The sequence below is a fragment of the Sceloporus undulatus genome, chromosome 4 (assembly GCF_019175285.1).
Source record: "Sceloporus undulatus isolate JIND9_A2432 ecotype Alabama chromosome 4, SceUnd_v1.1, whole genome shotgun sequence".
Lineage (NCBI taxonomy): Eukaryota > Metazoa > Chordata > Lepidosauria > Squamata > Phrynosomatidae > Sceloporus > Sceloporus undulatus.
Genome location: NC_056525.1, coordinates 3805527 through 3877427, shown reverse-complemented (window position 1 = coordinate 3877427; position 71901 = coordinate 3805527). Strand labels below are relative to the sequence as shown.

General features: G+C 44.8%; 2 protein-coding genes and 1 pseudogene across 2 annotated transcripts in view; all 3 read right to left on the bottom strand.

Annotated features, from left to right (window-relative positions):
- Positions 1 to 23686: 23686 nt before the first annotated feature.
- LOC121928108 lies at positions 23687 to 25713 on the bottom strand (annotated as a pseudogene).
- Positions 25714 to 26860: 1147 nt separating this feature from the next.
- On the bottom strand, positions 26861 to 53889 carry LOC121928107 (interferon regulatory factor 4-like). The gene is made up of 9 exons (XM_042462393.1): positions 53627 to 53889; positions 51969 to 52173; positions 47221 to 47309; positions 42621 to 42738; positions 37974 to 38090; positions 33761 to 34156; positions 31727 to 31836; positions 30166 to 30291; positions 26861 to 26941 (listed from the first exon to the last, which is right to left on the bottom strand). The coding sequence occupies exons 1-9, from the start codon at positions 53795 to 53797 to the stop codon at positions 26861 to 26863; spliced, it is 1413 nt and encodes a 470-aa protein (XP_042318327.1). The 5' UTR covers positions 53798 to 53889.
- Positions 53890 to 67225: 13336 nt separating this feature from the next.
- The window catches only part of DUSP15 (dual specificity phosphatase 15), a 26896-nt gene continuing 22220 nt past the window's right edge, over positions 67226 to 71901 (bottom strand). Inside the window, exons 6-7 of the mRNA XM_042464138.1 lie at positions 71233 to 71407; positions 67226 to 68501 (exon numbers count right to left, since the gene is read on the bottom strand). Coding sequence (XP_042320072.1) covers positions 68286 to 68501; positions 71233 to 71407 — 391 coding nt within the window. The 3' untranslated portion in view covers positions 67226 to 68285. The remainder of the gene's footprint in view (positions 68502 to 71232; positions 71408 to 71901) is intronic.

Below are 71901 nucleotides of genomic sequence, written 5' to 3'. Positions count from 1 at the left end.
CCTTATTAATAACCTTTACCATCTTGACCACACTCTGATATTGCTTGACTACACAGATCCTTGTCTTCATCTATGAGAGGTTGGAGGATATGTAAATCTGTTCCCAGTATCTTCTGTCTGTCTGTCTGTCCGTTTGTCTGTCTGTCTTTCTGCAAGGCATAAATAGCTGCTCTAGATCTAAGGCCAGTGACATACAGAAGGCTGGAATCATCTTTTCCCATCTTTTTCCAAGAATTTAAAAATTCTTAAGGGTGGAGGAGAAAGACTTTTACAGCTGCACCCTCCTGTTCGCTTTCTTTCATGTTGTCCTTCCCTGCAGCCCTCCCTCTGTGACTGCAAACCACATTTGCAGATGAGGAGAAAAAAAGAAGAAAGGAAGGAAAAAATGGAAAAGACAAACGACTCATACACAGCCCTCTTCCAGCTTCTCTGAATGTGACTTGTTGGCAACCTAGCCAGGCATGCATATTTTCAACACATCTCTCCAACTCCCTTTCACTCAGACTGATGTAATGAGAACTGCCTTCTGCAATTCTATCTCCGCAGACAGGAATATCAGTTTGCAATCCTTTACATGCCTTGGCTCCATCTGATCAAATCCTGGGATTTGTAGTTAATTGAAGGACTTACATTTCTTAGCTAGAAAGTGCCAGTCCATTCCCCCACACTATGCCACCCAGGATACTTTGGAGGTAGCAGCTAATGGTCCTCACACCAGCGGTGTAGTGAATCTACTATCTGTGTTTTAAACCCAGGTATTCCCTCCCCAATAGATTCAGTTCCCTTAAAATTCCTACTAGAACCCAGAGTGGATTCATTGCCTGGATGATATGAAATCCCCCAGCCACCGTGGGTTCAGGGGTAAGAGCAAAAAAGAGAGAAAAGGCAAGGAATTTGATTTACAGATTGGCCCTTGTTTTACAGACTGTAAACTGCTTAGAGAGTGCTGAGTTCACTATTATGCGGCATAGAAAAGTAAACGCTATTGCTATTTATTAGCCTTTAGTTTCAAACATGTTGTTTAATATGAAGAACATGACAAGAAGCTTTTTTAAAAAAATACACAAAAGTAGAAGTGTACAAAAGTACAAAAAGCACCCCATCATTTAACACATAGTAAAAGTTACTGCTAATATAAGGATAAAAACCTTCCCAGTTACTGTATTGGTAATTTCTATATCACAAAAATAATTAATCTTTAATGCTGCAAAGAGCAAGTGTGGCATAGTGGTTTGAATGTAGAGTGTGGAGGCCAGGGTTCGATTCCCCGCTCGAATATGAAACCCACTGGATGATCTTGGACAAATCACACTCTCACAGCCTTAAGGAATGGCCACGGCAAACCTCCTCTGAGCAAATCTTGCCAAGAAAACCCCATAATGGGTTTGCCTTAGGGTCTCCATAAATCAGAAACAAGTTGAAGGCATGTAACAGCAAAAACAATGCTGCTAGATTCTCATCCCACCTTTTTTTACTTTTAATTCTGAAACAGCTGTCTCTCTGAAAACTGCAGCAATGGAAAGTTCCCTGGTGTGGACTAGAGCTCTCCAGCTGGGCAGTCTGAGTACCTTAATAAAACTACATATCCCACGATTCTGTCAATTGGAACACTAACAGTTAACATGGCATCAAAGTGCTATAGCCATGTGTACAGTAGATGTTCAGTCTCTTTCTCTTTCTAGGCTGCATCAATAGAGATTAAGGGAAGTAATAGTGCCCTTGATCGGGCCTCTCCTGGAATACTGTGTCCAGCTGTTGACAAACTGGAGCGTATCCAAAGGAGGACCACCAAAATGATGAAGGGCCTGGAAACCATAAAGCCTATGAGGAAATGACCTTTATCAATGACATGGATGACAGAATTGGGAGCATACTTATCCAATTTGCAGATGACACCAAATTAGGAGGAATAGCTAATACCCCAGAGGACAGGATCAAGATTCAAAATGACCTGAATAGAATAGAAAGCTGGGCCAAAGCTAACAAAATGAAATCCAACACGGAGAAATGTAAGGTATTGCACTTAGGGCGGAAAAATAAAATGCACAGATATAGGATTATGGGGGACACCTGGCTGAATGAAACTACGTGTGAAAGGGATCTGGGAGTCAAGTAGACCACAAGTTGAAGATGAGTCAACAGTGTGATGCAGCGGCTAAAAAGGCCAATGCAGTTTTAGGCTGCATCAATAAAAGTACAGTGTCTAGATCAAGGGAAGTAATACTGCCACTGTATTCTGCTCTGGTCAGGCCCCACCTAGAATATTGTGTCCAGTTCTGGGCACCACAATTCAAAAAGGACATTGAGAAACTGGAGCATGTCCAAAGGAGGGTGACAAAAATGGTGAAGGGTCTGGAAGCCATGCCCTATGAGGAACAACTTAAGGAGCTAGGGATGTTTAGCCTGGAGAAGAGAAGGTTAATAGGTGATATGATAGCCCTGTTTAAATATTTGAAGGGATGCCATATTGAGGAGGGTGCAAGCTTGTTTTCTGCTGCTCCAGAGAACAGAACACGGAACAATTGATGCATGCTACAGGAAAAGAGATTCCACCTCAACATTAGGAAAAACTTCCTGACAGTAAGGGCTGTTCAACAGTGAAACACACTCCTTCCTCGGAGTGTAGTGGAGTCTCCTTCCTTGGAGGTCTTTAAGCAGAGGCTAGATGGCCATCTGTTGGGGATGCTTTGATTTGGATTTCCTGCATGGCAGGGGGTTGGACTGGATGGCCCTTGTGATCTCTTCCAACTCTAATATTCTATGATTCTACGATTCTATGATTCTATGAAAGAGTTAGGGAGCTGGGTATGTTTAGCGTGGAGAAGAGAAGGTTAAGAGGGGATATGATAGCCCTGTTTAAGTATCTGAAGGGATGTCACATTGAGGATGGATTTAGCTTGTTTTCTGATGCTCCAGAGAACAGGACCCAGAACAATGGATGCAAACTGCAGGAAAAGAGATTCCACCTTGACATTAGAAGGAACTTCCTGACAGTAAGAGCTGTTTGACAATGGGAGACGCTACCTTGGAGAGTAGTGGAGTCGCCTTCTTTGGAGGTTTTTAAACAGAGGCTGGATGGCCATCTGTTGGGGATTCTTTGCTGGAGAGTTCCTGCATGGCAGGGGGTTGGGCTGGATGGCCCCTGTGATCTCTTCCAACCCTATGATTCTCTGATTCTCAATCATTCTGCCAGAGGAAAGCAAGTGAGTCAGAGACCAACCTGGCCTTTCCTCCAGCTGCCTTTCCAGTAGAGCCGCCAACCCAAGAAGGAGGCCTGGCCAGCAAACGCTGAGTCCTTTCCTTGTCCTCCTGGCAGGGAAAGACCGGGCAAGGCTGAGATTGGCACCAACACTGTGAGATGTCAATTCTAGCCATGCACAACAAAACCCATGGAATAACTATATTTTTATTGGCCAACCAAAATACCATAACACAAGCTTTCAAAGTTTCACTGACCTCTTCATCAGTCAAAGATATTAAAAGTCATACAGGAGGATAAAGGTGATGATGGTCCAAAACACACTGCAGAAATAAACCAGTCTGAGACCACTTTAACTGCCCTGGCTCAATGCTAGGGAATTCCAGCAACTGTAGTTTTATGAGACATTTAGCCTTCTCTGTCAGAGAGCTCTGGTGCCACAATAAACTACAATTCCTAGGATTCACTAGCACTGAGCCAGGGCAGTTAAAGCGGTCTCAAATAGGATTATTTCTGCAGTGTGCTTTGGACCAATGTTCAAGTCACAGGCCTACATTCTGTCTCAGATGTTATTTTGTTGTCAGTTAAGATGGAGGCATATCAATGCTGTCTAGAGGGCTATCAACACAGGCAAAGGCTGAGGGACAAAGGGCAATAAAAGATAAGTAATAAAAGAGCCAGCATGGCTGAGTGGTTTGAGCACTGGACTATGATGGTCCACCCTCGAAGGCTGATGGAACCCAAAAGGTTCCAAGAAGCCCTAGAGGAGTATACGACTGGCACTGACGGCGATTCTGTTGATGCCCTGGCTAACATCTGGGATTCTAATCTTTCCAGGGCTATACACAGTGTCGCTCCCAAGCGTCCTTACCGGCCTGCTTCCAATAAACAACCTTGGTATACGGAAGATCTCAGGGTAAGGAAGCGGGCTGCGCAACGACTAGAGCGTAACTGGCGAAGACATCAGCGCTTATCCGACAGGACACTCCTTCGCTCTCACTTGAAGGCCTATGGAGTGGCAATAGGTGCAGCAAAGAATTCGTTCTATGCTGCACGTATTGCGTCCGCAGAGTCGCGTCCAGCAGAGCTGTTCAGGGTTGTGAGGGAGCTAACCCAGCTCCCTCCCTCCCTGAGCCCTATTTTGGAACCATCTAAAGCCTGCTGTGACGATTTTAACAACTTCTTTGCGGATAAAATCTCTCAGATTAGGGCTGATCTTGACGCCGGTATTGATGCAGATCCTGTAAGAGAGGCGTCCAAAGTGTCCGTGGCCCCGGTGTTATTGGATCACTTTGAGTTTGTTAGTACCGATGAAGTGGACAAGATCCTTCGAAGCGTTAGGAAGACGACGTGCTCTCTTGATCCCTGTCCCTCATGGTTGGCAGCTCAGGGGGGTGATGTGGTGTTGACTTTGTTGCACCGCATCGTTAATACATCTCTAAGAGAGGGTCAGTTTCCATCAAAATTGAAAGTAGCAGTGGTTAAACCCTTGCTTAAGAAACCCTCCTTAGACCCCCTGATACACAACAATTATCGGCCCATCTCGCTGCTACCTTTTTTGGGGAAGGTGATCGAGAGAGCAGTCGCCTTCCAGCTTCAATCGATCTTGGATGATACCGACTTTCTGGACCCATTTCAAACCGGCTTCCGGGCGGGCTATGGAGTTGAGACTGCCATGGTCGCCTTAGTTGATGATCTCCGTCTGGGCATGGACAGGGGAAGCGTGTCCCTGTTAGTGCTTTTGGACATCTCAGCGGCTTTCGATACCATCGATCATGGTATCCTTCTGGGACGCCTGGGGGAGCTGGGTATCGGGGGCACTGCTCTGCAGTGGTTCCGGTCCTACCTCTCAGGTAGATCCCAGATGGTGGAGCTGGGGGACTGTCGCTCCGATACGAGGGCCCTTACATCTGGTGTCCCTCAGGGAGCGATTTTGTCCCCTATGCTATTCAACATTTACATGAAACCGCTGGGAGAGATCATCCGGAGACACGGGGCGCGGTGTTATCAGTATGCTGATGACACCCAAATAGTCTTCTCTGTGTCTCCGACTGATGCAGTAACTAAGGATGGCATCTCTCCTCTAGATGCCTGCTTGGCGTCGGTAATGGGCTGGATGAGGGAGAACAAACTCAGTGTGAATCCAGGGAAAACGGAAGTACTGGTGATAGGTTCCCCGGCTCCGGGTGATGAGATTTGTCATCCGGTCCTGAACGGGGTCACGCTCCCCTTGAAGGACTCGGTGCGCAGCTTGGGGGTACTCCTTGACTCGTCGCTCCAGCTAACACCTCAGGTGGATGCGACGGTCAGGAGCGCTTGCCATCAGCTCCGGCTGATACGCCAGCTGCGTCCTTACCTGGACCGTAGGAACCTTGAAACTGTTGTACATGCTTTGGTAACCTCTCGATTGGATTTCTGCAATGCGCTCTACATGGGGCAACCCTTGTACCAAACCCGGAAGCTGCAAATTGTACAGAATATGGCAGCTAGACTGGTCGCTGGTACTTCCAGGTCGGACCATATAACACCTATTTTAAAAGATCTTCACTGGCTGCCTATTCGCTTCCGAGCTCAATACAAGGTGTTGGTTTTAACCTATAAAGCCCTAAATGGCTTGGGCCCAGGGTACTTGGAGGACCGCCTCTCCCCACATAATCCGCCCCGCACACTTAGATCATCTGGGACAAACCTGTTAGAGGTCCCTAGAACACATCTTGTAAGGACCTCACAGAGGGCTTTTACCATCGTTGCCCCGTCTTCCTGGAATAAGCTCCCCTTAGAGCTTCGCTCTGCCACCTCATTAGATTCTTTTAAGAAGAATTTAAAAACATACTTATTTAGATTGGCCTTCCCTCTTTAGTTTAATTGATTTTCCTCTGCCCTTGTTCTCTTCCTTTGACTCCGAATGATTGTTTGTACCCTGATATATATATTTTTTGACTCCTGTTCCTATTATTTTTTGTAGTAATGTTTTAACTTTTTATATTGTAATTTAACCTGTACTGTAAATGTTATTGTAACTGTTTTTAACATTTGTAAGCCGCCTTGATCATTTTTTTTTGGAAAGGCGGGGTATAAATAAAATTTATTATTATTATTATTATTATGACACTGGAGACCAGGGTTTGATTCCCAGCTCTGCCATGAAACCCACTGGGTGTCTTTGGGCAAATCACACTCTCTCAGCCTCAGAGGCAATGACAAACCTCCTCTGAACAAATCTTGCCAAGAAAACCCATGATAGGTTTGCCTTAGGGTTGCCAAAAGTCATAAAACAACTTGAAGGCACATAACACAGACAACAAAACATCAGCTCCCTTAGCAACAGAAAAGTCGAAGTTACTTTTAATAATGCAGTTTCTGTATTTTGGTCCGCCAATAAAGTTATCGGTCTTTTGTGGATCTAGAGGTTTGTTGAATTTTGCTGGGCGGCTAACATGGTTGCCCCTAAATATGGACTTTACCTCATGAGGGTAGAAAATTGGAATTTTAACAGGATAAAAGTGTCTTTGGATGTTTTGGCATGCCATCCTGCCACTACCTTACATTCCATTCGTTACTGTTGTGCATCTTTTCATTGATGGCAAAACCCGTCAACAGGCTCTCCATCTGGCCATTACTCCATTTCTGCCTTCCAGTGATAGGTCCCTTCAGCAGCAGTTCCCCCTGCATTCATGTGGTGTGAGTTGTCATGACTCTGACCCTCTTCTCCTTTCCCCTTTTCCCCTTGCAGCAATCATGGCCGCCAACAGCTTCCCAAAGTCGGCTGCTGTGTGCACATTCATAGAGCAGCTGGCTTCAGGAGGCATTTGCAACCATGGTTGCTGCAAGGGGAAGAGAGGAGAAGAGGATCAGAGTCATGATCACGGAGATTGTGAGATGCAGCTCAAAAGCAAGAACCTAACCTCTTCCTGTAAGTTTTATTTATCAGCCACCATGTCAGGGCAAGATATATCTGGTTTGGCTCACTCACTCGCGCGATCTGGGTTGCCTCTTTCCGCCACCCGTCCTCCTCTCCTCTTGCAGCCATGCTCTGCAGTCTGGACTGCGTGGGTTTCTTGGGCTGGGGCTGTCTTGGCCCAGCTTTCCACCAAGAGCTTTTCTTCCCTATCAGCTGCTTGACAAACCACAGAGCTCTCCTTGGCTGACCCAAAAAGATCATTCTCCACTTTCCCAGGGCCAGGCCTTCCAAGATCCTGCGTCTGGGTGGTATGGATCAGGGTGGCTCAGAGGGAACCTTCTTGTCCTCTGACTCTCTGCAAAAAAGGAGGACCCAGGTAGTTGTGCCGTCCGGGTGCACAGCTGGCGGACCAGGCGTTGGCCAGGAAGCAACAGACGTGAGGTTGCTAAGCCGGTGGCAGGCTGCGGGATGTGCCAACAAGCTCATTCCGTCTCCCTTGGAGTCGAGGGAGTTTCCTCTCAGACTGTTTCCTGCCGACAGCCCTTGACCAGTTCCTGCCGGTGGCCACCTCTGTAGCCCTGGCTTGCTGGCTGGAGCAAAAGCCCAGTGAGGGAAAGCATCTGGTTTGAGTTAGGCACCAAAAGCCTCTGACGTCTCCTTTCCTGTCTGGTTCCCAGGAGTTTGGCTCTGTCTGAGATTTTGTCGCCCACCTTTGGGGTTTTGGTGCGGAAGAGAAGAGGAGGAGGAGGAAGATGATGATGATGATGAGCAGGAGGAGGCTGGCTTTTGGGACAAGAGGCCTATCTGAAAACAGCATCCTCCTATGGGTATTTAGGCTGTTTCCAGTTCTTTTGACATGCTGGGCACGTCTCACAGTTGCTTTTGCTCTCCTTGGTGTTCCCTCCAGCTGCCCTCCCAGTTTCAGCAACTCCCCATGGGAGTTTCCCAGCTTGCTCCAGTGGAGTGGCTTTGGGGTTTTTTGATTCACATCTCTCAGACGTGCGGTAATTTCTGGCTGCCAGGCTGGCTCCAGGCTAAAAATGGCTGCGTCTGTGAGGCCGAGATGACACCGCCTTCATTCCTGCCCAGGCAACTTGGTTCGGGCCTTGAGAGACAAAGAGGAGGAGGTCGAAAGTAAATGTCTTGGAAACCGCACATCGGACCAGCCAGAGCCTGCCCCAAAAGTGCAAGATCTGAAAGAGACGAAAGTGTCCCTCGCAGGGTGTAACAATGACAATAGCAACAAAATTTAGACGCGAACCCAAAGTGTGTAGCTCAGGGATGGGCACACTGAGTTCAAAGTGCAATAGTAATTTGCATTCAGTTAACTCAGTGGGAAGAAGAAGAGGAACTGTGGCAGCCCCTCCTGTTTTGTGTCTTCTTCTTCATTAATAACTTTTGCCATCTCAATGTTGCTTGGCCACGTGTGTCCTGGCTTGCATCTGTGAAAGGTTGGAGGGGTTGTACATCATGACTCACTGTTCCACAAGTGAATCAATGGGTCTAACTGGGAATAACCAACAGGACTCAGGCCAAGGCTTGCTATTCCTTTGCTTTTACTATTCTGCGTGTGTTTGGTGTGTGTGTTTCAATAGTGGTGGGTCTGCATTTGGCAGAGGCAACAATATAGAGGAGGTATTTATCATGCAGCATGGCAAAGTAGTTTGATCATTGGACTATGAGCCTGGAGACCAAGTTTGATTCCTTGTGCAAGCGTAAAAACCCTCTGGGTGACCTTGGACAGGTCACACTCTCTCAGCCTCAGGGAAAGAAAGGCAATGGCAAACCTCCTCTGAACAAATCTTGTTCACCTTAGGGTCACCATAAGTCAGAAATGACTTAAAGGAGCATAACAACAATTATTTATCATGCACCTCTCATTCCTCTGTTGTTTTTCTCCATTCTGGGAAAAGATACAAGGACCCAGTACTGTTTCTGCTATTGATGGGAAAGCATCCTGGGGTGGCTGGTTTTGATCAAGAAAGTATTCCACAGTGAAAGGGTTATGCATACCTATCCCACCACCCATTGCAGCATTTACATTAAAAGCAAAAATGCCATTTGACATAATATGTTTCTCCTGGGTTACGTCTAACCTGGCTCACCCATGTCTATCCCATGACAGATGTTGAACTACGTGAATTCAAAAATATATCCAGGGGTAGCCATGTGGGTCACACAGTAAAGTACAGCAACATCCATGATCCACGAAACAGAGATACCTTTATGGGACCAACCAAAATGCACAAAATAGATTATGCAAGCTTTTGAAGCTCCATGGGGTTTCATCAAGCAAAGATGTTAAAAACAGGAGATAATTAATACATGATGATGGGGGGAAATACCTGTTTGCATGCCTTGTTGCAAAGCTTGCTAATTTTCTGTTACTTTCCACAACTTTTATTTTTGAGGGAGAGCACTATGTCATTTGTAAAGTTAGCTTTTGTAAGTAATGGTGGCCTCCCTTCCTCCCCCTCCCCCAATTTTTTGCTTCTAAGATGCCTCCCCTTTTGAATATCTACTTTAAACTGGGCACTCTTACTTGAATGACAACCAAAACCAGTCCAGTTGGAATACTGTTGGTGTCTTACATATGTGTATGTTCCTCTACAAAAATAGTTCAACATTTTTCTCCCATGAAGAACATCCATATTAATTTCAAGGTTGCAGACGCAATGTTGTGTAATAGTGGCATACAGAGGAGAATAGATGTGGATGGTGTGCATTGTGCATGGATGTGCATGTGTACATGGACTTTGGGTTCCATGTTGTGCAATGCTGCCATTCAACACAAAGGCTCCATAGCACAATCAATGCATATTCTCTTCATATTGAGATTTATGCTATGCAACCCTGGTGTAGGATCTCAGCCAGCGCAATTCCCTGATGAGTTACGGCTGACCCATTTGTGCTCCTAACAACCCTACATTTGGAATTTTGACTTGAAACTTGGCACTGCGACTTCCATGACAACTGAAAACACACTGCCAAGTTTTGAGGTGTCCAACAAAATGTTGTAATGGGTTGTGGCTGCCCCAGGGAGATAGACATGCAGATAGGGTGTTCTGCTATTGCAGATAGGAGTATAATTGCTGCGCTGTACTACTTTGATGGATTTGCCTTTCATTCTGTGCGATCACTTGAGTTCACATGGTCATTTCCCAACGGTTCCAGGATTGGCCTTCCACATTTGCAAATTTGACATTTGTGGATATGGTTATTCATGGTTTTGATTAATATGTTCCCTCTAGAAAGCTCTACGTCCTCCTGTGCAACTTTGCCAGAAGTTTACCATAGAGATGTCCTGGAGAACTCTAGATGTTCCTAGAGAAAACACATCTCTAGGCATTTGTAGGCCCTCCAGTGTGTGAGTCTATGATCAATCTCTGGCATAGACCATAGAGTTGCACTGAAGGACCTGGAAATTCCTAGAGAGGTGTTCCCTTAGGTTAAAAGAATAGTATTTTTCTATTTGCAGATTTTCCACATTCACAGGGATCCTTCACCCCTAACCCCAGTGAATGTGGAGGGACCACTGTTATTCCTTTTAAGTTACAATGTTGAGTTTGTAGTGCTTCATACTACTCCAAGGTTTCCTCCTGGATGGCTGCTGCCACACTGCAGAGTTAATGCAGTTGGACATTGCTTTAACTGCCATGGCTCGGTCTTATGGAATCATGGGATTTATAGTTTCTTCTGGTATGCTTAAGTACCTTAAAGGCACAATATCCCATCTGATCTTGAATGCTAAGTAGGGCCAGCCATTGTTAGTACTTGGAGGGGTGAATGCCAATGAATCCTGGGTGCTGCAGGCTATATTTCAAAGGAAGGAACTGGCAAAACCACCTCTGAGGATTCCTTGCTTAGAAAACCCTATTAAATTCATGAGGTTGCCATAGGTCAACAGGAGACTTGAAGGAACACACACATACAAGGTATCAGAGCTCTCTGACCGAGAAAAATAAATATCTCACAAAACTACAGATCCCAGGATTCCATAGCATTGAGCCATGGCAGTTAAAGCGGTGTCAAAATGCATTAATTCTGCAGTGTAGATGCAGCTATGTCTCAAGATTCCTTGTGGTCTGAGGGCTGGGTGAGGTAGGATGGGGTAAGAACAGTTAATGTCTGGCAGGCATGCTGATGGGTTGGGGGATTCTGGGAATGGTAATTATAGATAACAGATTTGTTGTTGTGGTTGTTGTGTGCCTTCAAGACACTGCCGATTTATGGCGACCCTAAGTCGACCCTATCCTGGGGTTTTCTTGGCAATTTTCTTCAGAGGGGGGTTGCCATTGCATTCCACTGAGGCTGAGAGAATGTGACTTACCCAAGGTCACCTAGTGGGTTTACATGGCTGAACCAGGATTTGAACTCAGGTCCATAGTCCAATGCTCAAACCATTACACTACACTGGCCCTCTATAGATTTACAATTAGATTTTACAGTCGTTGAGGCTAGAAGGCCACTTGCCCAGGTAGCTTTGGCTGTAAGTTTCTTCAAAGGCCGAGGGATGGACTAGTTGACCCTTGAAGTCGCTTCTAACGCTATACTTCCATGATTCTATAAGTTCAGTTTTCTCAAGCTGTTCTAAGAAGTTTTTCCTAAGCAGTTAGGAGTGTAGCTATGAGGAGGTGGCAAAATGAGAGCTTTGCCCTCTCCTAAATAAAAATTCTGCCCACCCATGAAACTTTCCTTCAGTCCCCAAATGTCTAGCATGGCAGGAACTTACACTTTCAACTGCATACAGAGAAAACGCAATATAGAGATCCAGCATGACATAGTGGTGTAAACGTTGGACTATGGTTCTGGAGAACACGATTTGAATCCCTGCTCAGCTATGGAAACCTTACTGGGTGACCTTGTGCAAGTCACACTTTCTCAGCCTCAGAGGAAGGCAAAGGCAACCCCCTTCTGAAGAAATCTGGCCAAGAAAGCCCTGTGATGGGTCCCATCTTCAGGTTGCCGTGGGTTGGAAATGATTCTGAGGCTCACAGCAACAACAATTAGGGTCTATTCACACTGTGAAAATAATCTAGGATGAATCTGGGTTGAATCTCTGTTGTTCACACACATCCTAGATGCACCCAATTAAGTTTTTTGGGGTGGCTGCCAAAAAAACCCAGTTAATCTGGGATAAATTATATCCGTTCTCTCCCTGAGTTTTTAAAAAAGATCTGCATCTTCGGTAGTGTGAATAACCAATGCAAATAGAGCCAAATAGACTGGGATAAAACACTGCATGCCTTGAACGTGTTCCAAATGAGTTTGCATCATTGAGTCCATCTTTATTTGAATGGTTGCACGTCTGAGCAACCGAACTCACAGAGATGTCCATAGATGTGGTTCCATAATGTGAATAACAAATTCAGAATGTGCGAGTGAAATGATTCACATCATTGTGCTAAAAAAAGACATCTGAATGACCCCTTAGAAATAGAGTGTATGCCTCCAAAGAAAAGCAGGAAAGGCCAAGTGATTCAGGAAATGCAAACATAGCAAACAGAAAGAATTCTAGGTATGAACGATTTTCAGTGCTTCATGCTCTGAGTATGCAGTGCTAGAAATTTGGGGAATGGAGGAAAGATTCATGGAGAGGGCATGCTCTGTGGTAGCTACACTCTTGCAAGCAGGTTTGTGTCCTTTTGACAATGTGGTGTCAATGTGGTGTAATGGTTTAGGTGTTGCACTGGGGTCCTGGAGAAATGAATCCCTGCTCAGCCCTGAGGTGAGTCTGAGCAAGCCGCACTCTCTCAGCCTCAGATGAAGGCAAAGGGAAACCGCCTCTGAACAAAACCTGCCAAGAAAACCCTGTGATGGTCTCGTTTTAGGGTTGCCATAAGTCAGAAGTGATTTGAGGTGCCCAACAATAAACTACAGTGGGCCCTTGCTATCTGCTGGGATTTGGTTCCAGGACCCCTCATGGATATCAAAATCATGGATGCTCAAGTACCATTAGTTACAAAGGTATAATAAAATGGTGTCCCTTTTACAAAATGGCAAAATCAAGTTTTGCTTTTTGGGATTTATATATTTATTTGAATATTTTAAGCTGTGGATGTGTTAATCTGTGGATTGATTAATAATAATAATAATAATAATAATAATAATAATAATAATAATACTTTATTTATACCCTGCCTCCCCATCAGATGAATCTGTGGATATAGAGGGCTGATAGTATTCAGAACCTGGCAGAGTATTTTTAGCTATCACCCATCAAGATTGCATAGCATAAATCTCAATATGAAGAGAATATGCATTGATTGTGCTATGGAGCCTTTGTGTTGAATGGCAAGATTGCACAACATGAAACCCAAAGTCCATGTATACATGCATATCCATGCACAATGCACACCATCCACATCTATTCTCCTCTGTATGCACTATTGCACAACTTTGCTTCTGCAACATTGGATGTTCTGCATGAGAGGAAAATGTGGAATTCCTTTTGTAGGGGAACTTACAGATACGTGAGACACCAAGAGAATTCCAAGTGGACTGGTTTTGGTTGTCATCCAAGAAGCAAAAAAATGGGGGGGGGGGTGCCATAATTCATCAGGGCTTCATGTTAGCTAATTCAAAACCTGGCAGAGTATTTTTAGCTATTGCCCATGTTGCAGCGGAGGTTTCAAGTCAAAATCCCAAACAGGGTTCATAGAATCCTAGAGTTGGAAGAGACCCAAAAGGTCATCCATTCGATCCCCCTTCTGCCATGCAGGAACACACAAACACACAAACTCCTTTGGAATTTATGTTTTCTAGAAATATCCTCAAGCTGTGGATGGTGGATAAAGAATCTGTAGATATGGAGGGCCAACATACGCAGCCCAGCACCCCAGTATTTCCCTTCCTCCTGGTATTCTACAGTTCTGGATTCTGGGGGTGCATCCCCACTATGATTTAAAATGAATTGCTGATTGGGTTATATGACCGTCATTCCCATTTGAAACCAGTTCCAATCCTACTGTGATCAGTTTCAATCGTGATGAAGCAAGGCAAATGCAAAAAAACTGCTCTTTCCTGACACTAGTTCTTTGGCGGTTCTTTTGAAATGAATCAATTCTGGAGCGTATTCAACAAGTGGGAATGACAGATCTGAATCGCATCATTCTGGAGGGGAGGGACTGATGGCAGAAGGGTGCTTACCATCCTTCCTCTGTTTTTGGTAGATCCACACACATCCCAATGCTGCCTTTGTGTGTGACATAGGGGTGCATGGTGTTTTTTTAATTAAAAAAATGATAGATTTTCGATTCATTGGTTTTGCAACTATTTGTAATTACTTGGGCGGCAAGGTGATGGCAGCTCAGTGAGGCAAGTAGATGCCAAACCAATGAATCTAAACTTCTATCAATTTTTTAAAAATAAAAATATATAGTTCTCAAGTCGGGCTGCCGCTTACGTTAGCTTATGACACGCAGATGACTGACATGCATTTTGAAGTGATGCAAACTAGTGGAGACAACAATTGTGCCCAAAAAGAAACAATTACAAGGGGAACGACGGACCTTTTGGAATTGATTCACCAACACAGAATGACAGTGAATCGCAAACTGGTTTAAATGTAAATGGGAATGGGGCCTGGGTCTCTCTTTTCTGTGGCTCTGTCTCTGCATCAGAACTAGAAGAACAACAGCCTGGGTCCCCAAGGAGCTGCGTCCTCCCATTCCCTGACTTTCTCTCATGCTGCGTGTTCCAGACTCAGCCTGAGAGTGGACCAGGGACCCTGGAGATCCAGGCAGCTGCAATGGGGAGGCCATGTTCCCACATCCGTGGGTCTGGAGCCTTGCAGCTCTGTGAGGATGCCTGAGGCCCCCGGCTGTGGTCTGTGGGAACCAGACAGCCCTGGGCACAGTTCATCCAAGTTGGCTTCCTCCAGGATCCCCGGGGGAGCAGCGAGAAGCAGGGAGACGAGGCCAATTTTTCCCTGTGCAGACGGCTCTTCAGACGCCAGCATGATGTATGTCCCAAAATATTGTTTTCTGCTGAAAGAGTCTCAGGCGTGGGGAAGAAGAGAGCAAAAGAGGGTGCAGAGGGAGTGTCAGCCCCAGGACTTTTGGACCAGTGCTCTTGGGCCTGGTTGCTTTGAGGAGGAAGATGCCGTGGGATGCTGGAAAAGGCCATAGTTTGGCTGTGTGTGTGTGTGTGTATCTGTGTGTGTGAAAGAGAGATCAGGTTGCAGGAAGGAAAGAGAAGGACTGGGCAGGCCAGTTTGGGAACTGGGATGGAGCCATTCGGTGTGGTTTGGGTTCCCCCAGACCAAACAGGAAAGACCAAATTAAGCAAGTTGGAGCCCTAGAGGAATTCCAGAAGTTGCACCCTCCCTTTCTGCACATATATGTGCTAGTCTAGAAGTGGTGACAGAGGCAGTGAATTAACAACATAAAATCATAGACTTGGAAGAAATCCCATGGGTCATCCAGTCCAACCCCTTTCTGACATGCAGGAACTCATAATCAAAGCATCCTCAACAAATGGCCAACCAGCCTCTGTTTAAAGACGTCCAAAGAAAGAGACTCCACCACTCTCCAAGGGAGCATCTTCTACTGTCGAACAGCTCTTACTCTCAAGAATACCTCCTAATGTTGAGGTGGAATCTCTTTTCCTGTAGCTTGCATCCACTGTTACTTGTTCTAGTCTCTGGAGTAACAGAAAACAATCTTGCTCCATCCTCAATAAAACATTCCTTCAAATATTTAAACAGGGCTATCATATCACCTCTTAACCTTTTCGTTCCTCATAGGGCTTTATGGTTTCCAGACCCTTCACCATTTTTTGGTTACCCTCCTCTGGACAAACTCCAGTTTCTCAACGTCCTTTTTTGAATTGTGGAGCCCAGAACTGGACACAATATTCCAGGTGGGGCCTGACCAAAGCATAATGGAGTGGCACTATTACTTCCCTTGATCTAGACACTATACTTCTATTGATGCAGCCTAAAATCGCATTGGCCTTGTTAGCTGCCACATCGCACTGTTGACTCATGTTCAATTTGTGGTCCACTAGAACTCCTAGATCCCTTTCACATGTGGTCTTGTTAAGACTTACTCTCCACCATTTCACAGATGAAACCTGGGACTGACATGTGTGGCCAAGCAGCATTGGAGTGTGGTCAAGATGGCAAAAGTTATTAGTGAGGACAAAGATACAAGCGAGGAGAGACTGCAGCAGTTTGTTTTTGCCTGAACAAACTGGGAAAGGCAGGATTCTGACCTCTTCTCCCTCCTTCTGAGTTAATTGAGAGCAAACTGCTTTTAAACTTATTTTGCAGCGACTGAAGCGGGAGGAGAAAGAAAATGGATATTTTAAAAACAACTGAAAAAGTGGGACAGCAGAGGATTGATCAGAGCTGTCCCTGCCAAATCAGGTCAGTTGTTAGGGGATATGCAAGTGTAGTTAAAATACCAAACAGTATTAATGAGGAACCCATTTTTAAGCCTGTAACTGTTTTCACACACACACCAGATCACCAGTGTAACTAGTTGTTTTTGTTTGTGTCCCTTAAAGTCATTTCTGACTTTTGGCAACTCTAAGGTGAGCCCATCATGGGGTTTTCCTGGCAAGACTTGTTCAGAGGGGCTTTGCCTTTCTCTTCCTCTGAGGCCAAGTGAGTGGGATTTGCTCAAGGTTACGCAGTGGGTTTCCATGGTTGAGCCAAGATTCAAACCCTGGTCTCCAAGAGTCCTAGTCCAATATTCAAACCACTATGCCAAGCTGCCTCTTTCAGGAATACTATTGGGGCAGAATATCTTTTTTCTCTCACAGCAGGGAGAAAAGGATTATAATTATTTGGCTGTGCCTGGGGAGATAAATAATCACGCATTTACATCCCTAGGCCACACAGTCCTGTTTCTTTTAGCTCCAAAAATGTCCTGAAAGTTATGGGTTGAAACAGTTTCAGTTCCTCAACTACGCTCAGCGTAACGCTGGGTGTCTTCCTTGGGGAATAATGGATGGGGAATAATGGAGTCTGAAAAAGTTAATGGCCAGGATTTTGGTGTTGTTTTACACATGTGTAAATTTCCCTATGGAAGTGGTTGGGTATTTTTGTCTATTGCAGAACATCCATGTTGAATTCAGGTCTGAGGAAGCGAAGTTGCAGAGGAGGTGCCACTGTGGACACTGATGAGACTTTTGCTTGGATGTAGATTTGCACATGGATTCATAAGCACATCTGGCTCTGTGTTCAGCTGTACATTGTTTAGTTGTGCCACATGGCCATTCAACCAGAGGTATGGTTATAGGGGAACCAAAATGGGGGCATTGCCCCTCTGAATAAGAATTCAACTACCCCCAAATAAAATATAGCTACATTTCTGCCAGGCTTCGATTTCCCCTCGGCCATGAAACCCACTGGGTGTCCTTACACAAGTTTTGTTCTTAGCCTATTATTAGAAGCCTGTCTGGTGTAGTGCTTTGAATGTTGGACTACAACTCTGGAGACCAGGGTTCAAACCCTCATTCAGTCATGGAAACCCACTGCGTGACCTTGCACAAGGCACATGCTCTCGGCCTCAAGGGAAGGCAATAGCAAACCTTCTCTGAACAAATCTTGCCATGAAAACCCCATGATGGGGTCAACATGTCAGAAATGACTTGAAAGTACACATCACACATGCATTTCTGTCAAGGCCACATATGGTATGTGCAGGGGCTCACATCCTGCACATATGAACACACAGACACACACATGCATGTACTCACTTGCCACCACATTTCTCTGAACAGCTCTGGTTTTATCAGATTTAAGAAGCCAAACAGGACCATACAGGGTTAGTCCTTGGATGGGGACAGCCAGGTAACACCAGGAATTTCCTGGCATGGCCAGGGAAGAATCCTACCTGAAACCCTGAAGAACTGAGTTGACTATATGGAGCCAGAGAGATTCTGATTCAATAGAGGGCAGCTTCATATGTTCTTAAGAAGCACGATAACCACCTTGAGCACCCTGTGAAAGCAGGAGAGTGAGGGAAGTTGATAGGAAGGTAACCAAATCTGTGGATGCTCAAATCCCATTAAATACAGTGGGATAGCAAAATGCTGTGCCTTATATAACATGAAAAATCAAGGTCTGCTATTTAGAATTTATACTTTTTTTGGAATATTTTCAAGCTGTGGATGCTTGAATCCATGAATAAGAAATCTGTGGATAAGGAAAGCTGACAGTAAATGAGTTCCAGAGCAAACTAAGCCTGAACTCTCCCTTTGCAAAGGATCTTGTAGCACCTTTGAGATAAATTATAAGAAACAAGCTGGTAGCATGAACTTTCGTTGACTTGAGTCTTTATGATGTGTGCCATCATCATTCCCAACTGATGGCCACCTTAGGGCAACCCTTTCCTGGGGTTTTCTTGGCAAGATTTCTTCAGAGGAGGTTTGCCATTGCCTTCCCCTGAGGCTGAGAACAGGTGACTTGCCCAGGGTCTCAGAATTACAGTTAGTCTCAACAGTGCTACAAGATCCCTTTGCATAGATTTTCCAGACTAACACAGCAATGTCTTTCAATGCTAAACTGAGACTGTCATAATGTTGGCCATATCATGACCAGACACGACTCCCTAGAAAAAGACAATAATGCTTGGTAAGGTAGAAGGCAGTAGGAAAAGAGGAAGACCGCATTCGAAATGGATAGACTCAACCAAGGAAGCCACGAATGCTCTAAATCTGGAAGACCTGAGCAAGGCTGTCATTGATAGGATGTCTTGGAGGTAATTCCTGCATAGATTGCCATACATTGAAACTGACTTAATAGAAATTAATAACCACAGTCACCCTGAAAACAGCTATTCCTGACTAATTTCATAAATGAAGAAGAGTAAGACCCAATGGAAACTTGCCTGGGAAACCATCAGAGCAAAAACAGGGGTATTTCCATGTAGGGCTAGAAAATAATTGTGCCTGAAACTCTGGAGCCAGACATAATAATAAAATAAAATAATAAAACTTATTTATATCCCACCTCTCTACAAAATGCAATCGGGGCAGCTTGACACTATTGGGGATGAACTAGCGATCTGACTCAGTACAAGGCAGCTTCAAATGTTCCTCTCACTTTTCCAGGCAAACACATTGATACTCTCCAACAACTAGCTATCAGCAGTGCAAAAACAGCGATCCTGGAAGCTAGGGAATGCAGACACACACTCCCTGCCACTAGCTGATCAGTTCTGTACACTTGGTGTAAATGGACAGAGACAGAGAATGACCCAAGAAAGACTGGCACTTTGTGGCTGAGCCAGGATTCGAACTCTCCAACCGGAACTCTTTTGACTTATGCATGCCTTAACCTCCTCTAGAGAAGCAACTGAATGTGGAAGTCCACATTCAGTTGAAGGCTCTGAAAGCAAAGTTGCACATGCTGTGTCCTTGTGCATTGCAGATCCAGATGTGCCACACACACTTCACTTGTAGATGTGCACTGAACATTGCAATTGTTTATTGCAATTGTGCAATCACACATCTGGCAATCACACATTCGCCTGTTCTGTTGCACACTGCTGCAATTCACTAAGGGTTTATCACATAGGACAAATCCCATGCAGAAACTAATTTTAAACTGTTTTTCAGGCGATGTTTGGGGTTAACCCATGCTGAAAACTGAAAAAAACCCACATTTGTGGGATGTTTTTCAGACAAGGTTTGCGTGAAAGAGAAATAACCTGAAAATAACCTGAACTCAAAGTCATCAAAACCAGCTCCTTTTTAATTTCACTAAATTCCAAAATACAAAGGAGCTTTCGTTCAGATTATTTTCATGTTATATCTCTTTCATGCCAATGCACCTGATAAACAACACCCAGATTTTAAAACCCTGTTTCTGCACAGGATTTCACCAATTTGCCCTCCATGTGATAAACTCCTTACAAGCCGAGTCTCCTTTATTCAAAATGCTCGAGACAAGAAGTGTTTTGGGTTCTGGACTTTTTTTGGATTTTGGAATATTTGCATATACAAGGTGAGATATCTTGGAGATGGGATCCAAGTCTAAACGCGGAGTTCATTTATGCATCTGAGGAAGTAGACTTAAGTCTAGGAAAGCTCATGCTGCCAATTTCTTTCTTTCAGTTAGTCTCAAAAGTGCTACAAGATCTCTCTACATACTGATTCTAACATGGCTATATCATTAAAATTAATTTATGTTTCTTATACATCTTGTACATGAAGACTGAAGATAAGCCAATATGTATCCTCCCATTTTGCACTCTCTAAAACTGGGTGGGCTCTTGTGATGCAAAAGGTTGTGAACCTGAAAGCTAATACAGATGTGAGGGCCCCAGGATTAGCAAGGATGATGGCTTACTTTTACTCAAGCTAGCAGTGACTCAGTTTTGAAGCCACTCAGCAAAGAGCGCAGGCTGATAGCCTTCCTGTGCCATTTACTCCCAACATCTGGCATTGACCAGATGTTGATGGTTATCTTGAATGGGATCCAGCATCTCCATAATCACTCGCTATCTTTGCAGCAAAACTGGAGCTAGCATCCATCTCCTCCCTTTTATTGCTCCTGTCCTTCTGCCCTTGAAAGCAGCCAGAAACATGGGAAATGAAGAAAGCAACATTTTCCCAGATTATGAGATAAAGAAAGGAGAAATAACCCATCAGGTAGGCTACAGCAGAAGGCATGGGACCACCAGAAGAGAGAACTGATCAATTGGCCAGGGAGCTAGTTTTCCAGTATCAGAATCCAACAAAGGTTACACTAACCTAACTGAAAAAAAGAAGTTGGTGAGGAAGTAGACTTAAGTCTATGAAAGTTCATGCAGCCAACTTCTTTCTTTCAGTTAGTCTCAAAGGTGTGGCAAGATCTCTCTGCATACAGATTTTACAGACTAACACAGCTATACTGTATCTTTGAATTATACCAAAAAAGTAAGGGAAAAGGAATAGAATTTGGATTTTCTCAGAAAAGCTATCTCTTTTACATCTTAAAGGCACTCTGCACATGCACAGAATCAGATTCATCCTGATGGCATTGGAAAGTCCCCTTCTGGTTCTCTTTGGGGGTGGATTTCATTGAATCCGAAGGTTATCGCATGGGGGCAAAACCGTCCCCCGATGTGTTCTAACGAGCACGAGCGCGGGCGCACACGGAGCGTGATGGGAACCCGATGGGAACCAGAACGCTAGTTTACCGCACGGTGGAACCACCGCCGCTGCCGTCGGCGTTCCCATCAGGTTCCCGATGTGTTCCAGGAGGCGCCATTTCTGGGAACGCGAAACGTTCCCAGAAATGGCGCCTCCTGGAACACATCGGGAACCGATTGGGAACGCCGGCGGGCAGCGGCGGCGTTCCACCGTGGGTAAAACTAGCTTCTGGTTCCCCTCGGGTTCCCATCACGCCCGTGCGCGCCCGCGCTCGTGCTCGTTAGAACACATCGGGGGACGTTTTGCCCCCATGCGATAACCTTCTAGAGTGGAAGGGTCCCCTGGAGATCATCAGGTTACTCCCTGCTCAGTGCAGGATATCCGCCTAGGCAGTGGTTCTCAACCTTTCTAATGCCGTGATCTTTTAATACAGTTCCTCATGTTATGGTGACCCTCAACCTCATGTCTCAGTTCCTAAGACCATCCGAAATATGTTCCAATGATCTCAGTTCTAAGACCATCAGAAATAAGTTCCGATGATCTTAGGTGACCCCGTGAAAGAGTCGTTTGATCCCCAAAGGGGCTGCGACCCACAGCTTTGGAACCACTGAGCTAGAGCATCCCAACAGGTAGCTTCACACCTGCTTTTTGGAGATGTTCAGAGAAGGAGGCTCCCCCGCCTCTCTAGGAATTGGTTCCATTGCTGAAAACGCTCTGTCAAGATGTTCCTTCTAATGTTCAATCCAACTCTACCCTCCATAATTAAAACTCTTAGAGCTGATCTACCATCTAGGGCATAGAAAACAAATCTGCCCCCTCCTTTCTGTGACAGCCCAGGGATATTCAAAGAGCTATCATTCACCCCACAGTCTTGTGTTCACCAGGCTGAACATGCCCCGTGCCTTCAACTCTCTCATGTTTGTTCTCCATTCCTCTGTCATCCTCTTATCATCCTGGTTGCCTTCTCTGAACCTACTCTAACATGTCTATCTCCTTAAAATGAGGTGCCCAGAAGAAGTGGACGCACTACTCCAGATGAGGCCTAACCAGTGCAGATATGTGCATGTGCAGTACCTGGATAACGTAAAGAAACAATGCCATGATTCTGTAAATGGTGACAAACCCGAGGAAAAAGCTGAAGGGACTCCCGGTTGTGAAGAAAGTAAGGCTTTTAGAAAAATAGTCTGCCCAGATCTTGCTCTGAATCAGTGCCACCCAATAAGGTCTAAAACATACTGCCAGAAATAATCCAGTTTGAGACCGCTGTAACTGCCCTGACTCAATGCTAAGGATTCTGGGGCTGTAGTTTTGTGAGACTTTAGCCTTCTCTGTCAGAGAGCTCTGGTGCCAGAATAACTACAGTTCCCAGTTCCCTGCATTGAGCCATTGTAGTTATAGCGGTGTACGATTGGATTATTTTTGCAGTGTGTTTTGGACCTAAAGCACACCCATTGGACACTGGGATTCTACCTATTGTTGATTACCATTGAACCATTCAATGGGTCTTTCCTACTTAGGAAAGCCAATAAGCCCAGCCTTTAGAAGCCCCTGGAAATATTGCATCGCTTGCATACGCACAGTGCTTAACAGCATTTTGATCAGTGCTTCCTACAAACTAAATTCCCAAATATGGACTCCAGATCTGTGTGTTCCCTCCCAATAATGGCAATCCTTCACTCAGTTCCTACTGAGAAGATCACAGAGAAATAGAATCTGTGTTGAAGAGTGGAATGTGCATTTTTCCATTAGTCAAACCAGTTGTTGGACACAGCAGCATGATACTTTCTGAAGGGACCAAAATGCCTACAAACAGAGTCCCTTTGGGTTCCTTCTGCCTCTGCCAGGCAGGGTCAATAACTTACATGGATGCCCAGGGCCCTCTCCTCCAGTGCAGTCTGCCTCCCCCAAAAGACCTTTCCTCTTCCTCCCCCAGTTCTAGCAACCCCCTGGTCACTCAAAGAGAACATTCCCGGAGTCCGATAGAGGCAGTGTGGCAGACTCAGAGGGATACCCATTCCCTCCTTGGAGGGAGAAGGTGTTTCCGGACCAGGACTCTTGTTCTCCATGGAGCTGCCATGAAAGTGGATGGCTGAATGGCTGGAGGAGGAGGAAGAAGAGGAGAAGCTGAGCTGGGGGAGAAGCCAAGAGATGTTCCAGGCTGTGCTGCGATGTGTTCGTTGACACAGAAGTTCAAAGCCTGCAGGCGGCACTGGTAATTCCCCCCAAGGGCATCGGGATTGGAATAGCCCAAAGAGCCAAAGACAGGCAAACACGAGGCTTGGGGTAGCCCTCAGTTTCAAATGTTGGGAAGCAGGTGGGCGAAGGCTGGGAGGCTCTGCTTGGACCCAGAGGGCTGGGAAGAAGAGCCAATTGGCCAAAGTTCTGGGTGCCTCCTTCCCTTCGACTATTCTTGGGTGGCCCTGGAAGACCTTGTGGGGGCTTTGGAGAATCTCCTTGACCTCTGTCCTTGGCGAGTGGGCTGCTGGGGCACCATCTGGTCACCAAGGTGGATGCCCAGCACTAGATTTCAGCCTGTTGGCAATCTCTTTGCCCTGGGAGCAATCTGGCTGGGAAGAGAAGCAGGTCTCTTGGTTGTAGAGGTGCGGCTTGGGCCCTACAGCTTTGTGGATGGAGCCTGTGGGCCTAGGCTTGGACCTATAGAGCTTGGCACATGCCAGCTTCCAGTGCCCACCTGTTCCTGGCAAGTGTTGGGTCGCTGTGGCTTGGCCAGAAGTGAGCATCTCCGAGTGCAGGGGCTTTGCAGGACCTGGATCTCCTGGCAGGAACTCTGGAGCAGAATGGCTGGTGTAGGTGGCGAAGAGTGACCATCTTCTATCTTGATGGCCTTGCATGCCAGTGTCTGGCCGTTCAACCCAGGCTGACTTTTGGAGAGCTTCTTGGGTTCCTTGCCTTCTGTAGACACTTGTGTTGGCCCTCGCTTCCGAGTGAAACGCCTCCGGCGTCGCAGGAAGCTCCCGTTCTCAAACATGTCATAGCAGTCAGGATCCATGTCCAGTAGTTCCCTTGGCCAGGCTTCTTGTCATCGCGGGGCATCTTGACGAACACCTCATTGAGCGACCGTTATGGCGGATTCTGTTTCTGCCAGCCCTGTTGTTTTCCCGGTAGTAGGCGAAGCGGGCCATGATGTAGCGGTAGATCCCTTGAACGTGATCCTCTTCTCCGGGGTGCTCTTGATGGCCATGGTGATCGAGCATGTAACTGTAGGGTGGCTTGTGCCATCGGTGGCCTGCAATCGAGAGCCCAGGAGGGCTCCGGGGAAGAGTACCTGGAAAGGCCCATGGCCACTTCACTGGTTCCTCTTGGGTCTTGCAGTGGGAGGCCGGAGGGAGTGAGAAGAAAGCGGCCTGGGATATTCTAGCTGCATCCTTTCTCTGGCCACCACGTTCAGGCTGCCACTCTGTGGAGCAGGCTGTTCCTCTCCCACCCCGGGGTTTTAAACTCTGCTGTGGTCCAGCCTTCCTCTTTTCTGGAAAAGGAAAAATTAAAGAGGGACTGTCCGACTCCACTCCTCCCACAGCCCACGAGGAGGGGCCGGCAGGCGCAGAGCCAGCAAGCAATTTTACCAGCTGCTTCCAAGAAACAGGCCAAGCCTTGTCCTCTCCTCCAGCCCAGGGAGGAAGATGCCACCTCAGCCACCAGGGCAGACTGTTCCCAGACGGAGTTGGGGGAGGAGAAGGGTTGAGGGATGGAGAAGAAAGAGGGGTGACACAGAGGCTATGGCTTGCTTTTTAAGCCAAGGAGACGTCAAACAAAAACAAGTGGGGGAAACCACCACTACGTTGGGCAAGATCAGTACTTATCCAAGACGGCTTGGATGCCAACGGTTGCGTTGGAGGCCTTTCCCAGACCAAACCTTGCTCTGTCTGGGTTCTCGTTTTGGTCAGGAGCTGTGGTGTGGCAGTTGCCATCTTTTGGCACAACCAACCCCAGAGGCACCAGGTTTTGTTGGACACACCTTGGGATGTGCATATCTTTCCCCACATCTAGGGAGTTTCTTGAATGGCAACACCTGGGACTGGACACAGAGTTCTCCAGATGGTCTAACTCACAGAAGAAAAAAACAGTGATGGTTACTTTTCATGCCTTGGTAATGGTCCTTTTTTGGAACTACAACTGCCAAGATCCCTTGGCTGGCACAGCTAAGTGGCCAGCCTGGCTAAGGGATTTGGGGGCTGTAGTCCAAAATGATAACATTGTATGTTCTGTTGGAAACAGTGGTCAAATTCCATTAGCCCTTTTTCAAGAGCATCAGACTGACATGAGCTGACATGTCTGGTAAGGGATCGGCAACAACTGGAGACACACCGCTGCCCAGCTGACTATCGGCGTCTCATCCCTGTGGATTTGAGGATGGTGACAACTTGGGCCTAAATGAACTGTTCCATTTGCCTCTGCCAGTTCATTTCTCTACTTCGTGCCTGGAATTCCAGATAGCACCATTGTCTTGGGCGTTTATCAGACGAGGTTTCTGCAGCTCAGTCTGGGGCTTCTGCAGATTGGGCATTCGCATTGACATGATAAGGAGAATGTATTTTCCTACCTGGTTGCCTCTTCTGTTGCCCTTCCGAACTGGGAGAATCGAATTGAAGGAAGTCACATGATGCGGATTCAGGACAGCGGAGTAGTGCAATTGTGTTCCACACCGGTGCATACCATGGGGAATTCAATGATTCGAATGGGACCCTTGCACATGCTCCGTGGGGCCCTGAAGGCATCCTGAACCTTTGCCACTTCCGGGGCTAAGAAGGGAGCCAGGCTCCACTTCATGTGAATGCTAGCCTCACCTGAATGCAGCTGCCCCTTTTTCTTCCTCCCTTCTAGTTTCCCTTCCCTGGCAGCCAAATTCACAGGGTCTTCCGTGTCACAGCCCCCAGGCCATTCATCCACAATCTATATCTATCATATCTATCCTAGTGGTCCCCAAACTGTGCCATTTAAAGGACCTGGACTTCAGCTCCCAGAAGCCTCAGCCATGTTGGCCAATAGCCTGGGATTCTGGGAGCTGAAGTCCAAAAGCCCTTAAAGAGCTATATCTATATATTATCTACAACCATCCTCCTGTCATTCAGTTGCCTTCTCTTAGGTTGCATCCACACTGGGGAATAATCCAGTTTAACTCCAGTTTAACTTCCTGGCTCAGTGCTATGGAATTCTGGGAACTGTAGTGTCCAGAGACATTGAGCCTTCTCTGCCAGAGAGCTCTGGTGTTATGTGTGTGTGTGTGAGAGATAATGTTGAGACTGACAGGAGGATGGTAGATGTGCATGAATTGACATTGAGCCTTCTCTGCCAGAGAGCTCTGGTGCCTCAGCCAACTAGTAACCTACAATTATTATTATTATTATTATTATTATTATTATTATTATTTTAAAAATAAAGTATGACTTATGGGGTTGGAGTTTGTTGTGGGGTCTTGACTCGAGGCTATGGAATTCTGGGAGTTCCATCTCTCCCTCCATCCTCATGTTTCATTTCCTTCCCATCTATTTTGCAAACATTAGTATACATCCGTTGGATAGATGTACATGGGATGAAATGGATGGGGCTCTGCACAGGATCCCTTTGAATTTGCTGCCAGGTTGTGTGTGTGGTGTGAGGAGGGAGAGAGAGAGAGAGAGAGAGAGAGAGAGAGGCAGAGGGGAGAAGTGCTGCTAGCCTGGCTGCTCTGCCGAAGTTACATCGGGGAAGAGAAGAGGGAGGAAGCAGAGAGCTCCAATGGAGCCCCGGTTACCCTGAAAGCAAAAAGAGCCACCAGAAGAAATGGGGGCACATTTCACGCAGGGCATCCTGGGAGATTTGCAACCTGGGGGTCTTGCGATGGTGTTCAGGATTGAGATTCCACACCAGACCAATTCGCAGTGAGTTCGAACTGAGCCCCAATGTAATTGTGTCAATCCACTTATTTAGCAAACTCACCAAATCGCCACAAATGAGAGTCAGTAAGGATTCCAGTTCGCAAGTCCCGCGAAGGGGCTCACATTTAAAGCTACCAGGTATGAAATACCTTCTCCTTATCATGTCAATGCGAATGGCCCAATCTGCAGAAGCCCCAGATCTGAGCTGCAGAAACCTCATCTGATAAACGCCTTGGTAAAACAGTCCTATGCCTGTTTACTCAGAAGTAAGCGCCACCACATAGCAACTGTTATCACAGATACATAGGGTAGCATCACGCCTGTATTAACTGTCAGTTTACTGCCCTTAAAATCCAGCTGCGGCTACTTCACTGACCTGCAGTGAGAAAAAAGCTGGGCTACCATCAGTTCACCTGAGTTGCTAGCTCCCATCAGACTTGCCATTTGCCCAACTGTCCACCAGTAACCATTTCATCATGCCCAGGAACCTATCTTAAGATGTGGCTGTTCTTTGTCATTATTGTGCCTTTAATTGCTTTCTGTTTTATGGTAACCCTAAGACATGTGGTTTTCTTGGCAAGATTTGTGCCTAGGTTTGCCATGGCCTTCCCCGAGGCTGAGAGCCTGCGACTCCTCCAGGGGTTTTGTGGTTGAGCTGGGAATCAAACCCTGGTCTCCAGAATTGCAATCCAACACCAAGCCATGATGGCTCTCTTAGAAGTGGTGCTTATGCTTTTTCCTATTCCCTCCCCATTCCCTTTTCTTTTATTGTCATGTCTTTTAAGACTATAAGCATGGGGAAGCACGACAGAAAGTCACCCACCCATTTTATTGCTAGGAAAGCTGCTCTGACAGCTTCTCCACACACAGGCACTACAATTACCCCCCGAATCTGTTACCTGAAGCAAGCTGCCTCATCTTGAATGACAGGCTGAGATTACTACACAGGGTTATAAAAGGGAGAAGTGGAACGCTCCCGCACTTACAGCGCAATTGCGCTCATCCAGTACTTCTCTTGTGTCCCGTACTTCCATATTAACAGGGAAACCCTGTGAATGGTTGCCAATTGCGCTTCATTCACACTATTGCATTTGCACTGTGGGGAGCTTTCCCCAGATGCATTTGGGCAGAGAAATCCATTCTCAATGCTAGGATTGTTTTCCGAGTGGATTTCTGTCTTATTTGGAGGTATAGGGCATTCTTTTATTTGAACTGTATATACTGTATATCATGTCCTTAATACAGAAATTTTATTTTGTTCTGTTTCGGATTAAACCATATTTTTGGACATGCACCGTAGCGCAATAACAATGCCTGCGCATAACATCCATTCACCCTACTAACAATGCAACAACCCGATTGGCTGCGTTTTTGTTATTATTATTATTATTATTATTATTAACCTTTATTTATAAAGCGCTGTAATTTACACAGCGCTGTACATACAATCTTTTTATTGGGCGTTCCCTGCCTCCGGCTTACAATCTAAAAAGACACAACACAAAGGGAGTGGTGGTGGGGAAGGGGCCTCTCTAGTAGGATATAGATATAAAAACATAGCAAAACAGGAAATGATTCAATAAAACAGGCAACAAGAGAACATCAAATAGCCATTGACAATTATGCAATGCTTTTATTCGTTGTTATAGTGTGATTGCACAACTGTGCCACATAAGATTGTATTGTTACAGAACTGACCCTAGTGTAAAAATCTTCTAATTTGAGTGAGGTCAGGGAGTTCTGGACATTAGGGGACTGTTTGCTGTATGATCTGCACCGTATATTCATCAAACAAGATTTAGAAGTAGGAAATCATGACTCCACCACACCATTTTGTGAACTTTAAATGCTTCATTTTTTTAAAAAAAACGTCATTTTATTTTCACTATTAGTAGTTTCTTTACTTCTTTGCTTAATTTGAGGTGAGCGCTGTGATGGGGATTAAGGCACTGAGGATATTTAGCCTTTTAAAATGAAACATGGAACAAAGGGATCAAAACAGTCTCTTGCTAAGTGGGTTCCTGGCTCTCTCTAGTGGCACGCACAAGAAATGGACTTAAAACGTGCATTTAAACAATGAATGTTAAATGTGGATTCTTTTGAAGATGCCAGCCACAGAGCAGCAGCACAAACGTCAGGAGTAAACTCTTCTAGAACATGCCTCAGAGCCAGAAAAACCCACAAAAAATCTATTAGGGAGATCATAGGTATGAGTTTACATGAATTAAGCAGAGCAGTTGCAGACAGCGGAGTCTGGAGATGTCTCATCCATGGGTCGAGTTTGACTCAAGGGCAGTTCACAACAACAACAACAACAAAGAGAGGCCTACTGAATGAGTTTGCCTAGATTCCAACTCACTATTCAACAGTTGTGCCTTAGGTTTACTCTCGGTGGACTAAGTAAAGGATTCTGTCCAATGTGAAACAATTTAAGCAACTTAAAAACACAAACACTTCTAATAACATGTTTGTTTGACTCCAACAAACACATAACAAAACTTACAACCATCAGGATTAAAAAAAAAAGGAGCTGTGAACTGTGTGCTGCATTTCAGATGAAAAGCCAGGTTTTGCACTGGGAGCCAAATAAAACGGCAACGTTGCTGCCAGTGTGGCTCCAAAGGGAGGGCATTGCACAACCCACAACTTGTGGGTGCCACAACCTTGAAGGCCCTCTCCCACATCCCAACCTGGGACGGGAAGAAGGGATCCCAAGAGGACCTGAGACTAGGCTAGGCTTTGGCAGGAAAAAACAGCATTTCCCAGGAATGTGTGACCTATGTGCCGTTCCCTTTACTAACGAAGCACATGGAGCCTCAGCTGCAGTCTGAGAAGCTCAGGCCAGAAATGTCATTTGTTGATGCTGAAAGCTGACCAAACATGGGATCCTGACTCCACAGATGATTTCAGAGCGGCCAGCTTTGCATTCCTGGGCAGTGAGCCAGGCGCAAAGAAGCCTGAATTGCAACGGAGTGCAGCAGATGTCAGTGCTAAAGGCAGCCAGTGGTTCTCTCCTGGATGAAATTTAACATGGTAGATACTGCTCCCCCACTCCAAACTAGCCAGGCTTCTCTGCTTCCTTTCCAGGGCAGTCAAGGTACGCACAGCTGCTTCAGGATCTGGGTGGTTCCTGGGAGGTCCAAGTTGCAAGACAGAGAGCCCTGGAGTGACCGCGGCCCCAGTTGCTGGGCATGGAGGGCAATATCACGGGCAAAGACTGGTTCGACCTAAGGGGATGATGATAGGTAAGAGGTCACCACAAGGCAGGAAGCAGATGAGGACAGGGGACATTCTGGGAGCTCATTTTGTTTCAATAGCAAGAGGACATCCTGCCTCCAGTAGCCAGCAACCCCTCAAAGACAAAAAGTTCTTTCTTGACTACCAGAAGCCAAACTACTTCCGTTTTCCTTTGCAATCTACTCCAAATGGCTCCAGGAAGTGTGACATTTTCTGTCACTATTTGAGACGGACTGCAAAGAAAAATGAAGAATTTGAGGGGTAACACGAGCTTCGATGGTAGAGGATATTTTCATGGTTTTTCATGCCTTTAGTGGATCTTCTAAAGTTCTTTTTTCTCGAAGCAGCAGCAGCAGACAAGACTTGCCCCAGAACTCAGGGTGTGTTTCTTGTGGAGGGGAAAAGGACGCAAAGGTGTTAGGCGGCAATGGGTTTCTTGAGGACACAATGCAATTTGTTGAAAGGATTTCACCTTAATTTCCGCACAATGGACAACCGAAAGGAATATTTAAAGTGATTGAGTCAGGGTTGGTTGCTTAAAAGTACAAAGTTTTAACATTTGTTCTGTTTCAGAATTCTATAGTAAATTGACAAGCCAAACAAGGCATTTAACCAAGATAACTTCATCGAAAAAAACATGGTTAAACACAATAAATGCAGCAGAGCTGAATAAGCTCTGTGAATGAATGTATTTCTATTCTTGTTTTCAGCTTTATTTGCATGCACTACATTCTCCTGAACACCAGTTTTGTAGTGCCTTGTTCTTCTTGTGGTTACGGCCCCTGCATACAAGCTTTTTATTGGAGAGAAGAGTCCAGATCCAGCCTTGTACTGATGAATCCAAGATAAAATCCCTCCTCCCAGCTGCACATGGACAGTTCTGTTGGCCATGGCGTGGCCGGGAGATTTCCAGTTCGGCCAGGGTTTAGCTGGGGAAGTAGGAACAGTCTTCACATCCCAGACAACTAATGCCATTTAGCTCTTCTGGTCTGTTGCTTTCAGTCGCTTTCTGACTTTGGGAACCCTAAGGTGACCCCACATGGGGTTCTTGGCAAAACATTGCTCAGAGGGGTTTCTCCTGCCTTCCTTGATGTCTGGTGTCCCAGGGTTACCTTGGCCAAGTGGGGATTTGAACTCTGGTCTCCAGAGTCCTTGTCCAAAATGCAAACTATTACCCCACATCAGTGGAGAGTTATGCTGGTGATGATTTAGGCTCCACCAGAGGTCCAGATGGAGTTTTCCCAGAAAGTGATTTTCTGCTACAAGTAGAAAGAGGTCCAATAAAAGCAGCTGAAGCAGGTGTGCTACCTTCATGTATAACTTTGGGTACAGGCAATAGTTTTAAACAAACAAACCTAGTGCTGTGCACATCAAACAATACAAACCAGGAGCACTGGAAATAGCTACTACTGCCAGAAGACTTACGTGGGCCATGATGAGTTTCTGGTTGCCAGCGGCAGGATATTCCTCTCCAAAACAAAAGCGGATCTGGTACTGGGGTGGGGGCTCTCCTTCGCTCAGGTAACTCCGTAACTCTGAGTGGCAAAGACATGAGAGATCCTCAAAATGATTGTACAGAACTTGCAATGCTGGAAGAACAGAAAGCCCAACGCACACTGCATTCTTGCCCCCCCCTCCATCCACCGGAGCCAAGGTTGAAAGGAAATGCAAGCCACATCCTCTTGGTTCACTTTTTCTAGGGTTGTGGTGAAGGAAGGCACACAAAATCTTTCAGCTTTGAGCATCCTAATTCTCTAAGACCTTTTCCCTCCTTCCCACCCACTGTGCCCACACAGCCTTCATCACCTCCAGCTACACTAGGGTACTGATAGTGGCTCAGTACCAAAAGAATTCCAAATGCAATTGGCCAGAATGGAAGCAGTCTATTAAAGGTCCAGCATCAAAGCATGGTTGAGTTCCTTCAGCTTCCAGAATCCCCAACCCAAGCATGGCTGTTGGTCAGAGAGCTTCCTCAAGTTCCATTTGTGGACTATAGGTCCCACAATCCTCCACATGTGGGGGGATGCTAGGAGATGTAGTTCACCAAAGGAACTCTGCCAAGCTCCTGCCCAGAATAACCATAATGTGGATGAAGTAATCCGCTCCAATGTGCTGTAAGTGTGGTGGAGAGAGAATGAAATGACAGCTTTATGGAGAAAGAGCTGGACAAAAGCCTTTAAGAAGAATCACCTTCAGTTATTAGCACCCATTGAGGAAGCATCTCTTTGCTACTAACTAAACAAAAGCCTGGCAGTGGCAATTATTGCTTCACTTGACAATAACACTTCCACAAAGACATCCATGTGATGAGTGAGGGCAGCCTCATTTCCCTTCATATTTATAGCTGGTAGAAAAAAGAGAGAGCCACAATAATAGTATTTTTATGGGAAATGGATCTCCAACTACCTTGAAAGGCTTTTGATGGCTGGAGGCTATTGGCTGTTTTGGGCACAGCTGCCCTGCCCCATCCTTCCCCAGAATTGAAGAAGATACAGAAAATCTATTTAGTAACTGGAAGGTGCACTGGAAGATGGAAAACACCAAGACTGTGTTTCCTTTCCATTTGGATAGTCTCTTTCACACCATACAATTATAACATTCCAGACCAGGGTTTAACACCTCCAGAGGCATACTAGATGAATGGGCAGTGTGCTAGAGCTCTCTGGCAGAGAATACAAAGTACCCTGCTCTAAACTACAAATCCTACAAGGGCAATGTGAACTTGAAGGCATTCATGGCTGGCATCCATAGCTTTTTGTGGGTTTTTCGGACTATGTGGCCATGTTCTAGAAAAGTTTCTTCCTGGCATTCTCTGAAGATGCCAGCCACAGATGCTGGTGAAATGTCAGGAAGAAACTTGTCTAGAACATGGCCACAGAGCCTGAAAAACGCACAAAAAACCTACAAGGGCAGTTAAAGCAACAGCAAAGAGCTATAACCATGTAATGTCAAAGCAAGTTTGCACCTATAGAGGGAGGAGGGCTGAAAAGTGTGGGATCGGTTGGCTTCATTGTTGTGTGCCTTCAAGTCCTTTCCGACTTATGACGACCCTAACCTAAGATGAACCTATCATGGGTTTTCTTGGTAAGTTTCTTCGGAGGGTGAAGCAATGTAGATGCAGCCTTTGAGAGTTGTAGTGCCAAACAAATCATGTTTCCCAAGCTCTGCTTGTAGAGTTCTCAGAGGAATCAGGAAGGACGAAGCCAAAGCTACAAGAATGAAGAACTAAGCCAAGAGAAAGGCTGAAAGAAAGAAGTTGGCAGCAGGAGCTTTCATAGACTTAAGCCTACTTCCAAATGCATCTGAGGAAGTAGACTCAAGTCTACGAAACCTCACGCTGACTACTTCTTTTTTTGGTTACTGTCAAACATGCTATACGATCTCTTTGCATACTGATTTTGCAGACTAGCATGGCTATATCTTTGCATTCCATCAGGAGAAAGGATAACTCTGACTCACGCTGGAGGAACTGCTGGGTGTCCAATAGCTTGTAGGTTTTCTCCCTCTCCAGTTTGTTGGGCTTGTCATTGTGGGGTGCCATAGGCCCCTTCCAATAAACCCGGCCTTGGCATTGCCGTTTCATGAAGACTCCCTCGGGGGCCACCCAGAGGAGGACCCCACGGTGTAAGAAGGGGAGAAGCCTTTCCAGGATGCTGATGGCCCTGGTCACTTGACAATTCCCAGCCACCGCAGCCGGGGCAGGAAATTCAATTTGCTCCATGCCACTTGGACCGTAAAGGCAAGTGTTATCAGCCGGCACTGGCAGAAAGGTGATCCGACAGCCCTCGGCTGTGGTTGTGGTGACCTCCTTCACCAGGACATCACAGTAATACAGGCGAATGTGCAGCCAGCAATCTGCGGCAAAAAGAAGAGAGCAAGTATGAGTTTTAAATTATTTTGTCTGTGATCCACCTTGGGTCCATTTCTGGGAGCAATGCAGCACATAAACGAAACAATTAAATAAAATATACTGTATATACTCATGTATAAGTCTAGAAATTTTAGTCAAATTGACCCAAAAAACCTGAGTCGACTTATCCATGGGTCAAAGTAAATACTGTACTTTAACTCTTATTTAAAAAGGAACCATCCCCTGGTGAAAGGCAAGAGTGTAATCTGTCCTGAAAGCACTGACCCTCCTCTACTGTACTCTCTTATCCATCCAGCCTTTAGTGTGAGCAGAAACAGTAATGCCTGCTGAAATTTTGTCAATTCTTTGGCATTGTTTTCTTTGCTTCATCCTTTAGATCCATTGTTACATGCAGCTAAGTTTTACCCTCGACTTATCCATGGGTCATGTCAAAATCCATAACTTTGACCCCAGAACCTACCCTAAACTTATACATGAGGTCGACTTATAGTTGAGTATATACAGTAATCTCCAAACTATGGGGCAGTCAAACACAATGGCCTGGATCCCACTGGTAGTTCCTAAATGCAGGAGTCAGTAACAACCATCAGTGGTTAGAGAGATGCATTGACCACCACCCCAGCTAACCTTAGATGGCTGAACCCCTAAAATCAACCCCCACATTTTCTGAACACCCTAAAGAGCACTGGGGGTAAATTTTGTCATGTCCTCATGTTCCTCTAGGACATTTTAGGCCCAGGGGGAGTTTTTTCTCCCCAACAGGAGACCCAGAAGTTGAATTCCTGATTAAGTCTTGTTGAAAGAAAGACCTCTTTTGTGTTTTAAGCAGCCTGTGTGTGAGAATGTGTGACAAAAATTCCCCCAAATTCCATGGGGTCTTTGGGAGCAAAATTTGAGAGCGAACACACAGGAAAACAGCCTACTTTTCCTGCCTCTGCCTAAATGGAATTTGTGTTAAGTCTTGACTCACCATTCCACCATTAATGTAAGATTAAGAGGTCTATTAAGTGGTACTGACCGACTGGTCAATAGATCTAGCAGGTGCAATAAATAATAATAAAATAATAAATTTTTATTTCTATCCCACTTTTTTCCAGGCAATCAAAGCAGCGTACAACAAGTTAAAATGCATCCATATATACATAATGCCCCCCCTTAAAACAAGATAAACAATATAAGATTAAACCTTCATATTAAAATCCAACTAATCCAAATAATAATCATCATGGGCAGAGTTCACTAGATGGGAAGTCTTATTAGTGGCCAAGTATTTTATTCCGGGAGAGATCCGTCTTAATGGCTTTTTTAAAGCTCTCTAGATTGGTAATTTGATGGATCTCATCCGGCAGACCATTCCATAAATTGGAAGTGGCTGCAGAAAATGTCCTCTGGGAGGTCACCATCAACCTGGTCTTTAAGGGTTGTAGTAAATTCCTCCCAGAGGACCTGAGGGTACGGGGCGGATTGTATGGAAGCAGGCGATCCCTTAGATAGGTTGGGCCCAAGCCATGGAGGGCTTTAAAGGTAATGACCAACACCTTGTACTGTGCCCGGAAACTAATAGGCAGCCAGTGGAGTGACTTCAATATTGGTGTTATATGATCACTCCTTGCTGTTCCTGTGACCAACCTGGCTGCCATATTCTGTACCAACTGGAGTTTCCGGACTAGGCACAAGGGTAGCCCCATGTAGAGCACATTGCAAAAATCAAGTCTTGAGGTTACCAGCACATGTACTACAGTTTCGAGGTCACCCAGCTCCAGGAAAGGGCGCAGCTGGCGTATCAGCCAAAGCTGATAACAGGCACACTTGACCGTCGCATTCACCTGATTTCTCATGTGAAGCGACAGATCTAGGAGCACCCCCAGACTGTGAACACAGTCCTTTCAAGGAGAGCATGAGCCCCTCTGGGACTGGAGGTTGCAGCCCAATACCTGGTTTGGGGGCCCCTACCGTAAGTACCTCTGTTTTGTCTGGATTCAGCTTGAGCTTCTTTTCCCTCATCCAATCCATTACTGCCTGAAGAAACTGGTTGAGGGGAGAGATGCCATCTGTCATTGTCACTGATGACCGGGACATGGAGAAATATATTTGGGTGTCATCAGCATACTGATAACACTCAGCCCCATATCCTTGGATGATTTCTCCCAGCGGCTCCATATAGATGTTAAATAGCATCGGGGACAGGATGGCGCCTTGAGGGACACCACAATTAAGCTCTGTTTTTGAAGAGCGACTGTCCCCGAGCATCACCCTCTGGAACCTGCCCGAGAGGAAGGAGCGGAACCACTGCAACGCAGTGCCTCTGATTCCTAACTCTCTCAGGTGTTCCAGAAGGATGTTGTGGTCTACTGTGTCACATGCTGCTGAGAGGTCAAGTAACACCAACAGGGTCACACTTCCTCTGCTGATGGCTAGACAAAGGTCATCAGTTAAAGCGACCATGGCAGTCTCCACCCCATACCTGGTCCTGAAGCCGGTGCAGTATTCTAGTACAGGACTGCAACACCGAACATGCCTCAACATTGGCTATGCTGAATAGGGCTGCTGGGAGTTGTTGTTATTGTTGCATGCTTTCAAGTAATTTCCAAGTTATGGCAACCTTAAGGCAAACCTAGCATGGGGTTTTCTTAGCAAGTTTCTTCAGAGGGGATTTTTCATTGCCATCCCTTGAGGCTGAGAGAGTGTGACTTGCCCAAGGTCAGCCAGTGGGGTTTACACAGCCAAGTTGGGGTATGAACCCTGGTCCAATGCTCAAACCACTACACCACAATGGAGTTGATATACTCCAATATCAGAAGGGTTCATCATTCCCAGCCTGTGGTTTTTAGCATCTTTGAAAAATATGGTTCTCTGGCATGACTGAATAGCAGCTAAGGCTTCATCTGCTCTGCAGAAGTTTGATACTGCTTTAACTGCCATCTCTCAATGCTAAGGAATTCTGGGATTTGTAGTTTTGTAAGACATTTAGCCTTCACTGTTAGGGAGCTCTGGTGTCATAATAAACTCCAAATCCCTGGAGTCCACAGGATGGAACCATGACAGTTAAAGTGGTGTCAAAGTGCAGTGTGGCAGCAGCCTCTTATGTCAACCTCAATCGTTGGGAAAGATGTATTCTGGACATTAACTCTCAAAAGTCTGGCTGGTTGAGTGTTGATAGACAAGTATCCTCCTCCTAGGAGACTAAAAGGGCACCTTCCCTGCTGTTTATCTGTCGGCAAAAACCTTTTCATTCCAACAGAATGAAATGTTTAGAACTGTTTTTTAAACTTTTTTTTAAAACAAGGGATGCATACTGCTTTTAAACTTCTTTTTATTAGTTTAATAGCCTTATTATTTTAATAGCAGTTCAAAATATTTTTAATGTCAATTCCAATTTAATTTAGCCTTTTTGTATTTATTTTCATCTACAATCTTCCTTGAGTCCGAGTTTTAGAAGAAAAGGCAGGATGTAAATAAAGGAGGAGGAGATATTGTTGTTGTTGGGGGTGATGATAAACACTTCTAACCCATTGGGATTGTTCCATATGTTTTATATTGTTTAAATTATTTATTGATTTTAATCTGAAACTGTCTATCTTGCTTTATCGGTTTGCCACCCTGAGATCTCATGATGAAAGTTCAGGATAAAAATAACAGCAACAGCAATAATGCAGCAACAACATGGAGCCACTGGACACACTGAGAAGTGGCCGGGAGTTGAAGTCCAAAAAGGAATTCTTCCAAACTTTGGATTAAACGGGATGATATCTTGCATTAAACCCAGACCCACTTTGGAAAATTGGCTTCTTCCTCCCCTACCTGAGTTGATGCTTTCCATTTCTGCAAGTTGGGAGCTGGGACCAATAAAGTGGGGGCTCGGATGACACCGAAACTGCGCTGGGCTCCAGCCATAGAAAATCCCTTTCACCTGGTAGCCTGGTAAAGGGACACAACAAGCCGGGAAGTTTTAAAATTTACTCATTCTAAAGCACTGAGATAATTCACCTCCTGCCTCTCTTCAAACTTCCACGTTGATGTCCTGCTTGCAAGTTGCTCAGAGCCAGAACTTGGGGGGGGGGGGAGTAAAGTTGGCCCTTTGCTGGGGTTAGGGGCGCAGGTCTTCCATGAAAGTGGAAAAACTGCAAATAAAACAACACTTCTCTAGGAATCTCTAGGTCTTACAGCACAACTCTGCCAGACGTTGACCATAGAATTGCGCTGGAGGACTTACAAATGCCTGGAGAAGTGTTCTCCCTAGGAATCTCTAGGGCTTCCAACACAATTCTATGGTCAATATCTGCCAGAAATTTATCATGGTATTGCGCCTGGAGAATCACAGAGACCCCAAGAAGGGCCATCCAGTCCAACCCCATTCTGCCCTGCAGGAACTCTCAGTCAAAGCATCCCCATTGACAGATGGCCATCCACTGAGAAGGTTCTCTCTAGGAATCTCCATGTCCTCCAGCATGACTTCTGAGTCACTTTTGAGGAGCTAGAGATTCCTAGAGAGAAAGCCTGAATCAAATCCATGAACAATCAAGTCCACAAAAGTGAAAGCTGCAAATCTAGAACTGTACAGTTTGAGTCTTCTCTTATCTGAAATATTTGGGACCAAAAGAGTTCTGGATTTCTGTTTTTTTCTCCAGATTTTGTAATAGTTGGCCCTCTGTATCCACAGACTTTTTATCAACGGATTCAAGCATCACAGACTGAAACTATTTTTAAAATATATAAATTCTAAACAGCAAACCTTGATTTAGCCATTTTATATAAGGGATACCATTTTACTATGCCACTGTACTTCATGGGACTTGAAGATCCATAGAATTTGGTATAAATGGGGGTTCCTGTAACCAAATCCCAGCGGATACCAAGAACCCCCTGTATTTGCATATAACTAACAAGATTGCTTGGAGACAGGGCCCAAATCTAAAGGCAAAATTCATTTATGTTTCATATATAATAAAAAATAATACAATATTTTTTTTATTTCTATCCCGCTTTTTCCAGGCAATCAAAGCGGCGCACAACAAGTTAAAATGCATCCATATATACATAGTGCCCCCCTTAAAACAAGATTAAACAGGATAAGATTAAAACTTCATATTAAAAACCAACTAATCCAAATAATAATCATCCTGGGCAGAGTTCACTAGATAGGAAGTCTTATACACAAATATACACAAAAGCGGGTTGATTTTCACACACGCCGTCGTTAACTGGTGTTAACCTGAAAGTAAAAAAGGAGCAGCTTTTGTCTACTTTCCATTTGGGTTAATGCCATTTTAACAATGATGTTGTGTGAAAACCAACCCACTTTTGTGGCTTGTTTCTGATTTAAACCCCCATTTCCGCATGGGATTTCCCCCGTGGGATGAACTTCTGTCTCAGCCATCTATGAAAAAGGTTGTGGAGTATTCTGGATTTAGGAATTCCAGATATGGGAGACTCAACCTGTATTGTTTGTTTGTTACTACAACATTCATACTCTCCAAGCCCACAAATTCACTGGAACTCCCTGCTGAGAGAGACCAGATCGGTTCCATTGTCCTTCTTCTGGATGAATAACAAACTTTGCAGATTAAAACTGATCATCCCTGAAGGATGTCTTTCTCTTTTATTACGATGTTACTGGCTAGCAGCATCCTGTTTCACACCCACACAAGTTCCCATACGTAAGAAACCCTTGGATTCAACCCTTGCCTGGATTCAGTTCAGGGATGTGTAAGCGGATTTCTGCAAGCGAAACTCTTGCATATGCAGTTAAGCATTCTTGGTTGTACAATGTTGGCATTCAACAGAAATGAGACAGCACTGTTGTCGTTGTGTGTCTTTAAGTAGTTTCTCACCTATGGCTACCTTAAGGCAATCCTATCGCAGAGTTTTCTTTGGTTTTGTCTGGGGCTAAGAGAGTGTGACTTGCCCAAGGTTGCCCAGGATTTGAACCCTGATCTTCAGAGTCATGCTCCAGTGCTAAAACCACTATGCAATGCTCACATTCAGTGAAAACATTAGTACTTAAGTGTGGATTTACACTTACACCAGAGCTCTCTGACAGAGAAAGTTAAATAACTCCCAAAACTACAGTTCCCAGAATTCCATAGCACTGCACCACAGCAGTTAAAGCAGTGTCCAACTAAATTAATTCTGCAGTGCAAATGCACCATAGATCTTTCAGATTTATTTATTCACCTCAGGAGAGGATCTTTCCAACATTATAACTGACGACTTCTCCACTGAATTTACCTCAGAGAGATCTTTCAGATTGATTTAAGTATTTACCTCAGGAGAAGATCTTTTCAAGACTGTAACTGATGACTTGGTCATTGAATTTACCTCAGAGAGAACTTTTCAGATTTATTCATTTAGTTAGTTACCTCAGGAGATCATCTTTCTAATTTACAACTGGCAACTTTGTCCTTGATTTTACCTCAGAGAGATCTTCAGATTTATTTATTTACCTCAGATGACAATCTTTCTAACTTATATTTAATGTCATGATCTCTGATTTTACCTCAGATTTCACTACAGAAATTTTTCAGATGTATTTATTTACCTCAGAAGGGGATCTTTCCTAAGCTATAACTGATGATCTCACCACTTATTTTACTTCAAGAGACTTAAGGCACCCTAAAATCAATGTTTACCTAATGCTTAAGGCATCTTAAAATGATCTGCCTCCCTCCCCCATGTTTTCAGTGCATTCATGACAGAAAAATATGATTGTATGTATTAATTCCACAGGGCTTTCATTCACATATATAAGCTCTATGATTCCACTTCAACTGCCATGGCACCATCCAATGGAATCCTGGGATTTGTAGTTTGGAGAGAGTAATTAGAATTCTCATCCAGAGAGCTCTAGTCACTCCCCAAACTACAGGAAACATAAGAAAATTCAGGTGTGGTTCTGCTCTAGTAACTTCTCCAAGCTTAGCCAATGAAATGGATCATGGCTCCAAAAAGTTCCTTTATTATGGCCTACAACTCCCAGAATCCCCTGGCCAGCAGAGCTGTAGACCAAAAGGGGATGATTCCCACGCACCCCTCAGCTCTGACATAAATCCAGACCCATGGAGTAAATAAATAAAGGAATATAGTCAGAACACCTATTATACAAGGGAGCCATTTTGGAACCCTTCTATAATGTGAAATTCATGTATAGTCTGGAACACTGTTGTTTTTTTAAAACCTACAGTGAATGATGAAGTGTTCTCTCTAGGTATTTTCTAGGTCCTGCATTGTTAGTCTATGGTATATTGCTGCCTGAGGCCGACTATAAAGTTGCGCTGGAGGACCTAGAAATGCCTAGAGAGAGCCTGTTTCTTCAGTCACATATAACCAACACTTTGTAATACACTCATCCCTCCACATTTGAGGCTTTGACTTTTGCGGATTTGATTATTTGTGGATTTTATTAGTCTGTTTCTCTCTAGGAATATCTAGGTCCTCCAGTATAACTCTATGGTCAACTATAACCAAAAGTCACAGTGAAGGACCTACAGATTCCTAGAGAGAACACTCCACAAGGCATTTGTGGCTCCTCCAGTGCAATTCTGTGATCACTGTCTGGCAGATGTTGACCACAGAGTTGCACTGGAGGACTTAGAGATTCCTAGAGAGGTGTTTTCGTTATTTGGAGTTCTTCCAGATTCATGGGGGGCCAGTGCCCCTAGCCCAGAGAATGTGGAGGAATGAGTGTACAAACTCACATGATATTGTACACTGAAAGCAAAATCCTGAGACCCCCCCATCATTAATTCAACCAATTCATTAAAGACCCAGAATTGGCCTAATTCCCAATAGCCCTATAGTTGTGCTGATTTCAGTACCCTGGATAGTTCCCATCTTGAACTGGGGTGGACTAGATATTATAGAGTTACTATTCCACTTTGAAGTGCTCTGGCTGCCTCCTGTTGCATGCTGGGATTTGCAGTTTAGGGAGGGGCATTTAGAATATTCAGCCAGAGGGCCCTTAGACCTCACTGAACTACAAACCCCAGAATGCAACAAGTGACAGACAGCCAGAGCAGTTAAATAGCAATGCTATAAGAGTGTAGTGTGATAATTTCTTTAGTAGGCTGCAGCTGCTGAAATATTTGGTATCTAAAGAGCCATGAGCCTGCAGCCAGTAGTGAACCAAAGCACAGCCATCTTGCTGGTAGATTTAGAGCTGGCAGGATTTTGGATTTTGGAATTCTGAATAAGGAAGACTCAACCTGTAATTAGTATTATTAATGTTATTCCATCTTTTCCTCAGCCTTGACAGCTTCACAAAGTTAAAAACAAATACAGCTAAAAATACACATCATACTAATGTTAAAATACAATCCAGCTGTCAATAGAATTAAAAGCAACCAGAAGCTTAAATCAGAAAAGGTTAGCGGTGCCACTTGAAACAATCCCAAACATTTGCCCATGAGGGGTCCAGAGAAACCCAGTCCCCACCCCATTGCGTCCCCTTACCCTGCTGTTCAGTATGGTTTGTCTTCTGGGAAGCCTGGGCTACCCCTGAAGAATTATGGCCAGTTGGCACCAGATCATTCTTGCTTTCCTGATCTGAATGTGAGGATGCCCTTCTGGCCTACGAAGGAAGCAAAGACAGCAGTTGAAATTTGGAAGGAAGGAATCAGACCCCCATCGTCCAGACCTTGGAATAATGATAGACTTGAGGTTGCACAGCAGGGGAGGGGAGACGAAGTGTCCTCCTTTTTGTTATTAGGGAGATGAATCATAGCTCCACCATGTTGTTGTCATGTGCCTCCAAGCCATTTTCGATTTATGGAGACCCTAAGGTGACCCTATCATGGGGTTTTCTTGGCAAGATTTGTTCAGAAGAGGTTTGCCATGGCCTTCTCCTGAGGCTGAGTGTATGTGACTTGCCTCCACTAAGGTCTCCCAGTGGGTTTCACGGCCGATCTGGGAATCAAACCCTGGCCACAAGAGTCATAGGCTCAAACAACTATGCCATGCTGGCTCCACCATGTTGTAGGAGAATTCACAGTGGTCATAAAATCTCAAGTGCAGGGATTCATAGAGTCATCTAATCCAACCTCTGGGCAGGGCAGGAACCCACAACGAAATCATCCCTGAGAGGTGGCCACCTAACCTTTCCTGAAAATTCACCAAGGAAGGTGAATCCACCTCATTCCAAGGGGGTCTCTATTCCACTGCTGATCAGCAATAACCTTGATGAAGTTTCTTCCTAATGTTTAGTCAGAATTTCCTTTCTTCTAATCTGAATCAGATGGATTGGGGTCTGTCAGCTGGAATACTATATATTCTCATGTATAAGTCTAGAAATTTTAATGAAAAAATTCACTCCAAAAACCTGAGTCAGTTTATCAGTGTAAGAAAGTACCGTAAGAAAGTACTGTACTGTACTTTAATTCTTATGAAGTTTGTCATCTGTTCTGGAAGCACTCACACTCCCTTTATATTCTCTCATCGATGAAGCCTTTAGTATGAGCACAAACAGTTATGCCTGTTGGAGTTCTGTATGTCTTCTGGCACGCTTTTCCTTTCTTTCATCCTTTACATCCTTTGTTACATACCCCTACGTTTTACTCTCAACTCATCCACGAATCATATCTAAATCCATAAATCCTGGCCCCAAAACCTGTCCTCATCTTATTCATGAGTCTCCTTCCTTGGAGGTCTTCAAGCAGAGGCTGGATGGCCATCTGTCAGGGATGCTTTGATTGTGATTTCCTGCATGGCAGAATGGGGTTGGACTGGATGGCCCTTGCGGTCACTTCCAACTCTACGATTCTAAGATTCTATGAGGTCGACTTATAGTTGAGTATATAAGGTAGCAGTAAACAAACTCACTCCATCATTTACAAGACAGCCCTTCAGATGTTTGAAGATGTCTTCTTCTCAAGCTTCTTGTCTCCAAACTAAACATACTGTTTTATTTAATTATGGGTTAGGGATTGTGTTATTATTTTACTATGTTTTATTCTTCATTGTAACCTGCCCCAATCCTCTGGGGAGAGGCAGGCTATAAATTATTATTGTTATTATTATTATTATTATTGTTATTATTCCCAACTCCCTCAGCCATTCCTGCTTTGGCTTCCAGACACCTTTTACTGTCTTGGTCTCCCTCCTCTGAAAATGTTCTGTCCCTAAATTGTTGGGGCCAAGAACCAGAACCAGTTTGGTCTCACCAAAGCTGCCATACAAGTTTGATCCCTGGCATTTCTCAGTAAAGTGGGGAAAGATTCCAAAGAGGAATCTACTCAAAATAGGTTATCAGGGCTTGAGAGGTTATGTGGATTTTTGCTTTGAGATCAAGGCTAAGAAACACGTAGCTCTCCAGATGTTGCTGGACTACAACCCCCAGTATCCCTCACACTGGCTGGCTAGGGCTGATGGGACTTGCAGTCCAACAACATCTGGAGGGCTACATGATTCCCACATCTTTTAGATGATACCCACATGTGCTGCAACAGTCTTAATCTGTTGCATCCTCTCCCGCAAGAGACAAAAACTGAGAATATCTCTTTCAAGATAGCGTTTCCATCTGCAGTTTTAATAACCACCTATATCAATACTTTTAACATCTGTATCTATATAATCTCTCTCTAACTACAAATAAAAATGCTTCCTAGTTAATTAGGAGCAACCACTGAATTGATTATAGTTCAGTCCCATACTTAAAAGTCCCAGCTCAGTGAGTACAGGATTGCAGCCTCCGTTTTTTAATTGATTTATCTAACCGACTGATAGAATCATAGAATCATAGAGTTGGAAGAGACCACTAGGGCCATCCAGTCCAACCCCCTGCCATGCAGGAAATCCAAATCAAAGCATCCCCAACAGATGGCCATCTAGCCTCTGCTTAAAGACCTCCAAAGAAGGAGACTCCACTACACTCCGCGGGAGTTTGTTCCACTGTCGAACAGCCCTTACTGTCAGGAAGTTCTTCCTAATGTTGAGGTGGAATCTCTTTTCCTGTAGCTTGCATCCATTGTTCCGGGTCCTGTTCTCTGGAGCAGCAGAAAACAAGCTTGCTCCCTCCTCAATGTGACATCCTTTCAAATATTTAAACAGGGCTATCATATCACCTCTTAACCTTCTCTTCTCCAGGCTAAACATCCCCAGCTCCCTGAGTCGTTCCTCATAGGGCAAGATTTCCAGACCTTTCACCATTTTAGTCGCCCTCCTCTGGACACGCTCCAGTTTCTCAACGTCCTTTTTAAATTGTGGTGCCCAAAACTGGACACAATATTCCAGGTGGGGCCTGACCAGAGCAGAATAGAGTGGCACTATTACTTCTCTTGATCTAGATACTATACTTTTATTGATGCAGCCTAGAATTGCATTGGTCTTTTTAGCTGCCGCATCACACTGTTGACTCATGTTCATCTTATGGTCTACTTGGACTTCTAGATCTCTTTCACATGTACTTTCATTCAGCAATGTGTCTCCCATCCTATATCTGTGCATTTCATTTTTCTGCCCTAAGTGCCCTTATATTTCTCTGTCTTAAAGTTCATTTTATTAGCTTTGGCCCAGCTTTCTAGTCTATTCAGATCATTTTGAATGTTGGTCCTGTCCTCTGGAGTATTAACTATTCCCCTTAATTTGGTGTCATCTGCAAATTTGATAAGAATGCTCCCAATTCTGTCATCCAGGTCATTGATAAAGATGTTGAATAGCACTGGGCCCAGGACAGAGCCCCACTGGACACCCCACTGGTCACTTCTCTCCAGGAGGAAAAGGAGCCATTGTTGAGCACCCTTTGGGTTCGGCCGGTCAACCAATTACAGATCCATTTAACAGTTACTTTGTCTAGCCCACATTTTACAAGCTTGTTTGCAAGAATATCATGGGAAACCTTGTCAAAGGCCTTACTGAAATCAAGATATACTATATCCACACCACATGGACTACATAGACTAGCTTCATGGCAGCCTGAGTATGAAGCAACCCTCGATGTGGAGGCCAATCCATCTTAAAAGTTCCACAAAATCGGCTGAAGACTCAAAGAATGGAAGCTTCACGTTTTAACCACATCCTGAGCTTTTGAGATGGAACAATTCAAATATCTTTAGACAGCCTGATCTTTATTTGGGTGTAAAACTTTCCATTGTGACATCTCTCATGCCATGCAATATGGCTATTTGAGCAGCTTCCAGCTAACTGCTATAAATAAGCTAAAAAACATCTGCTGTGAGCAACCCCAGGAAAAATGGCTTGATTTTATTTTATTCATCTATTGATTTATTTTTTGCTGCTCCCTGGGAACTGGCATTCCTCCTCATAAAATGAATGCTCTCTTCACTTCCACATGATGCTGTAGTAGAGGATTCAAGAGAGAGCTGTTTGACTATGGAACAGACTGTCCTGAAGAATGATGGACTCTCCTTTGGAGGTCTTTAAACAGAGACTTGAAAGCTATCTCTCAGGAGTGCTTTAGTTGTGTTTTCCTGAATGGCAGGGAGTTGGACTGGATGATCCTTGCGGATCCTTCCAATGCTTTTCTAGGGCATTATCACCATCATCATGAGTGTATTTATACTATGTGTACTATCACTGTAGCCCTAACAGGAGGTGAACACCCCAAATTGCAAGATATCTCTAGTTGGAACTTGCAAAACTTATTGGATGGACTACAACTCCCAGAATTCCCGCATCTTACATGGTCACTGACTGTACTGTCTGGGGATTCTGGGGGCTGAAGTCTGAAAAGGCTAACATTTCCTCTGTTTCCACTATAGCCAACACCTAAATTGTAAAATTTAAGCTGGCTGCTAAGGACAGCCCCAGCTTCATTACAGAGATACCTGTTGACCTTAAACTAGCCACCATTTCTCAGATGATTGAAGATGGTAGTCTAAGAAGCATCTAACCAGGGCATGAATGACTATGGTAAAACCCTTTTTGATTGGGCAAGTCTGGAAAGAGCAAATAGGCACAGAAGTTCACCTCACTCCACATTTTAAGACCCAACAGGCTGCTCCTTCAGGCTACATTAAACTAGCCGAAAGCATCTTCTGGTGTGGGTGCCAAGGTATAACATGGGCATGACCCAGATCTGTGTGAGCAACACCGCTACCTTGATTGATTCACCATTAGGTCTCCTTTCTTTCGCAGACGTCAAAGGTATGTTTGGCTCCTGGAGGGACTCCTTGCTATTTTCCTTATCTGAAAGCAGAGACAGAAAAACTTTCTTTACATCTAAGAAGGATGTCTTTGAGTACCATCAGTCTGGATTCCCATTGATTCCCCCATTGTCCTACCACTGCCATCATATCCCCCAAATTTCAAAACTAAGAAAGACACCTTGCAAGGGGTGAGGGCTAACCAAGATCCAAACCTTGACAGTCCTTTCCAGATACTACAAGACAGGATTTCGTCTCTCATCCCCAAAAGGACAGAGTCATTGGCTGGGATTTTACATTGCAAATTTATGCATTGATTGTGTTACGCCACTTTTGCGTGGAATGAGCCACTAAATGTGCAGCCAGATATGAAACCAAATGCACAACAGATGGACCACTAGTGACAATTTAAACAAGGCAGATGGATAGGTGTTGACTGAGAATGGCATTTGCAGTGGTACTAAATGCACAATGGTGTAACATGTGCAATTCTGCTTCCATGGCCTTGAACTGAATTCAGACCACTATGCACTGGACCCAAACCCACAACCACCTTTGCAAGGGAATTTACACATTGCTAAGGCTGCACCCACACTGCAGAAATAATCCACTTTGGGCTCATTCCCACTGAGGTTTAAATCGGATCATATGGAATTAAGATCCGATTTATACCACTATAGTTCCCATTGGCAAATCAATTTGGAATCAATTCGCGAAGCGGGGTTAGGATTGTCTCCCCTTAAACCCACATCAAAAAGACGCTGTGTTCTACTGCTCCTTTTTGGGCTGAATCAATCATAATCGATTCAGCCCAATGGGAGTGAAGGGCAGAATCAAATCCACTGCTGATGACAGGGAGATAACAGGGGCAGTTGCAATGGCCCCTGACATCTCCCTGTCACCGGCCTCCCCTCCTTCCTCCTCCTCCCTCCCTCCCTCCCTCCCTTCTTTCCTCCTCCTCCATCCATTCTCTCCGTGTCCGTTTTTCCTCTTTTCTCCCTTAATGTGAACAACAAAGGGGAGTAAATGGTCCTGGAGAGAATTCACTTTCAAAATAATCCTGTTTCGAACTAGATTATTTTGTAAATGGGAATGAGCCCTTTGATACCATTTTCACTACCATGGCTCGATGCTAGGGAATTCTGGGAACTGCAGTTCTGTGAGACAGTTAGCCTTCTCTGTCAGAAAGCTCTGGAGCCATAACAAACTACAATTCCCAGAATTACACAGCACTGAGTCATGGCAGTTCAAGTGGTGTCAAACTGGATTATTTATGCAGTGCAGATGCAGCCTGGGAGACCAACAAGGTTCCAGTCATTACCTCCTATCTATCTAGTTCTGCATAGTATTTATACAGCACTCTTAATGCACATAGCACTTCACTAAATAAAAGCGACAGGCAACCTTGCCAAAGGATACAGCCTAATTTTTTAAAAAGGAAAACAGGGGAAGGAAGGAGTACCACAAACGTAAAACCAGCACAACAGGAAAACATGTAAAACATAAATATACAAATATTTTTTAAAAAATATAATAAGCTAACAAATACAATTGTTCTAAGCATGTGCCACTCTTGCATTGTCGGATGCATTTATTTCTCATAAATGCACCCGCAGCTGTCTTGAAGGCAGCCTGGCAAACAAGTTGGGAGTTAGGGCTACAGAGGCTGTAAGGGACAAGACTTGTCATTTCTTTGGCTTCCCTTTCCCTAAGATCAAGAAAGCCTGCTCTTCGCTTTTAAATAAAAGGAACTTCAGCTACACATTAATGGCACTAACACATCAAACTAATGGTCTACTTACCCCCAACTTCATTTAAACTACTTCAGACCATGCCCCCACAACATGTTTCAGTAAAGCACAGAAATCTTTACTGGAATAACGTGATTATTGTGCATATATATATAGCCATTTTTGAATGCCTTCAGTCAACTCCCAATCCCAGTCTGACCACAGTTCTGGTTCAGATGGGTGATAATGTACATCTGGACCATTTATTTCTTGGAATAGCCAGGGGCTTTCCTGATATTACTTAGTAACCTGGAACTTTGGTGGCAAGGAAAACTTTGGGCTGACCTGCACACTGGCCAAAAACATGTGGGCTCTTCTTTATCACCCTGATGGAATTAAATTTCCAGATATTGTTAGTGACTATTTTTGGTTAATATTGAAAGAATTCCCAAGCATGTGCAAAGTGTCTTTTTCTTATCACTGAACAACACCAGTGGAAATGGCCATTTGTAATGCAATGTGATGGAGCAAGGCTCATAGGAGTGATAGTCTGTCTCCCACATAAAACTTGTTCCCTCTTTTTCTCTCATTTTTAAAAGAAATAAAATGTTAAACTCCCCCCCCCCCCACACACACACACAAAGACAGACACACATCAAAGATCATGAGCAATTTAGATTTAAGAGCTATCCAAACAAAAGCGTGCCTCAGATTCCAAGGGAGCTTGTTTTGTACTAAACCATTGTTTGCTGTCAGTAATGGATTGGATGGGGATGGAGAAACAGAAACTTAATGCAGACAAGGCACAGCTGCTCCCAGTCAGTAAGAAGGCGGGTCAGGGAATATTAGGGGCTCTGCCGGCACTGGATGAAATCTCAGGTCCAACGCTTGTGTGGACTCCTGAATTCAGATCTGAGCTTGAATGCCCAGATTTTGATGGTTTCCAGGAGTGTGTCTGCACCATCAAGCCTTGTGCATCAGCTGCACCCATTTTTCTTGAGATATCAGATATAGCTATGGTGCTTCATGGCTCAATGGCATCCCATTTGGATTATTAGTCCCATGTGCTCTATGTGAGGCTTCCTATGGAAACTGTTCAGAAACTTCAGCAGGTCCAAAATGCTGCTGATCAAGGATTGTTTCAGGGAACATATGATCCCCCTTTTGAAACAGCTTCACTGGCTGAGGTCCCTTTTTGGGGAAATAATCCAAACTGCTGGGTTTCTGACTCTTAAAGCCCAACATGGCTTGGGTCCAGACTATCTGAAAGACTGTATCTCCCTATATAAGAGCCAGCTTGCATCATAAGTTTTGCTGGTTTTCTATGGGTCCCATGCTGGCTAGGGGTTCTGGGATTCGTAGTGCAAAACAAGACTTTGATGTGAAGTCCCTCCATCCCATTAAAAAAACCCCAGCAATCCTGTTTTATATACTGGTCTAAGAAGCCACCAAGAATGTGAAGTTTTCAGAGCTGTTGTTCATGTCCCTTCCCTTCCCCAAATCAACAGGAAAGTGCCACCACCAAGAGAAACCGAAAGGAACCCAGCGCGCACGTGTGTGTGTGTGTGTGTGTGTGTAGGCAAGCAGTTTGGGCAGAGTCTGAAAAAGTTACTTTTTCTATAGACTACAGCTCCCAGAATCTGGGGGGATTGCACAGGTGCATACAGTGGGCCCTCTACATTTGCTGGGGTTAGGGGCATAGGACCCCTGTGAAAGTGGGAAAACTGCAAATAAAAAACTACTACTTTTTTTACCGGAGAGGACACCTCTCTAGGAATTCCTAGGTCCTTCAGCACAACTCTGTAGTAAACATCTGCCAGTCACTGACCACAGAATGATGCTGGAGGGCCTACAAATGCCTAGAGAAGTGTTTTCTCTAATAACCCCTAGGTCCTCCAGCGCAACACTGTGCTCAGCTTCTGACAGCTGCACTGGAGAACTTAAGAGATTCCTAGGAAGAAAACATTGCAGTACTCAAATCCACAAATAATCAATTCCTCAAAAGTCAAAGCTGCAAATGTGGAGGGCTGACTGTACTTCGGTCTCCCGGCATGCAGGCCAGAGGATTCTGGATTCTGATGATTCTGGATTCTCCCTTGCTCTGAGAATGGAAGAGGCTGAAATGTTCAGGTGAGGTGTAAGGCCTCTTGTTCTGACTGCTTTTGGGAAATGCACAATTGCCATGCTGACTATGCTCCTGGCTCACCATAGCTCCTGAGGCTAGTGGGAAGCTTCTTGGGGGATGATGGTGCTTGCTGTTGTGTAGCAACAGCTGTTCCTTTGGGCCCTCCTTAGGCCCCTCTATGCACAGCACATGATGGCCTGAATATCAGTGGGACAATGAATCCACTCTGGGTTCTAGCCAATATCATAGAATCATCGTTTGAAATGCAAAAAGGAGGAACATTTACTGACCAACTACGCATGAACTCTACATCCATGGATTCAACCACAGCTCAAAAATATTTAGGGGGGGGGGGGGGGGGTTCCAAAAAGCAACCCTCAGCTTTGCTCTTTTGAGTGTTGGACTATGACTAGGAGCAAACTCCAGGAAAAGAGATTCCACCTCAACATTAGGAGGAACCTCTTGAGAGTAAGAGCTGTCTGACAGTGGAAGACGCTCTCTTGGAGATTATGGTGGCATCTCCTTCTTTGGAGGCTTTGAAACAGAGGCTGGAGGGCCACCTGTCACAGGGAGGGTTGTGATTGTGAGTTCCTGCATGGCAAAACAGAGCTGGACTGGGTGGCCCTGGCAGTCTCTTCCAGCTCTGAGATTTCATGTTCTCTGTTCCCCCAAAACCTATTCCATTTTGTATTCTGTTGAACCTATTCAGGAGCATCTTGGTCAATTCCTTCGCTGTTCAAATTAAAACTGAATGAATTCACAATCTTATTATTTTATCTTCTCGCCCCCCCCCCAACCAAAACAACAGTAGGGTTACAAGGCACAATGGTTAAGCAGTCAGATGTACCTGTTTCTTGCTGGGATTCAGCAGCACCAGTATTGGTCACAACCTGATATACTTTGTAAGGCTCTGAAATGTCCAGGTGGCTCAGGTCAGGGACTTCCCTGAAGTCAGTGCTTTTGTTCAAGGCACATCGGAGGCGGGTTTTCCACATGGAGGGGTCAGCTTTGTCCATCCCTTCGTGGTACTTGCCTTTATAGATGGCCCAAGCCTGGAAAAAAAGAGGGGGGTTCACCAACCTGAAATAAGCAAATATGACACATCAGATGTTGGGGGGCAGCTTCCCTTCCTTGGAGGGATGTCAGCAGAGGTTGGAAGGCCACTTCTCTGGGGTACTTTGGCTGCGGAGTTCCTGCACTGAGAGGAGGCTGGACTGTAATCCTGGCATGCCAGTATTGTCCACTCCCAACTGGCACCATTTCTCCAAGATCTTGGGCACAGAAGGAGTGTTGTTCCAGGAGGAATGTTTTAGAAACAGATAACATATCCTGAAATGTATTCAGGTAATATCTCAGTGGAATAGACTCCCTTGGAAAGTGGTGCATCTCTGATGAGACTCTTTAATTGTGGATTCTGGCACTAGCTGGGGGCTGGATTAAATGACTCGTGGGGTCCCTTCCAACACTACAAAGTTATGAGCCTGTGATCATAGAGTCATAGAATCCTAGAGTTGGAAGAGACCCCAAGGGCCCTGATCCAGTCCAACCCCATTCTACCATGCAGGAATTCTCAATCAAAGCACCACTGACAGATGGCCATCCAGCCTCTGTTTAAAGATCTCTAAGGAAGGAGACTCCACCACGCTCTAAGGCAGCATTTTTCACTGTTGAACAGTTCTTACTGTCCAGATGTTCTTCCTAATGTTTAGGTGAAATCTCTTTTTTTCTCATTTGAATCCATTGCACCATTGGGTCTTATTCTCTGGAGGAGCAGAAAACAAGCTTGCTCCCTCCTCAATATGGCACCCCTTCAAATACTTAAACAGGACTATCCTATCACCTTTTCACCTTCTCTTCCCTGAGCCGTTCCTCATAGAGCTTTCTGGTTTCTGGAACCTTGGCCATTTTGGCCTCCCTCCTCTGGACACGCTCCTGTGTTGTCCAGAGCTGGAGACAGTCTTGCTCCAGGTGGGGCCTGACCTTGATGCGCCAAACCAAAGCCCTGTCTTTCTGAAATGGAACAATCAAAGTTATAGCTGTGTTAGTTTGGAAAGTCACTATGCAGAGGGATCTTGTAGCACCTTTGAGACTCACTAAAAGCAAGAAATGGGAATCAGGAGCTTTCATAGACTTACGTCTTAAGACAAATGCATCTGAGGAAGTTGGCTCCAGTCTAGGAAAGGTCATGCTGCCAACTTCTTTCTTTCAGTGAGGCTCAAAGATGCTACAAGTTCCGTTTGTCTACCGATTTCCCAAAGGAACCCAGAGGCCTTCTGAAGAGGTCGGAGCGGGTGGCACTTCTAGGAGTCTCAGGCGCTTGGCCTTTGGCTGGCTGCCTGCCTTTGGATGGGTTGAGCTGGATGGCCCTTGGGGCCTCTTCCAGCTGCAGGATGCCCAGAGGGCTTGGCCTTTGGCTCTCTGCCTTCTCAGGGAGGTAGACTGGATGGCCCCTGGGCTGCCCTTCCCAAAGGGCTGGTGGATGGAGGAGGGAAGGGGGGGTCTGACCCTGAAGAGGGCGGCGTGCTGGTGCTGGCGGTAGTCCTGCTTGGCGGCGTGCTTCCAGGGGATGCGGAAGGTCTTCTGGCCCCGGTCCTCCCAGCGCAGCCCCGGGAAGCGCCCGCTCTCCAGCTGGGCCAGCAGCCACTCCCGCAGACGGAGCGGGGCCGCGGAAGACATCCCGATCCCCGGCCTCCCTCCTTCTTCCAGGCGACTAGTAGGGAGAAAGGCAGGGAGAAAGCGAAACCGCCCGGAGCTCCTTTCGCTTTCGGTCCTCCTCCCCTTCAGAGAGCAAGGAGGGGCTGCTGGCTGGAAGGGAGCCCTGTTTGGGGCGGAGGGAGGCTTCACTGCCCCAGGGAGGGAGGGAGGGACACACCGGGCGACAAGAGGGGCCTCGTGGCTGCAGGCACAATCCGGGCTCATAGCGCTTGGACTGCAGCCACACTGCAGGGATAACCCGCTTTGCCACCACTTTCGGTGCCCTAGCTGAATGCTAGGGGATGCTGGGGATGGGAGAAACTCCCATTCCCAGAATTCCGCAGCATTCAGCCAGGGACCACATTGCAAACATACAGTGATGGCAAATGGAGAGCACCAGGCAATTGCAGAAGAAAATCAACATGTGCGTTTATAGACTGACTATAGCAAGGCCTTTGACTGCATGCATAGATCATGAAAGACTCTGCCCTCAAAGACATGATGGGACTAGTGCCAAGGCATCTGAGAGATTCCTATCAGGACAAGAGGCTACTGTCAGAACAGAACAAGGAGAAGTGGTTCCCAAATGGCAAAGGGGTCAGACAAGGCTGCATCCGGCTGGATGGCCATCTGTCAGGGATGCTCTGATTTGGATTTCCTGCATGGCAGAATGGGCTTGGACTGGATGGCCCTTGAGGTCTCTTCCAACTCTGCGATTCTATGATTCTATGATCTATCTGTTCAACCTATATGCAGAACATATTGTAAGGAAAGCGGGCTTGGTCACACAAGAAGGAGGACTGAACATAGGAGGAAGGAATATCAACACTCTGAGACACCATAGGACTAGCAGAGAACCTCCCAGACCTGGAACAACGACTAAGGAAGAGCAAAAAAGAAAGCTTATTGTTGAACATAAAGAAAACAAGAATAATGACCACAGAGAACTTCCACATATTCAAAGTAGAGAACGAGGAAGTAGAAATAGTAAAAGAGTTCTCATATCTGGGATTAAATAGTTCTAAAAATGGAGACTGCAGTCAAGAAATGAGAAGAAGATGAAATGCAAAGACATTCAGCTTACTCAGCACAAACGTCTGAATCATACAAGCCATTGGATTCCCTGTTGCCATGGATGGATGTGAGAGCTGGACAGTCAAGAAGGAAGACAGGAGGAGCATCAACTCATTGGAGATGATGTGGAGGAGAGTGCTGAGGAGCCAAAAGGACAGCAAATGGGTCCTCCAGCAGATCAAGCCAGGACTATCCCTTGAAGCCAAGATGGCAAGACTTAGACTGTCCTGCTTTGGACCCATTGTGAGAAGGCAGGAAAGGTGGAGGGAAGCAGGAAGAGAGGAAGGCCACCTGCCAGATGGAGGGACTTTATTAAAGAGACCGCAAATATGAGTTTGCAGGAGGACAGGAGGGGCCTGGAGACGCCGCACCCATAGAGTCGCCATGGGTCAAGATCAACACAAAGGCAGTTGACAACAAAAACTAAAAGCGGGGTCAAAGCGGAGTAACTGCCCCAGCTGCTCACTGCGGTGGAAGCCTGGGAACCTTAGCCCTCCCCTATGGGAATAGAAACACTTTATTTATTTTCTTATTGGCGGCATCCACATTGCAGAAATAATCCAGCTTGACCCCACTTTGGTCCAAAACACAGTACAGAAATAATCCAGTTTGAGACCACTTTAACTGTCCCGGCTCAGTTCTAGGGAATCCTGGGAGCTGTAGTTTGTTGTGGCCCCAGAGCTCTCTGGCAGAGAAGGCTCAATCTTTCCCAAACATACAGTTCCCAGGATTCCCTAGCATTGAGACGGGGCAGTTAAAACGGTCTCAGACTGGATTATTTCTGCAGTGTATTTTGGACCTTTAACTGCCATGGGTCAACACCATGGAATTCTGGGAACTGTAGTTTGTTGCAGCACCAGAGCGGAGCATTGAGCCATGGCAGTTAAAGTGGTCTCAAGCCAGATTAAAGGGTGGTATCTGCTGGGGTTTGGTTCCAGGACAACACCCCCCCCCCGATATCTGTGGCTGCTCAAGTCCCATTGTATGCAATGGCACAGGGCAATGGAGTCCAGTATAGAAAAGGGCAAAATCAAGCTTTGCTGTTTGGAATGTGTGTGTGTGTGTGTGTGTATGTGTGTATAACACCAAACTTGCAGTTACAGATTTCTATTTATATTGCATTATCTCAGTTCTCAGTATACATTCCTTCCTTCCGACAAGAAAAGTAAAACAAGAGGACAAAAACAAAAAGTCCGTTAAATCCCTTCTCCCTCCCAGAGGGATCTCTGGTGTATTAGTCCTTTTGTTTTAATTAATTAAAACACACACACAAAATACATAACAAACAATATATTTCCTTCTTTAGGGTGCGATTTTCTGAAGGTTGTTTATACAGTTCTCTCTCTATCAAGTAATTCTAGATCCTTTAGTTGGCTTGTCTTTATATCTGATCCGGTATTTCACTGAATGGTCTTCCCTTTGGTGGTCTTTCTCTTCATTTTCCTTTTATTCTTGTCCTTGCATTCCTACAACCCTCACCTTACCCCCCCCCCCCCCCCCCCATACATTTAAACTTCATTCATTTTCCTTTTTTGATCCCCCCCCCCTTTTTTCAACAACCCTAAACTTATCTCAGACTCCATTCATCTTCCTCACATTCTAAACTTCCTTCTCCACATTAGACAGGTTTTCTAACACCTGATCTATGGATTTCCAAAATATTGTGTTAGATCAACTTGTTTTCTGTTTGTGATCTACTTGTGATCATTCTCTCTTCATGTATAGCTCTTTGCTGCTATTCATTACATGTTTATCTTTATTTAACTCATCTTCTGTTTTTCTTTTGGGTATCATATGGGACTCAGCCACTTATAACATATCTTGGCTTGAAAAAGAAAACATAATTAACAATATTCTCTCCCTCTGTCCTCTCCCAATCCTTTTTGTTTATTTGTTTGTTTATTTTGGGTATTACCCCTGTGTTATAGTATCAATAATTATCTAACCTTACAATAATGACAAATTAAGTTCAAATTAAGCTTTCTCCTTGTTTTTGTATTTCTCACTCAATTCTTTCTCCAAATATGTTAATACTGGTTCCCATTCTTTCTGTACATCATCTAAAGGTTTATTAGCTAGTTTTTGTGATAATATATCCATTTCTAGTGCAATTTACTTAACCAATCTCTTATATCTGGGATATTGTTTGATTTCCAGTTTTGTGCAAATGTTATTCGGACCGTAGTTGTCGGGTAGAAACATATTTTTCCTGCTTCTTTTCTATTTAGGTGTTCCATAAATTTAATAAGAAGAACTCTGGTCTTAATTGGATGCTCTTTTTCAGGGACTGCCTGAAGGACGAGACTTCTCCCTCTTGTAACTGTCATCTTGGCCTCAGAGGGAGCGATCAGGCAGACCCAGCAACATCGGGGACTGCCTGAAGGAAGAGGGCCCCTCCCCCCTCAACTCTCCCCTCGGCCCCAGAGGGAGCGATTAGGCAGACCCAGCAACATCGGGGACTGCCTGAAGGACAAGACTTCTCCCTCCTTTAACTGTCACCTTGTATTTGTATTGTATTCAATTTTTACTGTACACCACTATGATCATTGCAGAATAGCGGTCTACAAATAAAACGTATTATTATTATTATTATTATTATTATTATTAAAATGTTTTCTATAATTTTCTTTACACCTGTCCAATATTGTTTGCTTTGAAACAAGTCCACCAACAACGGTAGAATGTCCCCCGTTCCTTGTTACATTTCCAACATAAGGTTGGAGCTCTTGTTGTAAATTTTTGACATTTTTTGGGGAGTAATATACCATCTTAGGAACATTTTATAAAAATTTTCTCTCAGATATTGTGATTTGGTATATTTTCCAACTTTGTTCCAAATGTATTCCCAATTTTTTAATCCGATCGTGTGCCCTTGTTCTGCATCCATCTTATCATAGTACTTTTAAGTCCCTGTTTCCTGGTCCAGGCTCAACGGTATTTTATAAACTTTACTCATTAGTTTAACTTTTCCACCAAAGATGATTTTGTCCAATTCGTTTCCTTTTCCTGCAATTCCTGGATTAATGTTATCTTTTTTGAATTGTTCTCTAAGTTGCTGATAGTTAAACCAACTGATCTTCCTACCTTCTTTTTGTAACTCTTCTTGTGATTTAAAATCTACTCTTTCCTTTTCCTTCTTAATTAACCTCTTGTTCGTTAACTTGTGCGTGAGGGCGATCTGGCTGCGACATCTGTCACCCCATTGATCGCCAGGGTTGATTTCTGGTGCATTATTCCAACAATAACACAACAGCCTTATTCAGATGATTTTTAAATGGCAAATTTTAAATGATGGATTTTAAATCTGGTTCATTTTCATATGTGTGTATCTTATTTTAACAGTTGTGTTTTAACTGGTGCTGTTTATCTATTCTTTGTTGTTGTCCCCCGCCTCGATCCATGGGGAAAGCTGGGAAATAATAATAATAATAATAATAATAATAATTCCTGATTAGTCTGTATTCCTTGTTTTTGTTTCTAGTTACTAACCCTAATATAGAAAAGAAACCTATAAGCCTTTCCTGATGAAACTCCAGTTATGCATTATTTCTTGGTTTCTTACTATACACTTCAAAAATGATGTTGGAGAATACCAAACAAAAGCTAAAAAGGTTACTATAAATATCAATGCGTTATTTCCAGCTCTATTACCTATACAGCTGGTCCTCAACATCTGTGGCTTCGACGTTTTTGGATTGGATGATTTGCAACTTTGGTTATGTCCTCTCTAGGAATCTCTAAGTCCTCCAGCGCAACTCAGCTGGAAGTTCACCATAGAGTTGTGCCGGAGGATCTAGGCGTTCTTTTCTCTAGGCATGATTCTATGGTCAATTTCTGACAGATGTTGACCATAGAGTTGCACTGGAGGACCGGGAGATTCCTAGAGAGGTGTTCTCCTAGGTAAAAAGAATAGTGTCTTTTTATTTGCAGTTTTTCCACATCCATGGGGGTCCTCCACCTCTAAACCCAGCAAATGTGGAGGGATCACTGTATAGTATTTCTACTTATCAAAACCCTAAAATCTGTTTTGACCCTTTTATGTTGTTAAATCTCCCACTCATTTTCCCATTGTGAAGCTACACATGTCCAATTATTTTTAAAATAGTTCATTTTAGGAAATATTTCCAATCCCTAGATGCCTGAATCCGTGGAGAACGAATCCATAGATACGAAGGGCCAGCTGTAAGTAAAAAATAGGGGAGGAGAGTGAGGTAATGCCTTTAGAAAAGCACTTTTCGGCTTTTCAGGATCCATTTGCCCAGATGCTAAAGGTCGAAATTCAGTGGCTGCAAAGAGGTTTCGTCACTGGAGCAGGGAGAGATTCGCACCACATACTCTTAATGGATAACCTCATCCAAGGGCTCTCTTAGGGGTGATGAGGCAATTATGGTGCAAAGGTTTTTTATGCGCCTTTTGGGCTCCGTGTGGCAATTAGCTGGAATGAATAATAGAAGGTTCCTCCGTCCTACTATGACTTTGGAATACAAATGCCACAAGCCCTCCGTCCAGATTGCAAGGAAGGAAAAGACATCCTTGGCATATTTAGTTACAGTCAGCCCTCCACATCTGAGGCTTTCACTTTTCCAGATTTGATTATTTGCAGTTTTGATTCATAAAATAATAAAATCATAGAATTGGGAGAGACCCCAAGAAGGGCCATCCAGTCCAACCCCATTCTGCCATGCAGGAACTCACAATCAAAGCATTCCCATTGACAGATGGCCATCCAGACTTTGTTTAAAAACCTCCAAAGTAGGAGAGTCCATTATTCTCCGAGGAAGGAGTATGTTCCACTGTCAAAGAGATCTTACTCTCAGGAAGTTCATCCTAATGTTGAGCTGAAATCTCTTTTCCTGGAGCTTCCATCCATTGTTCTGGGTTCTAGTCTCTGGAGCAGCAGAAAACAAGCTTGCTCCCTCCTCAATATGACATCCCTCCAAGTATTTAAACAGGACTATCATATCACCTCTTAACCTTCTTTTCTCCAGGCTAAACATCCCCAGCTCCCTAAGTCGTTCCTCATAGGACTTTATGGTTTCCAGACCCTTCACCATTTTGGTCGCCCTCCTTTGGACACATGGCTCCAGTTTCTCAATGTCCTTTTTGAATTGTGGTGCCTAGAACTGGACACAATATTCCAGGTGGGGCCAGACCAAAGCAGAATATAGAGGCACTATTACTTCCCTTGGTGTAGATTAATATTCTCTCTAGGGATCTCTAGGCCCTCCAGCTCTGCCAGAACTTAGCCATAGAGTTGTGCTGGAGAATCTAGAAGTTCCTAGAGAAAACACCTCTCTAGGCATTTGGTTCTATGGTCAACATCTGGCCCTCAACATTTGTGGCTTTGACTTTTTCGGATTTGATTATTTGCAGTTTCGATTATGTTCTCTCTAGGAATCTCTAAGTCCTCTAGCGCAACTCTGCCAGAAGTGGACCATAGAGGCATTTGTAGGTCCTCCAGCATGATTCTATGATCAACATCTGGCAGATGATGACCATAAAGTTGCACTGGAGGGCCTGGAGATTCCTAGAGAGGTGTTCTCTCAGGTAAAAAGAATAGGGTGTCCTTCACCCCTAGCCCCAGCAAATATGGAAGGACCACTGTATTGTTTGCAATTGTTGTAGTTTTTATTTTACTTTTAGATTTAGATTTTTATATAATCTAATTTTTTTTTTAAAAAGGAAACAAAAAAAAAATAACAAAAAAGAAGAAAGAAAAAATATCCTGCTTGGGAACAGCAAAGGGGAAGGAGGAGAGGAGAGGAGGGGATCATACCTATTGATACCACTTGACTGCCTGAGCAGCAGTGGAAGGGACATGTTGCACTGCAGGACTAATGGGAAAGCTGTGATATCAGGAGCTTATTGATGGGTTTTCCCATCAATGAAAAGGGATGGTCTACCAACCTTTAAAAGCAAGCAGCAAAGAGAGAGGGGGGGAGATGGCAGTACGTATGAGAGGGATCTGGGAGTCTTAGTAAACCACGAGTTGAACATGAGCCAACAGTGTGATGCGGCAGCTAAAAAAGCCATTGCAATTCTAGGCTGCATCAACAGAAGTATAGAAGTATAGTGTCTAGGGAAGTAATAGTGCCCCTCTGTTCTGCTTTGGTCAGGCCTCACCTGGAATAATCCTGTGTCCAGTTCTGGGCCCCACAATTCAAAAAGGATGTGGAGAAACTGGACAGTGTCTGAAGGAGGGCGACTAAAATGGTAGAAGGTCTGGAAACTACCAAGCCCTATGAGGAAAGACTCAGGGAGCTGGGTATGTTTAGTCTGGAGAAGAGAAGGTTAAGGGGTGACATGATATCCCCGTTTAAATACTTGAAGGGATGTCATATTGAGGAGGGAGCAAGCTTGTTTTCTGCTGCTCCAGAGAACAGGACAATGGATGCAAGCTACAGGAAAAGAGATTCCAGCTCAACATTAGGAAGAACTTTCTGACAGTCAGAGCTGTTTGATAGAGGAAGATCCTCCTTTGGAGGGTGGTGGGGTCTTCTTCTTTAGAGGTTTACAAACAGAGGCTGGATGGCCATCAGTCACAGGGAGGGCTTGGGTTGTGTCTTCCTGCATAGCAGAATGGGGTTGGACTAGATGGTCCTTGGGGTCTCTTCTAACTCTAGGATTCTGTCATGGTACGATGCTGTGTGATAAGTAAGGCCAAAGACACTCTTCTCCAGCTTTAATGTGCTAATTCCTTGCCCACCACTAGGGGGCCCCTGCATTTTGGGGAGCTTTTTAACAGAGTGACTCTCCAAACATTGTGAAATCGTTCGGAATCAAATGAAATCGAGGTGCACCGAGCTCCTGTTTAGTGTTTTGCCCTTTTCTGGTTTTACTAAAAATGTCGATAATAATATTTATTTATATTATCATAATATTATAATATAAATGATATATTATATGTAATACACAGTTTTTAGATGTTGTAACCCACCTTGATTCTCCGCGAAAAGGCAGGCTAGAAATAATTCATTAAAATAATAATAATAATAATAATAATAATAATAATAATAATAATAATATATCCTGCCTTTCAACCTTGAAGTCAGCACACAGGGCAGCTGCAGCCCCACAAGGGGACTGCATAGCTCACTCTATCTATCTATCTGTCTGTCTGTCTGTCTGTCAGATGTCTCATTTGTGTGCTGCCTTTCCAACAGAGGAGGACCCCTAGAGAAGGGTGTCACCCCGTAGAGTGATACACCTGGCGCACATGGCTGCTGAGTGAGCGAGAAAACGTGTTGCATCCCTTTCTTGCTTGCCCAGCAGCCATGGCAGCCATGCCAGAACCCAAATGGACCTCTGGGGGCCTGGAGCTGCCCATCTCACTGGCAGTGGTTGATGGGTATGGCAGTCCTTTCCATTTGGGCTTTGGCATGGTTGCAATCCTGCCAGAGCCCAAAAGGATCTCCGGGGGCTTGGCATTGCCCCCTCCAGCAGCAGTGGCTTCTGGGGCTGGCAGTCCCTTCCATTTGAGCTTTGGTAGGGTTGCAACAAAGCTGGAGCCCAAATGGACATCTGGGAGCCTGGCACTGACCATTCCAGCGGCAGTGGCTGCTGGGGGCAGCAGTCCCTTCCATCTGAGCTTTGGTATGGTTGAAGCAAAGCCAGAGCCCAAATGGACCTCTGGAGGCCTGGCACTGCTGGAGGTGGCAGTCCTTTCCCTTTGGCCTTTGGCATGGTTGCAGCCATGCCAGAGCCCAAAAGGGCCTCGGGGGCCAAGGCAGACTCCCTCACCCCACTGCCTCCCGCAAGAGGTGGCCCCAACCCCTGGTATCCCACTGGACCCAAGGTGGCTTCCACAAATAGTAAATTAAAAACAAATACCATAAAGCCTAAAAAGAATTAAAATCACCTCCTAAAACACATTAAAATCATTTTTAAGACAACAAAAGTTTAAAAGATAAATAAAACATCCCCAATGAAAAGCCCCCCTATTTACACCTTCAAAGCAGAAAGGTCTTTGTCTGGGAGTGAAAGGAAGGCAGGGAAGGGTCTAGTCAGCCACTGAGGAAGCTCTTGCTCTTGTGTCCTGACCAAGCAAATGACACAAAAATTCCCCAAAGTAAAAAAAGTGTTGTTTTTGTCAACTTTCCATTCGCTTTATTTTTGCGTTATTGCTCTTTGGAACAAACGTGTCTGAAAAACATCCCACATTTGTGGGTTTTTTCTTTTAAATCCTGTTTCTGCCCAGGATTCGTCTAGTGTGATAAGGTCCATAGGGTTTACTATTGCCTTCCTCTGAGGCTGAAAGAGTGTGACATGCGCAGGTCACCCAGCGGGTTTCCATGGCCAAGCAAGGATGTGAAACTTGGTCTCTGGAATCCTAGTCCAACACTGAAACCCTCATGCTAGCTCTGGAGGGTGAAGTATCCCAGGGGCTAAATCTAGTTGTTTATGTCAACTAGAGAATGGAAATAAAGGGGTTTATTTAAACAGTTGGTTCACCATGTTTGCACTGAGTCAGTGGTTCTCCTTGTGTTGGGACAGATTCAGCCACAGGTATGCATCACACACATGCATTTGTACACATCAACACGTACAAGATGTCGCACAGAGAGAAAAAACTGAGTAGCAAAGCACCTTTCTCTTGCATGTACGGTAATTAAAAACAATACCCATTCCCTTCCATAGTACTTAAGCATTTTTATTTAACTGCACTTTTTTTAAAAAAGAAAAAGAAAGAAAGAAAGAAAGAAAGAAAGAAAGAAAAGAATTATCACTACTTTGGTTATCCTTGGGATAAATGCTACAAAGAACTGGTTTACCTCTTAAATACCTTTTGTCATTTTGTTATTAGCATTAAGGAAAAGTCCTGGGGCACCTTAAAGACTAACAGACTTATTACAGGAACTTTGATTAATATCAGTCTCTCTTTTTATTATCTAAAAAGCAATGGAAGCCACGATGATCAGTGGGAAACCTCCCAAATCCACCGTGTGTGTGTGTGTGTGTGTGTGTGTGTGTGTGTGTCAGAGCCTTTATTCAGTCTGACCAAAATGTCACAAAACACTGAATCAATGTTCAAATGCTCCAGAATGGCTGGGCTGCTGAAGTCACAGAGTCCAGAGTAGGGATGTATGTTGTTGTTGTTGTGTGCCTTTGTTTCATTTATGGTGACTCTAAGGCAAAGCAATCATCCGGTTTACTTGGCAAGCTTCTTTGGAGTTTCACAGGCAAGCGAGGATTCAAACCCTGCTTTCCAGCATCATAGCTCAATGCTCAAACCACTACATCATGCTGGATGTACACTATACCAACCATTTCATCCTTACATGCAGTGATGGATAATTAGATTGGTCTCCTCCCCACTATGGAAGAAAAAGAATATTTCTCCACAATATTCTCCCTGTAGTCAAATATGCTGTAATGTTATGGAGGAATTGTTCTGTGGCAAAAAAGCATGCAGTTTGGGACACGAAGGCATGTTTTTCATGCAGCTTTTCTATACAGGAAAGTGTTTTCTGTACAAGAAACCCACTGTCTGTGCAGAAAACTGTTGTTTTTTATTATTTTGGGGGTGTAAAACAAAATCCCACACTTTTCTCTACAGACTAATTCCTCCATGGCAGAATGAGGTTGGATGGGATAGCCATGGGGTCTCTTCCAACTCTATGATTATTCTGTGATTCGTTGCGCATCAGGACCAATGTGCAGTGAGCACTGCTGATATACATTGGGACACTGGCTAGGGACCAAAGCACAATGTGACAAATGCACACTGGGACACTGGCTACAGATATGCATCAGTACCATCTGATGCACATTGGAACATTCTTGCTGGTGTCCCATTGTACATCTTTGTGATTCCCTAGCAGGGCTCCTTAGCGCCTCTGCTAAATAGCTGTGTCAAGTTGTACAACGTAGACTGCAATGGAGAATTCTGGCCAATAAAAATGGTGGTGGTGGTGGTGGTATGCTCATCTACAAGAACTACATGGTACTGCATGCATAACTGTTTCTTGAAAGATGTCCATTCCTTACTGTCAGGGAACTTAGGCTGCATCTGCACTGCAGAAATAATGTATTTTGACACTGTTTCAACTGCCATGACGTTCTGGGGTTTGTCGTTTTGTGAGAGCTTTAGCCTTCACTGTCAGAGACCTCTGGTGACACAATGAACTATTGTACAAATCCTAGGATTCCACAGGTTGGAGCCATTACAGTTAAAGAGGTGTCAAACTGCATAATTTATGAAGTGCAAATGTAGCCTTAGACACATGTAAGACACCAACAGGATTCTGGTCTTGGTTTAAGGAAAGCTTAATGAGGGGACCCACATCTTGCCCCAGGCTTTGGGGGTGGGGGCAGGGTCACTATGTCTCCCAGAATTCCTTGGTACAATCTGAAATGCGTATAGCATTCAGTAGAGTCACATCCAGTCAAGGACACCATGCTTATACATACTTTCCTGGAGAGTGCTCTGGAAATTTGCTATCTCCTACTACACTCTTTAAAGACTTTGAAGAAATGCAGATGTATTGTAGCTACTTTTCCCAATCCTGTTTTAACACCCAGCAGGTGGAAAACTTCTGAAGAAGAAACGCACCTTTTGTCTGTATTTTGTGACATTTTTGGTTGGTTCTAATAAAGATAGGATCTGGTGGTGGGTTTTGGATTTCCCCCTTTACTTAAAATTGGTTATGACCAATTTTAGACCACACAAGTGTGTCTACACCGCACAATTATACACTTGTGACTGTGAACTATACATTTAGCTGCCACTGTGCTCTCCATAGAATTCTGGGATCTGTAGTTTGAATGCTTTGCTAGAGAGTTTTGGTATGACTCCCAGAACCAGGACAGAGAATGTTAAGTACCTTGCCAAAGTACAAATCCTAAGATTTTAGGGTCAGGCATCACAGCAGTTAAAGTGGGTTCAAAGTGTGTGGGATACACTCCACGACAAAGGAAAAAACTGCATTTTGGGACTAATTCAGAAAGCCACCTTCAGCCCCATCAAGGACTTGGGAAAGTTACTTTGTGGACTAGAGCTCCCAAGTGTGTACTTGGGGACTGTGAGAGCTTGAGTCCCAGTGATAACTCTTCCAAAGGCCTATGCCAGGGGTAGGCAACACTTTTGAGCCGGGGGCCAGGTGGCTGTCCCTCAGACAACTGGGGAGCCGAAGCCAAAAAATAAATAATAAAATAATTTTAAAAGATTAAATAAATAAATAAACCGGGACAAATGTAGGACATTTTCAAATGGAGGGCACTTTTTAAATAAAAAATGGAGGACACGTGAAAAAATTTGCTGATTTTTTAAAAAAATGTTAAGATAAATGCATGTTTCTGAGGCTTCTATAGACAATTGCCCCACCATGCCCCTCGCACGAGACGCCAAAGGCCCTGGCGGCAATCGGCGGCAGGACCGGGCTGGGGCCGGTCCCAAGGCCTCGCCGGGCTGCATCTGGCCCGCAGGCCACAGGTTGCCTACCCCTGGCCTATGCCCATTGGGGAATTATAGTCCCAAGGTAACTTTTCCAACCCTGGCTGTGTCCTGAATTGTGTCTCTTGTCCATCTGCACCACTTCATAGACAAGATCAATTCTTTTCACAGACCAGATCAGTTCAAACTTTGTGCTTACAAACATGAGAAAAGAGACTTGTGTGGGCTTCGACCCAGCACAGCAAGGACATGACTATGCAACAGCATTGGGGCCATGCCTTTGTTTGCCCTGATAAAGCTTTCTTTCAGTTTCCATTCCTTTGGACATGGAACAAGGCTCCTATCTGACATCTGCCCACATGTATAAACCACCCTTTTGCTGCTGGCCAGGGCTGCAGCTGGAGAGGGCTGGAGAGGCAAAAGGAGGACATTGGCCATCCAGATAAGAATTTTGTTCTCCCTGCAATCCAAACCCATGACATATCCCTTCAGACCTCAGATTTCTAGCTGTTGGACTGCAACTCCCAGCACTCTTCACCATCAGCTGTCCTAGCTGGGAGTTGCAGGTCAACTGGAGGTTTGCATAATTCCCTATGAGCACATCTTAAGACAGAGAGAGACCAAAGAGATGGAAAGCCCCCATCAGTTCCAACAGCAGTCTGTGGTGTCCAGAAACACTCTTTGTTACAAGGAAAGGGGGGGGGGGGTGTTTGTTAAGCTGCTTTACAACCCTGTTTCAAAAGAGGCATCAAATAGGCCTTTCACATGCAAAAGGTCATTTTGGCCAGGGCTGCTTCTGTTCTCATAGCTTCTCAATAGTGAGGAAAACTTTGTTGTTGTGTGACGTCATGTTGTTTCTGACTTATGGCGACCCTAAATCGAACCTATCACAGGGTTTTCTTGACAAGATTTGTTCAGCCCCCCCCCCCGCTTTGGCCATCCTCTGAGGCTGAGAGAGTGTGACTTGCTCAAGGTCACACAGTGGGTTCCATGGCTGAGTGGGGATTTGAACCCTGGTCTCCAGAGTTGTAGTCCATTGCTGAAACCACTACACCATGCTGGTTCTCAATGGGGAAAATAACTGACCAAAATTCTCCCTTGTGGGTCTATATTGAGACCAGTGGCAGCCATGTCGGTGCGGTGATGAATCCACTCCAGGTTTTAAAGGCACCCCCCACAAAGTGCTGAACCCTCTTTCCAAAGAGCTTCAGTACTTTTAGGAGCTCCTTTAAAACCTGGAATGGATCTACACATCCCACTGACCTGAGAGCCACCGGCCACAACAGGGTAAGACTGGGGGACCCATTTGCAGGTGGCTTCTGACAGTTTCACTCCTCTCTGTCTCCCATCTATATAGATATGCAGGGTCCCCCTGAACTACTCCCTGGACAGGGAATCTCTTGGCCATGCAAGAACTGTCTCCCTTGTGCTTTTCTCCACCATCCTTCTTTTTTAAAAATCTTGATCCTAAATAGAAATAACTAAAAGATTCTTCCTCTCTGGACAAATTCCTGCCAAAGGGTCTGCCTTTGGGAAATTTCTGACCAGCAGATGAGTCCTCTCATTCGTGGTGTGGCCCCAAAGGGGAGATACTCCTCCGTTGTCCTTTTGAGTCCTGGGAGCCTTCAGGCTGTCTTCAGGGGACTAATCTTCCAACAGTTATTTCCAAAGAACCTGCCAGATGACAAGAGCTGTCTGTTGGTGGAACGGACTTCCTGGGAAACGGGTGGACTCTCTGTTATGGGATGTTTTTAAGTAGAAGTTAGATGGCCAGCTTTCAGGAAGGCTTTAGCTGTGGATTTCTGCACTTATAGATAGGTTCCTCCCAACTCTATAGTTCTAGGTGGAAGAAAAGCTGCCCATGAGTGCTCCCCTTTCTTAGCTGTGCAATGTGTCCTCTGTCACATATTTTCCCTCTCCTAGTGCTGGTGGCTGGAACATCACTTTGCCTTGGCAGTCCGATGCAATTGGCCTCTGCGCTTGCTCAGAGCACCTTGCGAGGTCTCATTTCAGACACCCGGGGAGGCAGGAAAAGGTCTCCTTCACACGCAACAGGAAAGGATCCGTACGCTTTGTGCCCCTGCTCTTGGGCACCAGGGTTGGAGGCGTCTCATCCTCCCTGAAGGGGTCCCGCCTTTTGCCAGTCGTGAGCAGGGCTCTGATCTCCTCCTCGTCATTAAAGACATTTACGCCATACTTGCGCTCCAGTCGCCGGCGGATCTGGAAACAACATCAGGGATGGTTATCAACAATACTGGGAAATTTAGGCCAAAGGACCACATCTAGCTATTTTTTCCCATGCCTACACTTATATAATGAAAACCTACAATTTAGCTTTAGCAAATTCCTAGACCTCAAGTCTATCCATAGAGGCACATGTCCAGTGGAGGGAGAATGGGAGTACTGGACAGTATTTTGTATCTGCTTAGATGTGTGAGTTTTCTTTAGGTTTTAAAACATTCACATACTATATATATGCATGTATAAGTCTAGAAATTTTACTTTTAAAAAATGAACCAAAAACCTGGGTTGGTTTATCCATGGGTCAGTGTAAGCACAGTTGGCCCTGCATATCCACTGATTCTTTATCTGTGGATTTAAGCATTCATAGCATGAAAATATTCATAAAAACATCAATTTCAAAAAGCAAACTTTGATATTTTTTTTCCATTTTATGTAAGGGTCACCATTTTACTATCCACTGCATTTAATGAGACTTGAGCACTATTATACACTATTATTATCACAACAACTCAAGAAGGATATGACAAGCTGGAGCATGTCCAGAGGAGGATGGCCAAAATGGTGAAAGGTCTGGAAAATATGAAGCCCTTAGGGAGCTGGGTAAGTTTAACCTGGAGAAGAGAAGGTTAAGGTATGACATGACAGCTCTGTTTATCATTGTCCTCTGCTTACAAAGAGGCCTGTGGCCTCACAGGAATGAAGACATACTGGATTGCAAAAGAGGAGTCCTTGTTGATATGTAAATGGACTTTAAATTGACTGGACTTTGAAAATCTCTCAACTGCCACATGGCCAGAGAAGGAGGGCCAGCCTGCTAAAGATACCCTCCCCATACCATCTTAATTAACGACAGAAACAACAAAATGCAGGCATCTTACTAACAAAATGCACATTTTTTCTCTGTTTGGTATGTAACATCTTGCCTGATGAAGAAGCCAGTGGAGCTTCAAAAGCTTGCAACAAGTGTATTGTGCATTTTGGTTGGCCAATAAAGGTATCACTGTTTGGTGGATTTTTGTTTGTATTTGAAGGGGTGTCATATTGAGCAATGGAGCCAGCTTGTTTTCTGCTGCTCTAGAGACTAGGACTAGCAATGGATTCAAATTATATCAAAAGAGATTCCACGTAAACATTAGGAAGAACTTGGTGACAGTAAGAGCTGTTTGATAGTGGAACTTGCTGCCTTGGAGAGCAGTGGAGTCTTCTTCTTGAGAGGTTTTGAAAGAGGTTGAATGGGCATCTGTCAGGAGTGCTTTGACTGTGTCTTCCTGCATGGCCCTTCTGATTACTTCCAATATGATTTTATGGAACCCAGAGAAAGCAGACCCCCACCTAAGGAAAGTACTGGTTTTTTTACAACAACGTCCAGCATCCCTCCTCACCCAGCATAGCTGGCTGGGGACAGGGAGGTGGATTCTGGAAGTTGTAATCCAAACAAAGGACCTTCTCAAGCTCTGAAGCAGACCATACTACATCACTTCCTATGGCATTGTTAAACATTGGAGTCTTGGTCATTTTCCTGACAGTCTTTACAGTTTCATTTCTTGGCCTCTCCCAAAAGATCTGTGTTTAACTAGCATTCTGTTTACACACAGACAGCCTGGCTTCTATAAGCTTTCTCCTTCCTCCTTTGCCTGACATGCTGAGTACGAAGATGAAAGATGAAAATAAAGTGGGTGGCATTAACAATGCTTTCAGCTCCCTCTTCTCTTCCCTTCTTCGGTAACATTAAAATGTATCCAGTCAACATGTGTGAGCAAGTGGGTCTGCCTTCATGTTCATGTTCTTGTTTTTCAAAGTCTCCACAAACAAAACAGAAAGTAACTGAGCAACACTCATCCTACTTTCATTTTCAGCTGAAAATATTTCACTTCAACTTGACCTCCAGACAAAATGAAGCTGCTCTTGCACATTTAGTGGGATGGACTGTCACTCAGTTGGGAGGAGAAGGTGTTTTGTTGTGTCCTGAAGGGCGCAAAATGTGAATTAGTTCCAGGCTTTGCTATTCTAGAACAGCTGGTTTTTTTGTAACTTTGATGCCGTTCCTTTGAACACCAGGTTGGGGCCACAGCAGCCAGATGCTATGCCCCCAACTCGACTTTTGTTGGCACAAAAAATAAGCGACAAAATGCTGCTCCTTTTTGAACTGACAAAAAGCTGGCTTTGCAGAGCTCCTGCGGCATGCAGCATATAAACACCACATCACTGGAGTGCCAGAAAGCTGCCCGCCAAGTGGGCAGCATGACACCAGCCTAGGGGTGGCGTCAGAGCATGCGGCGTCTAAACGCCATGCTCTGACACCACCCCAAGCCAGCGCAAAGGGGCAGTCTGTTTCGCCCCTTTTATTTTTATAAACCATGGAGTTTAAAATCACAGAATTAACATAACTCTAGAATTGCGTTAAGAAACACAAAAACAAACACACACACACACACACACTCATACACACACAAACATATAAATAAAAGGCAAGTTGGTAAGGAACAGGGTAGGGAAGTGGAGTTGAAGACAAGGACAGAAGAGATTGCGAGGGGCAGAAACAGCCCAGTTGCGCTAGTGAAGGGATGTGCGGAAGGGGGTGCTCCCAAACTGGTATGTATGCACTTTCCTTTATTAATGTGATCGTGCCAAAAACGGGTGGTGTGATAAAGACCTTAGTAGAGACTGAAATGCATGCACGTCTATACTCAGACTGTCTTGTGCTCACCTTTTGTTCAGAGCGACTTCCCTCATACTCTTCCAGCTGCTGACGGAAACCTGGGTTGGGATTGGCAACAGGCCGCACCACCTTGACAGCTTCCAGGGCTTCCCGCCAACTTGCCTGCGTCACCGTCATGATGTACGCAAGGACGATGGTGGTGCTGCGGGAGATCCCTGCCAAGCTGCAGTGGGAACGAGAAGGGGTGAGTTAATGGGTTGTCGAGAGGTGGGTCTAGACCCCTGGGCAAGATACATGATTGGCCCCTCTTTAATTTTTCCTGACAACCAGACCTGAGCAAATTCTTAAGTGACTTAGGGTAGAATCTTGCATCATGAGACATGAATGCACCACACAGCTACATCTTTGTAGCTACACCTTTTGGTGATATTGTCTCAAATCCCACCATGTAAGCAGCACAACTGACCCCCCAATATGCCCCTTTCTGTGTTGCCGGAGAGCAGGAGGATCAGCAGAGACATGTCCAGCTATTTTCCTGCAGCTGGTAGAGCTGTGACAATCATTGACGGGGACCTCCAGAGGTCCTTGGAAGGTGCTTGTAGATGATAATGATGTTCCAGAGAGTAGAACAGTAAGTAATGGATTCAAATTACAAGAAAAGTGGATCTAGGAAAAATTATTTTACAGTAAGAACTGTTCAGCAGTGGAATGGGTTGC

What these genes read in the sequence shown, in the direction of transcription:
- LOC121928107 (XM_042462393.1), bottom strand. Translation starts at nt 53,797, where the DNA reads ATGTCTTCCGCGGCCCCGCTCCGTCTGCGGGAGTGGCTGCTGGCCCAG. An exon ending in TGAATCCCAGCAAGAAACAG is followed by an intron (nt 47,310 to 51,968) that starts GTACATCTGACT and finishes CTCTGCTTTCAG; the next exon opens with ATAAGGAAAATAGCAAGGAG. An exon ending in AGAAACTCATCATGGCCCAC is followed by an intron (nt 30,292 to 31,726) that starts GTAAGTCTTCTG and finishes TCATCCCCTTAG; the next exon opens with GTCGAACCAGTCTTTGCCCG.